The 64,186-nt window shown below is 34.5% G+C and overlaps 9 protein-coding genes and 1 pseudogene across 21 annotated transcripts; 2 read left to right on the forward strand and 8 right to left on the reverse strand.

Moving 5' to 3' along the window:
- Positions 1 to 561: 561 nt before the first annotated feature.
- On the reverse strand, positions 562 to 3,488 carry LOC110635726 (probable E3 ubiquitin-protein ligase BAH1-like 1). Its single transcript, XM_021785156.2, has 6 exons — positions 2,921 to 3,488; positions 2,219 to 2,463; positions 1,864 to 2,124; positions 1,395 to 1,532; positions 931 to 989; positions 562 to 844 (listed from the first exon to the last, which is right to left on the reverse strand). The coding sequence occupies exons 1-6, from the start codon at positions 3,093 to 3,095 to the stop codon at positions 739 to 741; spliced, it is 984 nt and encodes a 327-aa protein (XP_021640848.2). The 5' UTR covers positions 3,096 to 3,488; the 3' UTR covers positions 562 to 738.
- A 3,506-nt stretch (positions 3,489 to 6,994) lies between these two features.
- Positions 6,995 to 9,282, forward strand: LOC110635741 (universal stress protein PHOS34). Its single transcript, XM_021785171.2, has 4 exons — positions 6,995 to 7,297; positions 7,379 to 7,473; positions 8,562 to 8,683; positions 8,982 to 9,282. Exons 1-4 carry the CDS (start codon positions 7,117 to 7,119, stop codon positions 9,067 to 9,069), a joined length of 486 nt encoding a protein of 161 aa, XP_021640863.2. The 5' UTR covers positions 6,995 to 7,116; the 3' UTR covers positions 9,070 to 9,282.
- Positions 9,283 to 10,336: 1,054 nt separating this feature from the next.
- Positions 10,337 to 15,527, forward strand: LOC110635756 (E3 ubiquitin-protein ligase RFI2). Its single transcript, XM_021785193.2, has 6 exons — positions 10,337 to 10,729; positions 11,506 to 11,678; positions 13,114 to 13,172; positions 13,884 to 13,909; positions 14,020 to 14,401; positions 14,845 to 15,527. Exons 1-6 carry the CDS (start codon positions 10,501 to 10,503, stop codon positions 15,287 to 15,289), a joined length of 1,314 nt encoding a protein of 437 aa, XP_021640885.2. The 5' UTR covers positions 10,337 to 10,500; the 3' UTR covers positions 15,290 to 15,527.
- A 147-nt stretch (positions 15,528 to 15,674) lies between these two features.
- On the reverse strand, positions 15,675 to 19,048 carry LOC110635748 (beta-glucosidase 11). Its single transcript, XM_021785182.2, is given in 13 exon segments — positions 15,675 to 16,099; positions 16,234 to 16,324; positions 16,469 to 16,556; positions 16,745 to 16,788; positions 16,894 to 17,114; positions 17,232 to 17,347; positions 17,429 to 17,687; positions 17,798 to 17,885; positions 18,034 to 18,105; positions 18,203 to 18,278; positions 18,399 to 18,436; positions 18,617 to 18,680; positions 18,804 to 19,048. Coding segments are annotated over 13 exon segments (1,524 nt in total). The 5' UTR covers positions 18,933 to 19,048; the 3' UTR covers positions 15,675 to 15,861.
- A 1,178-nt stretch (positions 19,049 to 20,226) lies between these two features.
- LOC110635763 (beta-glucosidase 11) lies at positions 20,227 to 23,280 on the reverse strand. 4 transcript variants are annotated; one of them, XM_021785206.2, is made up of 13 exons: positions 23,035 to 23,279; positions 22,870 to 22,933; positions 22,678 to 22,733; positions 22,506 to 22,581; positions 22,331 to 22,402; positions 22,143 to 22,230; positions 21,791 to 22,046; positions 21,574 to 21,689; positions 21,257 to 21,477; positions 21,107 to 21,132; positions 20,882 to 20,969; positions 20,706 to 20,796; positions 20,227 to 20,564 (listed from the first exon to the last, which is right to left on the reverse strand). In XM_021785206.2, the coding sequence occupies exons 1-13, from the start codon at positions 23,167 to 23,169 to the stop codon at positions 20,321 to 20,323; spliced, it is 1,533 nt and encodes a 510-aa protein (XP_021640898.2). In that variant the 5' UTR covers positions 23,170 to 23,279; the 3' UTR covers positions 20,227 to 20,320. The 4 variants fall into 4 exon arrangements, 3 of the variants coding, with proteins under 3 accessions (XP_021640898.2, XP_021640906.2, XP_057994909.1); XM_021785214.2 differs by having other exon boundaries at positions 22,870 to 22,950; positions 23,035 to 23,160; XM_058138926.1 differs by lacking the exons at positions 20,882 to 20,969; positions 21,107 to 21,132.
- A 585-nt stretch (positions 23,281 to 23,865) lies between these two features.
- Positions 23,866 to 28,355, reverse strand: LOC110635797 (hydroxyisourate hydrolase-like; annotated as a pseudogene).
- Positions 28,356 to 30,334: 1,979 nt separating this feature from the next.
- LOC110635782 (protein OPI10 homolog) lies at positions 30,335 to 35,291 on the reverse strand. Of its 2 annotated transcripts, none has more exons than XM_021785243.2 (3): positions 34,883 to 35,291; positions 34,324 to 34,802; positions 30,335 to 31,080 (listed from the first exon to the last, which is right to left on the reverse strand). In XM_021785243.2, the coding sequence occupies exons 1-2, from the start codon at positions 34,983 to 34,985 to the stop codon at positions 34,339 to 34,341; spliced, it is 567 nt and encodes a 188-aa protein (XP_021640935.2). In that variant the 5' UTR covers positions 34,986 to 35,291; the 3' UTR covers positions 30,335 to 31,080; positions 34,324 to 34,338. The 2 variants fall into 2 exon arrangements, with proteins under 2 accessions (XP_021640935.2, XP_021640944.2); XM_021785252.2 differs by lacking the exon at positions 30,335 to 31,080 and adding an exon at positions 32,312 to 32,537.
- A 2,725-nt stretch (positions 35,292 to 38,016) lies between these two features.
- Positions 38,017 to 39,572, reverse strand: LOC110635773 (phytochrome A-associated F-box protein). Its single transcript, XM_021785227.2, has one exon. It carries the CDS (start codon positions 39,215 to 39,217, stop codon positions 38,231 to 38,233), a length of 987 nt encoding a protein of 328 aa, XP_021640919.2. The 5' UTR covers positions 39,218 to 39,572; the 3' UTR covers positions 38,017 to 38,230.
- Positions 39,573 to 40,557: 985 nt separating this feature from the next.
- LOC110635807 (serine/arginine-rich-splicing factor SR34) lies at positions 40,558 to 47,197 on the reverse strand. Of its 9 annotated transcripts, XR_002491221.2 has the most exons (15): positions 47,044 to 47,197; positions 46,624 to 46,715; positions 45,568 to 45,633; positions 45,416 to 45,490; positions 45,215 to 45,317; positions 45,059 to 45,105; positions 44,795 to 44,852; positions 44,436 to 44,485; positions 44,291 to 44,347; positions 44,011 to 44,150; positions 43,823 to 43,936; positions 42,113 to 42,183; positions 41,931 to 42,022; positions 41,482 to 41,515; positions 40,972 to 41,068 (listed from the first exon to the last, which is right to left on the reverse strand). XR_002491221.2 is itself a non-coding variant. In XM_021785285.2 (14 exons), exons 2-14 carry the CDS (start codon positions 46,708 to 46,710, stop codon positions 40,816 to 40,818), a joined length of 930 nt encoding a protein of 309 aa, XP_021640977.2. In that variant the 5' UTR covers positions 46,711 to 46,715; positions 47,044 to 47,196; the 3' UTR covers positions 40,558 to 40,815. The 9 variants fall into 9 exon arrangements, 5 of the variants coding, with proteins under 5 accessions (XP_021640977.2, XP_021640967.2, XP_057994931.1 ...); XM_021785285.2 differs by lacking the exons at positions 41,931 to 42,022; positions 42,113 to 42,183 and adding an exon at positions 40,558 to 40,819 and having other exon boundaries at positions 40,974 to 41,068; positions 47,044 to 47,196; XR_009145398.1 differs by having other exon boundaries at positions 40,957 to 41,068; positions 41,482 to 42,022.
- A 6,524-nt stretch (positions 47,198 to 53,721) lies between these two features.
- LOC110635830 (NADH dehydrogenase [ubiquinone] iron-sulfur protein 5-B) lies at positions 53,722 to 56,515 on the reverse strand. The gene is made up of 2 exons (XM_021785316.2): positions 56,261 to 56,515; positions 53,722 to 53,968 (listed from the first exon to the last, which is right to left on the reverse strand). The coding sequence occupies exons 1-2, from the start codon at positions 56,408 to 56,410 to the stop codon at positions 53,864 to 53,866; spliced, it is 255 nt and encodes an 84-aa protein (XP_021641008.1). The 5' UTR covers positions 56,411 to 56,515; the 3' UTR covers positions 53,722 to 53,863.
- Between the last annotated feature and the right edge of the window lie 7,671 nt (positions 56,516 to 64,186).

Genomic DNA, 64,186 nt, shown 5'->3' on the forward strand with positions numbered 1-64,186 from the left:
AGCTGTTTTAGAGAGATAAATAGTTATATGTCATTATTTAAATTAATATAATTTTCTTTTTTTTATAATGCAAATTTTTTTAAATTAATTAATTATTTAAAAATAAATATATATTTCATAATTTAATATATTTTATTAAAATTTAGCAAGCTATTAAAAACTCAATTTCAATCTTGAAATCCAGTGCTAGTGTTAAAGGGACTAATAGATTATAAAGAGATTTTAAAATCTATAAACAGATCTTCTCATTCCATATTAGAAATTCAAGTCCAATCTTGTAACTCAAGTGCTAAAATCAGAGGAGCTGATAAGCTATAAAGAAGTTTCAAAGTCTATGAACAGCAATTTGAGATAAAAGGCTAAGGAGAATTTTTATTAACAAGAACATGAGCTTTGGAATTGAAGTTCTTATACAAAAGGTGAGTTATATGCGTTTGATAAATGAACTAATTAATAAGATTAGGGATGTTAATGACATTTTGAACAATGGTGCTGGGAACTGTCAAGTCTTTCTCCCAATCAAAAGCATTTAGTTATTTACAGCAGAAAAACACATTTCCATTTCTCTACAAGCCAGATCAACATTTATACAGAGAGCTATATACAAAATTTAGTCTAAATCAAGCAATGTACCAAAGAGCACATCTACACACACATACTAAAGCTCGACCTTTTATGAGAAGTTATGAAGACAGTAATCGAGTCTAAATCTCTAGTACCAATACCAAAGTATCTATTCTAGATACCCACGAATGCCTGACACTGGTATTCCCAATGCTGCTTTGCCTGTCGAACCCTCTCCACCCTTTCTGACTGCATCCGCTCCTCCCAATACTTACTGCAACTGTACAAACATGTATATGAGGAGAGTCAAACCTGTAAGAGGAGCATCCTCTCTCCATGAAATTAAAAGAAAGAAGAAAATAATACCTTTGACTTAATAAAATATTAAGCTCTTCCAAGTGCACAGCACCTTCATAAACTCCAGCCTGTGATCAAAAGGGGAATGAATTATTACAAGTGAAGAATGGTTTTCTAAAGCTCCATTTAAAGACGCAGGGTGGTAGATAAATACTTAAAACTAATTCACGGGGAATCCAATATGATTCCATGTGATCTGGATTTCAATCGATACTATTAACTCCAGTAAAAGACACCAGGTTGAGAATAAACAGTTCAAATTTCAGGGGATTCCTATGTATCAGATAAGAAATAGGGGGTTGGATTGAAGAAATGCTAGGACTTAAATCAGGTCCAGAATCCAGACCTTGTCTTCTAGTATCAATATCAATTTTCTTGTAACCTCAAAACACTAGAGTGCCAACATGCTTGCCAGCTATTTAATACTTCATAGCTTATTTTAGGAGAAAATTACAAATGAAATGTCAGCTAACCTGCCGGCATAAAGGGCATTTTTCTTTGGGCTCTGCAGATTTTAGGCCATCAACAATACTCACTGAAGCAGCGGAGCAAGCGCACATATGGCAGAATATATGGCCACATGTGAGAGAAACTGGATCAAATACTGTATCCTGTCATCAAAAAGAAATTCATATGAATTAATCATTGAAGAGCTCTATCAAAGTTCCATAACAACAAAGCCAGAGTGTGTGTGTTCAATTCCTGAAATTTTTCTTCTATTCTACTGAAGAAGAGAGCTGATGCTGGATCTGGTGTGTTAGGCTGCAAATTGGCTATTGTTCTTATTCACCATAGATTGACAAATCAGGTTGAAAGAAAGATCAATCTAAAATAGATCAGGGGTCAATGGAATTTGGGCAGATTATAATTTTTTTTATACAATTAATGAGTGCATAAATACAAAGAATACATAGCTTAGCAAAATGAAATACAGGAGCTTACCAAGCATATTGAACAAGTCAAATCAATATCGAGCTTGACAGAATCAAAGAGCTCACAAGAGAGTGATGGTTTGTCATCATCATCAAATGTTAGTGAGCACCCCTCAAACAAGGCGGGGACCTTCTTCTTTGACTTGATCTTTGTTTTCCTTAAGTTGATGTGGAAAGCCATAAGCTCACAGAGCCATGGAGACTGAAGAATCTCAATGTGCATACTTCGGGCTTGTGACCTGAAGGCCTGTCCTTGGTTGGAGTAATGAATCTGTAACCAAGCAGAAGCAGAAAAATATTGAGCTCTATAATCCAATTATCATAGTTCAACAATGAAAATCATTGTATTATAGAGATGAACATACCTTATCATATTTCTTTAGGATTTTTTGTACTGCGATGGCATTTATAAGTGCATAGGTAACCAGATCCTTGCCTTCTTGCATCAATGCAACATGATTTCCTTTCAACTTGCCTTTGAACCACATAAAGTACTTTCGAACGCCAGAAGCTAGGTGCAGCTCAAGCAATTTCTGTGCTCTCTCATTAAAGCAACCAACTACTGCCGACATTTCCTTGAGAAGGGAAGGGAAGAAGGTTCCATCGCACACTACATGTAATTCTCAATCAGAAAATGAGCAAAAACAATAAAAATTGTAACATTAACAAATTATATTTAATAAAAGATATGTATGATCATATCAGAAATTTATCATGCGGGAAGGTTTTTGATCACCTAATTTTTTGCTAAAGCACTGAGTTGGGGTTCATGAGTTCTTCAAAGTTAGTCACACAAATCATCCAGCCAAGGAACTAATTACATATATCGATTGAATTTACCTATAAACCCAAAAATTCCAGCAAGAAATCCTTCAATCAAGGAAAACAATCTAACTGGAACATGAATAAAGATCTGGAATAAATATGAGAAGTTTCTAGAACGCTGACATAAAACCCAAGAAAAAGGAACGAGACAAGAAGCAAGAAAACAAGAAAAGAAATCCCAACATAAAAAAACCGAGATTACGAAGGTCAATGAAATGACAAAAAAGCACCGAGTACAATACCTGGACAATGATGAGGACAGTGTTGGGCAGCAGGGGGAGACCCATCAAGTTCTTGATGGGATTCCAAGTCTGTCCTACATTTCTTCAAAATCTTTTTAAGGTTCTTTAAACCAACCCCAGGAAGTTCTTTCTGTTGGCCTTGCATGTACTCCTGGTATTTCTTGCAGAACTTCATGTTTTCTCATGAAACCCAGCACACCCTTCGGCTTCAAATATCATAAAATCTAACAGATGAGAAAATGAATGCTAAGTGGCGGGGTATATCTAATAAATTAATGAAGAAATGAACCACAAAGAATATGACTCCTTGGTTCTTATCTGATAGGGACGGCGCTCTCTCTCTCTAATCTCTTTGTGTAATTGGGGTGCGGTGGAGGCTGTAAAACAGGAACGTATACATAGGATAGATTTCTTCAGGTGGCTACTGAGTACTGGCTATAGAAATAGTCAAATTCTCCTCATAATTTTCTGCAACGTTAAATCCGATATCCCCAATGCTTATTTCTATGTTTTTATCTTTGAGTAAGTTGGCAGTAACAGAGTTTATTATAATGCGATTCACATTATGTCCTTCATTAAAATTAGAATTGAAATTACTAAAATGATCTCATATAGGGTGTGGCTAAGATTATTTTATCACAAGCTTTCCGGCGAAGTGGCGTCACCATCATAACGTTGCTGACAGCTAGGAGTTGCCAAGGGTCAGATTCTCGACTTAATTAGTGGTTCAAGTTAAAGGATTATTAGAATTGGTTTTCAGAATTTTTTGGATTTTAATTTTACTTTATTTTAATTTAGTTTTAATTTTGATAAATTTAATAATTTAGGTTTAAATCAAATCAAATTGATTTTAATTTTAATCCAATTTAAAATCAATTTTAATAAATCTAATTTTAATTGAATTACCACACTATTATATAAATTTCTACCTCATTTATATAAATTATTTTTATAGATTAAAAGAATTAAGTTCTTTCATTTATTATATTTTTAAATATAAAAAACTAATAATTTTACAAATAAGACTAAAAATTCAAACCTTAATCAACAAAATATATAAGAAAATTTGCTTACCAAGTAAGTTAATCGTTAAAATTAATGATCACGCTCTCTTTGAAAACCATGTTTTTCCTCAATTTAAGTATTCATATGATGCGGTTGTAAATGTGAAATCTTTGTGTAAAGCTTTTCCAAAAATAATGTTATCACTTCACGGTTTAAAGCAGGAATCATCATTATTAGCATAAAGTCAATTTTTAAAAAATTGCATCAATATATCATCATGATCTAGAGACTTGGAGTGGAGGATGTGACAAATGATAATTAGCTAATTACCACTGCCAATCACCAATACATTTACTATTCTAATTACTTGTTTAAAATTATTGTTTTAATTTAATTTTAATTGGAGAGAAAAAAAAATATAAGATGTTTAATTTTAGTCAACAATTTAATTGATTTAGTTTCCATATGATTTCAGTGCCAACCTGTGCCGTGGCCAAGTAAAGCCCTCAAAATTGCGGGACACGGAAGATACCAAACACATCTGGCGTGAAATGGCCGGCAAATCTCCACACCTTTCCATTGTGAACGTAATTCCTTATGTGGTCTATGAAACGTGTTGGTGTAGTATTTGCATGTTCATTTTGAATAAGAAGAGAACAGATGAGTCGCCAAAAGTCCAAGCAGGTTGAGATCCGCTGCTTTTGCCACGTCATCATTATGGATGTTGTGTTGTTGTGGTTGCTCAGGTGAATGAATGAAGAGCTTTTCCTTCTCGTTTCTCATCTCCATTTCCCTTCTTAATCTCATCTCTCCTCCTCGTGGGTCGCACAGGCAACGGATGTACACGAGCGGAAAAATTGAGGCACTTTATTAGTAATACAGCATATTTGGGCTTTGGTTGCTTGTCGTCTACGAAACTACCTCTTCTCCAACATTTTCACCTTAATCGAAATGGATATTTATTTAATTTGAAAAGTTTAGCAACGCATTAACTTTAAAAAAACGTTTCATTTTACATTAAATTTTTAAAAATTAAAATTAAAATTAAAATTAAAATTAAATAAACATTATAATTATAATATGTGTGTTTAGTAAAAAATTAAAAAATTAAGAGTTAAATATTATTTTTTTAAATTTTCACTTTTAATGAAGGAATTTAAAACTCTTTAAAATTAATTATAAAAAAATATATATTAATAAAATAAAAAATTAATTTAATTTCTTTAAATATCTAAATAATATTAATAAAAAATTAAAATTTATAAAAATAACAGTTATCTATTTTTAATCTCGTATTAGGTATTGTCTCAATACTAAATTTTTACATTATATTGAGAGTATCACTTAATTTTTTTTAATAAAAGTTAGGAGTTAATTTATATACGTAATTTTATTAAATTTATTAAATTATAAAAATTTAGAAAGTAAGACTTGATGTTTTAAAACTAAATATATCATTAAATATTTTTTAATAAAAAATAGGGATTAATTCATGCAGTAAAACTTATATAAAAATTTAATCATATATAGAGCATGTATTCTTATTAACATCTAATTAAGAGGCTCTACGCCATTTTGAGATAACTCACATCTACGTCCACCTATTTTATAATGTCTACCCTCGATTGGGAGGTCCGCTGACCTAGAAACTTTATGAATCTACTCGTGAACCACTACTCTTTATTTATTTTTACCTTTTTCCTCCATTGACTTGTCCTTTTGGCATTCCCTATATTAAATTAAACATCAGGGTACCAAGTGAAAATATTTCCTTAGCTCATTAATCCTCTCAGTTTTGCAAGGGTACTAGGAAGATCTAGTTCGCCATCACTAGAAACACCCAAAAGCGTTTAGCTCTTTTTATCCCTCACCAAAGTGCCTTGAAGGTACTCGTATCTCTCTGTTTTTATATTGTACACATTAGCCCACGTGTCCTCCATTCAAGAAACTCCAGTATCACAATCTTACAAGCTTATCAATCATAATATGTGGTCTATAGAGAATGTGGTATCGTGTAGTTGGAAAAACAAAAACGCTGGTGGAAATGGAAAAAGAAAAAGGGGACATCTAAAGGACTAAAACAAATAGAAAAAACAGAGTGCACCATGGTCAGTACTCTCAAGTGGGCGGTATGTTTAATGATAATCACTCGCATTTTATACTTGTTGGTTGATGATGCATGCCATGATCTAGTTGACCCCACACACATATATATAAGTTAAAAATAAAATTATAATTAATTATATTACTAAAATTTAATAATAATAATAATAATAATAATATAAAAATAGTGTGATTGACAAGTATGGGAGGTTGAGAATCCTCGAAAAAAGTATAATAATTTCATTACTGAAACACAAACATATTCAAAATGGACTTTTTATGGAGAAGCATATATAATTAATTGAGTGGAGGAGCCACTACGGATTGTTGCAGCACTGACTACAGCCTCAAAATTAAAAGCATACTTTAATTGTTTTAAGTCATATTCTTATTTTATTTCCAACCTTACATACCTCTCTGCAACTTATTTTATTCGAAAATGCCAGCCAATTCACTTAGTGGGTTCAACAGCATCCGACGCCATTTATCTCGAAATTATTGTTATCATTAATAAAAAGCGGGGGAACTGATTCTCGGCATGAGATTTTGGCCTAATGGGCCTTGGAGTTTGCGCGCTCCTGGCTATGATGTTGGTGCCAAGCTACTCAGGCTCATTGCAAAATATGTTTATTTTCTTGCGTAGAAATTTAATTGGGCTCCCTCCAATCCATGTTTCGAGTAGAGCTCGTCCAAAAGTTTATGGCCTTACTAGTAGGTGCTAACAAAAGGATTATTTTTTTTAAGGGAATTTTTTTAATTTTTTTATTCATATTATACAAATTTAATCTTTAGACTTGAAACTGGCAAACCAACCATTTGAGTGAAATATGTACCAGAAACGACTGCGTTTCCTCTACTTAATGGCTAATGGTAACAGTACCGAAACGTCCTTGCCACGATAGGCATCGAATCGTTATCGCAACAGCGAATAAAGAATAGTTTGTCTGCATCTAGTCCCTTCTCTTTTCCTGCTTTAAGTCATGCGGCCCAAGCCAAATTCAAGTGTAGTAATTCACAGGCTCACTGTTGGTTTTGCACTTTGCGGAAAGAAACAAAGCAAAAGTCGCACGCGTTGAGAGACGTTTTCAATGTCCACCGTAGAGAAGCAAGTGATGGTGGTTGCTGTCGATGATAGCGAGCATAGCTTGTACGCTTTGAGCTGGACGCTCGATCATTTCTTCGTTCCCTTCGTTTCTAATTCTCCTTTCAAGCTTGTTGTTCTCCACGCCAAACCCTATGCTGCTACTGCTGTCGGTCTACCTGGACCTGGTACTAAACGGAGTCTCTCCATTTGTTTTTTCTTGGTTTGGTTAAACTAATAGAGTTGAAATTTACTGTGATTTGTTTTAGCGGCTGCTGAGATTTTACCGTCTCTGGAGTCGGATTTGAAGAGGATAGCTGCTAGAGTTATTGAGAAGGCTAACGAAATCTGCACCAGTAAATCGGTGATTATTTCTTGCTTGCTTATGATGGTTTACTATACTTTCTCTCCAATTTGTTCTACAATTTTTAATTTTCTACATGTATAAGAATTGACTTTCAAGTATCTATGCTAACAATTTTCAGTTCCAAGATAGATAAAGAAGTGAATCCGTAGCCTAAACGTGGATCTTTTTAATTTTCCACTAATTAGGAATTGCTGCTTCTTCTTGGTCTGCTTGTAGATTTTAAGAAAGCGGGAAACTTAATTTGTTCGCACGAGAATTACATACAGAGGAGCCTGTCCTATGAAAACATCACTTGCCACTCAACCAAAAAAAAAAAAAAAAAATCTCTCCTTCGCAGTAAACTTAAGTGTTAGAATGGATGATGGACCACTGGCAAACAAAAGTGCCTAGTGTATCTTGAAATTTGAACTATGGCTGGCGTGAAGTGGACTTGTGTGCTTGTGACCTCGATGTTTATCTGTTTAAGAGTCTGATTAATATTGCTGTTGATACTGTTATCAAAGCATATTATTTTTTTAAATATATTAATTAAAAATAATAAAAAATTATTTTAAATTAAATTTGATAAATTTTAATTATAAAAATATTAAAATAATAATTTTTTTAATTATTTTTTTAATAATATTTAAAATAATATTTTTTATTTAAAAAAATAATTTAAATTTTTTAAATTCAATATTAAATAGACACTAAATGATTACTTTTTATTTTTATTTTTTTTAGCAATCATGAGTTATTTTGAATTTTTGATAGGTATATATTCAAGTACTACTAATTACAAATTGCAAGCTTTATATAGATGCTTAATGATTGTGCAACTCACTTGCCATAGACCCAATAAGCTAAACATGGGCAACACCAGCTTGAGCCTTTTTTTAATAAATTTATAGATGCTTTGAGTCCCCGCAAAGCCCATTCAAAACAGGGTTCTCTCTCTCTCACTCTCTCTCTCTCTCTCTGTCTCTGCGTTTCAAAAAATATGTTTACAGTTTTGTTTTGTCATTAACTCCCTCAAATTCATAGATTTCTCACTTGAATCAGTGGCATTTGGCAATAGTTTCTTGATTATTTTGGTTTCCATGCAGGTGAATGATGTGATATATGAAGTGGTAGAGGGTGATGCAAGGAATGTTCTCTGTGATGCTGTAGAGAAACACCATGCTTCAGTATTGGTTGTGGGTAGTCACGGTTATGGAGCTATTAAAAGGTATTTGCCTACCCAATCTCTGCATTATTAGAAAAGTTTGCGGATGTGGTGAATACTCTAATTGGCTTACTCTCTTGCGGTTGTAATTGTATAATTTATGGTGTTTCAAATGGCTTCCCTTAAAATCTGTCGGTAGCATTTGGGCTGTATGCATTCTTATTAAGTATCCAGCAATTATTGCAGAAAGGCCCTTCAGAATTCCAGTCTCATCCTGTTACCACACCCTCAAATGCTGTCTTTAATAATTGCATTTTAATTAGTCTCGGGCAGTCTTTAACATGATATCTTTCTATTGCAGGGCGGTGCTAGGTAGTGTGAGTGACTACTGTGCTCATCATGCTCACTGCAGCGTGATGATTGTGAAGAAGCCTAAGATCAAACACTAAGACAACTTACCTCTTCTGAATTAATAGTAATTGCAACATATGCTTTTATGTAATGAAAATAATGGTGCACACTGTCAATGTCAGATACATGTATTTCATAATTGCTGCTGACTCTTTCGTGTATGCAATTACCTGTGTGTATGACCATTTTCCGTTGCTCTTCAGACAATCAATTTATAAATTATATTATCATATATAATTATGATTTAACAATTATTTTCTTTTTCCTTTTCTTTCAAATGTGAATGTGTATTTTACTGTATTTTTGAGTGCAATATCATCATCTGTATTTGAGGGAATACCATTCTATGTGTATGAAAAATTTTTACCTACAATTGATTTATCATAAACTCAAGTAAAATTATAAGTAGCTTCTATAAATCGTTTACAATAATGTTTCGTTTATTTAAGGTCATAAGTGTGCTTTTTTTCACTTTTCAAATTTAATTAAATAAAAGTCACTTTAACGCCATTATCCTATCATAACTATTATTATCTTTCAATCATTAATTTACTAATTATTGTAATCATTATCATTAAATTGTGAATTTAATTCTTATCATTTATTATTAATATTATAAATAAATTAAATATTAAAATAAAAATATTATCACATTAAGTTATTTACATCTTAATTTTACAACATATTACATTATTTCATACCCAAAATAGCCCAACGGATAATATTGAGTATTGTTGGTAAGAAATATTAAGGATGGGTATTGTCTTACATCGAAGCCCATTTGGAAACTTATTCTTGTGTTTCTTTCCAACATTGTGCAATGCTGAGAAGGGAATTGTTTATATATCTTGATGCGTATTCATAAATCATATGGAAAACAATGTAGTTTCATGTACTTAATATTTGGTTTTTACTGTAAAATTCACATTCTAAAATCATAATCAAACGCAATTTTATATTTGCAAACCAAAATAAAGAAAGGATAAATCATAATTTTTAGTTTAAAGTGGATTCATCAAATGAGTTTAATTTAGTTGATGATTTGGTTGATTTTTGAAGCTACTGTTAATATTCAAAACCACAATTTTTTTTTTTATGATATAACTGTTAAAATTCGAATCTTCCATTTTCCTATTACGAGACTAATTACTAGATTTTAATGGAAATAAATATATTTCCTTTTTTTTTTAATTTTTATATAAAGAGATGATAGGTGAACCAAACCAAAAAATAGATACGACACCGTTTTTTACTAGTAGTTGTATTCTCTGAACTGGATTTTACGGTCCACGAAAGGTCCGAAGCACGTAATCTGACAGGTCGGAAAGAGAGAAAAAAAGAAACGTTGAGATAGATTTCCAGAGAGAGAGTTTTTCAGATTTGTCGCTTTATTGCAATTTCTAATTTTTAATTTTTAATTTTTAATTTTTAATTTTTTGATTGGTGGAGACTCGGAAGGGAAGGAGGACATGCTGGGCTCAACAAAAGCCACAACTGATCCTCATAATCAACAATATCATCATCAGCCGATGGACGGTGACGCCCATGATCATCATCATCATCATCTTCTCCACGATGCTGCGAATGATGAAGAGCCTTCTTCTTCTGAGGTTTCGTGCTCGATTTGTCTCGATACGGTGTTGGATAATGGGGGTAGATCCAGAGCTAAGCTTCAATGCGGCCATGAATTCCATCTGGGTATCCTCATTTTATTGTTTTTTTTTGTTCTCCCCAATTTTTTTAATAATTTAAAGCTGGGCTTTTCAAATAAATATAAAAGGCGATAATGTATTGAATTTTCATTTAAGCTTAATTTATATCTGGTAAAAAGAAGTATTTAAAGGTTTTGTCAAAGACAATCAACTAATTCAAAACCCTATTTCTGAAAGTGTTTGTTAGTTAATGTCAATAGCTTGGCTTCTTATTTCACGAAAAACAACTTAGCTTTAAATTAGTGGAAAAAATTGTCTATTCTATGATCTTCTGGTTTTAATTTGGACTGATATTGAATATCAATTAAGTTTCACTGTCTCCTGCACCTATATCTACTTGCACACATGAAAACTTTTGGGTGTGGAATGGTAAGTTCATGGAAATTTTTGGGGTTGCCACGGCACAAAATAATTCCCATGAATTTGGCACTGAAACAAGGGCCTATGTTTTAAACCCATGACCCTATCTGCAAATATATGCAGGTATGGTTATTCAGCTAACATAATTGGTGGCATTGGAAATTACTGGAGTTGAGCTGAATAGACCTCAGCCAGTTTTTATTTCGTAGCTAGATATGTAGTTCAAAATATGTCTTCCAATTAGGAAAATAGGAAGTGACTTACTTTATATGAAAAGACAATGTTGTAGTTAGTTTCTTGAGGCACTTATGATACTTTCTCCAGAGCTGGTGCAATACCCAGATAAAGATTACAATGTGCCCTATTTGATCATTATTATAATTTGATCCTTGTGCCATGCAGATTGCATTGGTTCGGCATTCAATATGAAAGGAGCAATGCAATGCCCAAATTGCAGAAAAGTTGAAAAAGGCCAATGGCTCTATGCTAATGACTCTACTCGTACCTTACATGAGATGAGCATGGATGACTGGATCCCTGATGAGGACTTCTATGATCTAAGTTATTCTGAAATGGTAGAATGCAGTTGCTTTTTGTTTGTCTCCAGTATTTTGCAGTTAATTATTTAAATAACACATAATTTAGCATGTGCAATTTAGTACAGGCATGTGGTGAACTTAGCTACAGCCTTATGTTCTAATGGCAGTTGTGCATAGCTGCGGTTGAAATGCTAACTTCTATTTTTTATGAGTCTGGATATGAATGATATTCTTATATCCATTGTTCTCATTTAAAGCTTAATGCATCTTTGCATTTTTTTCAATAAGAAAAGTTTCCATACTTTTAGAAATTAACCTTTGTTGGCATCAAGTTTTCTAAGAACCATGGTGCTGTTGTAGACTGTAAATATCTAAGCCATGATAGCAGAGAGAAGGGTGGGGGGTGTTGCGGGGGGAGGATCCATCTCCTCCGTGGAACTCATAAGTGGGCTTTTAGAGCTGCTTTGCTTTTCTTCACTTTCTTTAGTGTATGTCCAAGAAGCTTATCAATGTTCTACTTTTTAGTGTGTTGTTTCTTACAGTTCATTTATAGCAGTAATTGAATCAGGTATTAACAAAAAAACACACATTTGATTTTGACTTTGTTTGATGGTGGTTGTGGTAAGTACAATTTGAGGACATCTGTAAAACTTTTTAGTAATGTGATATTATTTACCATGCTGTCCTTGTAAATAATCTTATGTCAATCGGTAAATAGTTAAAGCATTTTCACCATTTTTTTTTATTATGTGTTACCTTCTAATTAAGATTATCACATGGTTTTCAATTTAATAATTTTGCATTGGAGATGGCTGTTTTCTGAGCCATTATCATTCTGAGTCTAATGAGAATGGTGCAAAGGTAGAAAGGTGTTTAGCTAGAAGGCTTTGTGATAAATTTTGAATTTTGCATATAATTTCTCAAGGTTTGGTTTGGCCTGCCAGAGTAATCAATATTTAGGTGATGATTTTCTTTCTTATCTTACTACTTGAAGACATTATTCCAAAATTTTGGAATGTTGGTCTTTATGTTAGATCTTGCATACATGGATTGTCAGTTGGAGTTTCTACTCCATTACAAAACAAGGCCTTATACCTTAGACCCCTGATAGAGTATAAATGAAATAATTTAGGTTAGGCTGATTCTTGTGTCCTCCAAAGTGAACTTAAACCTTATTTTAATACTGGCTGGGGCCTAAAGTTCTGTCACTACTCTTGTTTAACTTAGATTTTTTTTTTTGGTTTTTAAATGGTAGTGTGGATGTTGGGTGTCTAAGGTAGATTTTAGGTTTATTTCTTAACAAATGCACAAACAAAATAAAACAAATGGATGATGCAGATGTGAAATTACATTTTGGCCATTTTCCTTTAGTTTGAGGAAGTTGTCGTTGGCTATACCAAAACTTCCTAAAGTTTTTCATGATATTTATGATACATGTTGCCTCACAATATTTCTTTATTGTCTCTTTCAGCCATATAGAGTTCACTGGTGTCCATTTGGTGAATTGGCACAAGTTGGTTCATCTTATGAGTAAGCAAGATTCCCCCCCTCTGGTTTTTTTATTTGTTATATTGTCACTATGGCTTGTGTTATTTGCAAATTTTTCCCCAGTAGATTACCATATCACTTAGATTGACAGCTTGCACAGTTATATTATTTCACACTTTTTGCCTTTTGTATTGGAACGTTGAGCACTATTTGTAGTTTTAACATGTGGAACATTTTGGTTTACAATTGTTCCATCATATATCTGGAAGTTTAATGTTTTCTAAACAAATGTTCTCCTTATTTAAACTAAGTGTATGGCTTTATATTCAATTTTTGGGTGCCCCTGGGTTGATAAAGATTGAGGCCTGAGCCTGCATGTTCATTAGGGGCTAAGTTTTCTCACACATTGTGCTCAGACAACTCATATATTGCACTCAGGCAACAATGGACAATGACTTGTTTATTATGAATGTGGATGTAAATCACTTTCTACTTGGGTGTTTTTCTTTGAGTTCGTTATTGATTGGCATTACTTTTATTGCTTTATTATTTTTTACAGTGTTCATCTTTGTTTGGGTATTGCTCTAGTTTTCTTGTGGACTAATGGTCTCTTTGAGATGGTTAGATGGAAGGCATTTGCTTATCTTGAGAATGTTACTTATCCTCCCCTCCCCCGCTCTTGAAAAAATTAGGTGTCCTGTCTTAATAAAGCCTTATTGCTTTGCTAATGAATTGATGTTTTCTTATCTCTAGGGAAGTAGAATCACCATCAACCACCTGTAAGTATTTTTATTATTAATTGATTTCTTATAAAAACTTCTGCAGTCCCTAAATGATAGCAGTCCCTAAATGATATTATAAGATGACAATGAATGTTGTTCTTGTGTAGATCATGACTTAAGGGGACACCATTCAGTTTATGCTGAACACACAGCTGCATCATCAGTGGCTCATTCATATGTTGCATATGTTGGGTCAATTCCTCCCAACTCCTCAAGATCTAATGATAGCAGCATTGATGATCCCAACTTCAATCATCACTGGAATGGTTCATCTGGACACCATGAGATCTTTACCGCGCAGGCTTTTCCTGCCATTAATATCCAATACCATAGTTGGGGCCGCAGGTCCCCTCCTTTCTCTGTATCTGGTAGCCACATAAATGGTGTTGACCCTGCTTCTGTTCCTCTGACGTTCAGATCATCAAATGGTGAATCAGATACAAGAACAAGGTCCACATCTTTTCCACATCCAGTTGTACTTGGTCATGGGTAAGCAGTGTGCAATATTACTTTTTTTCCCTCGTGTCTGGATAAACATAAGAATGGGATTTTCATCCTTAATACTGTTGGGCGTGCAATTGAATTTTAATTCTCTCTTGTTTCATAAAGCATTTTACTTGGTTTTTGATTCATTAGTTCACAGAAGTGACGCTTTATCATGCTAAGTTTTAAGAAATTTATGGTCACTTCATTAACATTTTTAATGGTTAGTCCATGTCTTCTATTGCACAAAGTTTCAACTTTATCCGTTCTAACCTTCAACAATTGACGCAATATGTTACAAGTGCTGCATCACAGAAGGCAAAGAATGCCTGTTTTGTTCACTTTATTTGTTGTCAACAGTGGAAACATTGCTTGTTTGTGGTGCTCACATTTGTTCTTATGAGCTGTCAAGTGCATAACACTAATGATTCTGCATCTACTCTTCATAGGTCTGGTTCTACAGCTGGCAGCTCATTTGCCTCTTCAGTTGTTCCTCACCATCCAGGAAGCAGTGCTCGGACCCATGAAAGGATCCAGATTTCCCATGCTTTCCATCATCGTCAACATTCTAGCAATTCACCTGGCTTTCCACCGCCTATCATTCATGGTATGAGGAGATTTGATGTTCCAAGGGGCTTGCCTTCGATACTACCCGCACCCCTTCAGCATGAACATAATGGTAGTTTCTTAATCATTCCTCCAAGTTCATCAGGCCAGAATCTACAAGAAACAGAAAATCCTTTCCGGAATTATTTTAATCCATGGGAAAGGGAGCATTGGACTCATCTCCAACACGTATCATTTGATAGGGACTCAGGGTGGGGATCATTTCGTCAGAGTACTGGCGGTCCCAGTGCTGGAAACAGATCTAGTGGCTTTGGGAATAGGCATTAGGATCTCTTCATTGTGGCTGCAAAAGCTTATCAATGAAATTCATCCCATTTATTGGAAACATTTAATTATGTTGCGCTCAAATGACTGAAACAGTGTTATGTATCGCAACTGATACTGTTATCATTTTTGTAAATTTGATCAAATTTGCACTATCAACAATTTGGCTTTCTGAAACTGTAAAGTTATTTTCTTAAGATGGGATGAGGTAATGGATCTGTTTCGGTTCATTATTTTGTAAGACTTCATTTCTACTGTTTATCACAAAAAAATTGTCTTCGTTTGGATTTTGTTTAAACTTTCAAGAAAACAGGTGCTGTCTCGGATAAATGATAACAGAGGAGTCTGCGTACTCTCTCCTTCATTAAATTGCCTAGCGCTCATTAAATTTCATGAACAGGGAGTTTTCTGAGCTGCCCAACACCAGCCGATATTATCATATAGGCTCTCAAGAAAGCTGATATCATACTTCCCACAAATTAAACACCATATAGACCTATAACATTAGATCTTGTAGAGAAGTTGTTTATAGCGTTACATTTCGATCTGCTCGTAAAGCAATGCACCAAGACATTTTAACCTTCTGAAACAAGTGCGTCTAGTGTTTTCTCAAGTTCAATAGTTCCGTGTGAGCCGACTCTTCCTCCTTTCAAAAAGGTGGAGTACCAACGTGCAGATTTCTTGGGTAGTCTTGTCAGGCTTGGATCGTCCAAATCTACGAAATACAGGCCATAGCTAGATCCTTTGCCATCCAATAACTCGAAAACATCTAAAAAGGACCATACAAAATACCCTCTTGTATCCGATCCATTCCTTCACAATTTTAAAGAAAAAAAAAATTAGATGGGATATATAAATTGCCAAAACTTGCCCCATATTCATGAATCAAGAAAAAAAAATCCTTCAAGAAAGGCAAATCAATCCAGTTTGATGCCAAATTAAGAAACCTGATTGCGTCAAGCAAACCCCCAATATAAGCATGAAGATATTCCACTCTTGATGTGTCTTCCAATGACATATTATGCCGGCCCACTTGCCCTGCCAAACCATGCAACATAACCGAATTTTCCTTGAAAAAAAAAAGAAACTAATTTGACAAGATAACATAAAGTTTTCGACAATAACTACATTAATCAATCTTAAAAAGCGAGTGTGCATGCACGTAAAGAGATGGGACGAGACCATTTTCGTGGATGTAAATTGGAGGATTGCCATAGGCTTGCTTAAAATACTCCAATAATCCTTGCAAACCCCAAGGCCTTCGAGGATACTGAGGAATGACAAGTTAGTATGTAGCAATGGAAAATTCTTGTCTAAACTTGGGTATATTATGTATTACGTAAATATATGGGCCCATCATACATTTTTTGTTTGGATCTATGGTGAACCAGATTTAGGCAAAAAAATACCAACACATAAGAAAAAAAACAAATAAATAGTAGGTAAAAGGAATCTCACCTCTTGCGGGAATAATACGAATGGAACATCTTCATCTTGGTCGACTGCCAAAACAACAAAATCAAGGAATTATTCCAGCTTCTTGGAGAGTTGCAGAGAACATATAACAAATCTTATTTTAGTCTATTAATGGGTTGTCAAGAACATACAAAAGATAGCTACTGCCATGTCTGCACTATAATCTCTATTCTCCAATTTCAGACTTTTGGAGTTATCCTTAATGTAAACTGTATAGTAATGTATCAGTCCTATGAAGTCAAATGCTCCCTTAACCAATTTGGATTCTTCATTGGAAAGGACTGGAAGTCTTAAACCTGCATTATTTTTCATTATTTCAGGATAGTCTCCAAACACCAAGGGATTTACAAACCTGCAAGACAAATAATAAAGAGAAATATAATCAATTGGTTCAGAAAAAAGAAAAAAAAAATTGTCAAATGTATTAGCTGCCCTTCCCCTTCATTATATTCTGCCCTTATTAACTTACCAACCCAAAAAGAAGTCTCTGGCTCTTTGTGCAGCAGTTACATCCTCTGTTGAGTTAGTTAGAGGGAGTAGCCAAAAGGCATAGAGGGTGATTCCTATAACTCCATTTTGCTTGCTCTGTGCAATAATGCATTATTAGGACATCAAATAATATATATTTCCTTAGGAAGAAAAATGCAGAGGATGATGAGATGGTACCTGATATTTATTCTTGTACAATCTGACAGTTGATGAATGTGCCAACAACATATTGTGAGCTGCCAAGTATGGCTCAGTGGAGGAGTCACCTTTGGAGCAATTCCTAAATCCAAATGGATAAGAACATCGTCATGGCGGCAGCATTCCCTGGTCATAACCTCCAAATGCAAAGATATTGGGTTCATTTATAGTTGACCAAGATGAAACCCTATCACCAAATTCTCTGAAGCACACGTCTGCATAAGCTGTGAAGTCTCTCCTGCATATACACAGACATTTGTTCATTGTTTTTCATCATCTTCCTTTTGTCCTTGATACGTCCAAGCACAGAAAAGCAAAGTAATTAAGAACAAGAATCAAGTATTATACACAATGTTTCTGCTAATCCATCCTCCATATTCATCTTCAAGTGATTGTGGATGATCATAATTGTATAACGAAACAAGAGCTTGGATGCCTGATTCGTCAGGGGGAAAAAAAGATGGATTAAAGCTAAAAAGAAGCATTAGAGAAGAACACTTGGGAAGTAATTTTTTTACTAGCTATATATAAGTGAAAAAGCACTCTCAAACAACTAGAAAACAAATTTTAACTTTTGCTCTCACCATGGCTAATAAGTTCATTGATGAGGTTATTGTAATACTGTAAACCCTTTGGATTGACAGGTCCTCTTCCATCTGACAAAGATAACACATAAAAAATTGAAGCATACATATGATCAAATAAACCACGATGTTTGTTGCTTCATATTGAGTTGTAGATAGGAAATCATACTTGGGATAAGCCTTGGCCATGAGATGGAAAATCTATAGGCCTGTAACCCAGTTTCAGCCATAAGTTGGACATCTTCCTGTAAGAGAGAAATGAACAGACCCAAAAGTAAACACCTTTACTCCAAGAAAATATTGCTGCTTGTGACTCAAATTACTTATACTTAGAGCCACAAGTGACAATTTTATGTCAACTTAACCTTGTATCTGTGATACTCATCAACCGCCACATCTCCACCTGGAAAATTATTTAGAAAATTAATCACTTAAATCAAATTATCATGGCTTCCTCATTCTACAACCATTACACACCCATCTACTAGAAATTGATGATTGTGTTAATTACGTCAAAAATAAAGAACTCAAAATATGACAAAAATACCCCTAGACACTACGATAAGGTACAGAAGGCACTGACCTCCATGAGAAAAGGTATCCCAAACGCTGGGACTCCTCCCATCCTCATGTGCGGCTCCTTCCACCTTTCAAGAATTGCAAGTATACCATAAACCCAGGAAACGATTCTTTTAGAAAAGATAAAGCTTTCCCTTTTTATCCCTCACTTTCAAAAGTTCAGAACAGGCAAAACGACTTGTCGTACTGACCTGATAAGCAGAGGTAGCAGCACCAAAAACAAAGACAGGAGGGAAGTCCTCCCTGCTATAATTATCAGCAGAAAGGACAGCTAATGCTAAATTAAGAGTAAGAATTAGCAAGCAACAAGGCCACAGCATTCTTAATCACAAGCTAATAATGGGTTTAATGCAAGTTAACGGAGTTGATAATATGACTATGCTATCAGTTAAGGTCTTCTACTTCAACTAGTTATAACGAAGCGAAGCATCAGTATTCCACTACTCTAGCGGAAAGGGTGACGCTAGCTTTTAATGAGATTTTTATTTTCCAATGTTAAAAAAGGATATTTACAACTTAGTCCCTGAATAATTTCAAATTATCCAGACATCCTCAAGATTTTTAATTTTTTATTATTATTATTATTATTATTATTTTTAAAAACTGTTGGTCATTTCTTTGACTTTCTTTGACGGTGCTAAGCTTAATTAATGCGAATAAATAGTGCAAAGACAAAGAAAGAGGCATCAGACTTTTGTGGGGGAGCATGTGAGATGTAGTGGAAGGCTGCTTTCGGGATTTTGTTGATGTTAAATTTAAGAAAGACTATTTGTGTTGAATTTTCTTGTTAACGAGAAATGACAGAAAGCATGGGTGGACGAGGTTAGCATTTTTCTGCTCTTTTGTATGTCATTTTTCCATTTGCCTCTTACTATCATTTACGCAAGCTCTGATGCTAATTGAATTTTTTTTTTTCTCTCGTTAAATTTCCTTCGTTTTGTTCTTTTCCTTTTGTTGTGTTTTCTTTACTTCTTCTGTAGTGGACATATTTTTATGAATTGTGGCCTCTTCACATTTTATCATCATCAAGAAGAAGGTTTCATTAATCATAAACTCTGCATTATGTTATAATTTGGTACTGAGTTCAATTCTTAGGCAAAATTAACATTTGCTTTGCTTTAGGTAATACAACTCAAGAAGTCAAAGCTCAAGTATTGAGCAGGCTGCACACAAAGGACATCAGCAGCAGCAACAGCAAAATGAATTTTCTGCTGAAAGTTCATCTTCTCATCATCAGGCCCACCCCAATTATATTCCAAGATTCGATTAAACCAATGACTAGCAATGATTGATTAAGTATAATTAGTTTTAATTTAACATTTTCAGTTAGCCAGCTGTGCAAAAGTTGGTTTCTAGATTCTTGGAGACACACGTCTATTCCTTGTCGTTTCTATTCCTTTCTTCTCCATCAAGAATTTTTGAGTATAAATATCTTGTATATTCTGTGATGTAATATTGGCAAGTTGAAAAGCAATTTGTATTTTCAAAATCTGATATAAGGCCTTTTAATTAACCTGTATAAATGACAATTATCTTAGAGATTGATAATCACTAATACTCTATTAGAGATGATCAACAGAGATTGTTGACAATTATCCAATAGGCTTCAGGATCTAATCACAAAGATGCAATTTTACTTGTTGGTTATAGCCGTTTTCTAAAGTACAATTATTATGGAAGATCTTCTATATATAATATATAAGGAAGATCAACTCCTGCGAGACAAGAGTGAGAAATCTTTTCCAAGCTTTATAAGGCCATCAGAGTCGGAGGAAACGGGTCTTCCCTTCAAAAATTGAGAGTACCAATGTGCAGAGAGCTTAGCATGCCGTTTTAATTGTGGGTCATTGATGTCCACATAATAAAGCCCAAAGCATGGTTCATAGCCACCCAACAGCTCAAACACATCTAAGAAGGACCACGTAAAATACCCTCTTGTATTTGATCCATTCCTGGCCCCAAAAAACAAAAATCAATTTTATTTTCACAAAATTTATACAAACATTAAACAAAACATACTTAGAAAGTTTATATTGTAATGTAAAATAAATATCAGTCATTGAAATCATAATCAAAAAAGAATAGAAGCATACCTAATAGCATCAAGTACACTCCCAATGTATCCATGCATATACTTGACCCTGGAGGTATCTTCCAAGGACGAAGTTCGTCGGGTCCGTTGCCCTGCCATTGATGAAATATTATATAATAGTACGACCCCATCTCATCAGTTTCGACAGAATTTACTAATGTACCGAGAGAAACAGACCATTTTCATGAATGTAGATTGGAGGGTTGCCATAAGCTTGCTTGAAGTATTCCAGTGAAGCTTGCATACCCGATGGTTGTATCGGAAACTTGAGTTTGTTTTATTTTATTTATTTATTTATTTTATACATGAAAAGAGGTAATTGTTAATTAGTTATGCTGCAAAATATGAAAAAGAAAAGCTTAATTATGAGTTAATTGAGCGTAATGGCAACATTAATCCTACCTCATATTTTGAACTATCTATATCAGCTGCCCAACAACAAATGTAAATTTTAAAGAAAAAGAAAAATGTCAGTTGATGATCTGATAAAGTTAAGTTCATGAGGTAGTATATTTTGATGGAGTAACTAGAAATTGAACATCATGATCTTACCTATCATCTCTACTGCCATATCTGCTAGAAAATCTCTGTACTCCGACTTCAGGCTGGCGGAGTTGTCTTTTACATGTATTGACATGTAATGATTTATTCCCAGGAAGTCAAATGAACCCTTAACTTGTTTGTATTCTTGATTCGTGAAGGTTGGTAGTCTTGAGCCTGCGTTTTTCTTTACTATGTCCGGATAGCTTCCAAACACCACAGGATTAGCTATCCTGGAACAAAATTGTAAATTCTCGAATTAAACTTGGCTTGTTAACAGGAAAAACAGATAATTTCAGGAAAATAGGAGTACTTAAATTTTAACTTACAAACCCACAAAATAGTCATTGGCTCTTTGAGTTGCAAGCACATCCTCTGTTGAGTTTGTTAGGGGATAAGTCGCAAAAGCATAGAGATTAATCCCAACAAATCCTAGTTGCTTGCTCTGCGCCACCATGACCATCATCAGAAGGACAAGTTTAGATGCATATATATTTTTTTATCATTAAATGGAAATGAGAATTAAATGCTTAAAAGGCGTAAGACCTGATACTTTTTCCTGTACAATCTCACAGCTGAAGCATGTGCCAATAAGAGATGATGAGCGACCAAGTATGGTTCAGACGTGGAGTTGCCTTGGGAGCAGTTGAGTCCAAATGGAAAAGAGCATCGATTAGGGGGCAACATTCCCACATCATAACTGAAAAGTGGAAAGACGTTGGGCTCATTCAAAGTAGTCCAATACAAAACTCTGTCACCAAACTCTCTGAAACACACATCTGCAAAAGCTGTGAAGTCCTTCCTGCAATCACATACAGATTCAGTAATGTTCTTGATCATTACCTTCTTCTTCGATACAAGTATAACAAATAAAACAAACAAGAGTTGAGTGCTGTACACAATCTTTCTGCTAAGCCATCCTCCATACTCGTCTTCAAGCGCCTGGGGATGATCATAATGATATATTGTAACATGTGGCTGGATGCCTGGTTATATCAAAAAAAAATGAGCAACCAATCAAATCAAAATAATTAAAATTGAGAAAAAAAAAACAATTTAGTTTATTTTGAAAGCTTTAGCAGTGACCATGGCTGATAAGTTCATTGATGAGGCTGTTGTAATATCGTACGGCCTTTGGATTGACCGGTCCTCTTCCATCTGACAGAAATTAAATGATCAAAAAAAAAAAAAAAAAAAAAAAGGGAAACGGATTCATTTGTTGATTGATGCAATCACATGAATTACAGTTAGAAAATTATACTTGGGATAAGTCTTGGCCATGAGATGGAAAATCTATAGGCTTCTAATCCAGTTTCGACCATGAGTTTGACATCCTCCTGAAGAAGACACATGAATGAATATATGGCTACTTGTGTTTGAAGTAACATCTCCGCAAGATCAATTGAGATAATATAAGGTGTAGGTTAATTCACCTTGTACTTGTGATATTCGTCAACTGATACGTCTCCAGTTTCTCCGTCCATTTTCCCTGGAATTTAGGATAGAAATTAACCACTGAATTACAGAAAATTAACCCTTGATACTTGATGTTGATACTGATTAAGCGCTACAAAGTTTAAAAAAAAAAAAATTAAAACTAAATAAGAAAGATAAAAGAAACTGACCCTCGTGAGAAAAGGTATCCCAAATGCTAGGACTCCTCCCATCTTCACTTGCTGCCCCTTCCACCTTCCAAAATTTACCGACTATTATTGATATTATGATCTTCCTTTAAAGTTTCAAGTATAGATAGTGGATAAAGCAGCAAGCAAAAAGCTTGATAAACCGACCTGATAAGCAGAAGTGCCAGAACCAAAAACAAATCCAGGAGGAAAGTCCTCTCTGCTATATTTATCAGCACAAAAGACGGCCACTACCAAATTTAGCAAAATAATTGGCAGGGAATAAACCCTTAACATGAACATCCTGCGTCACAAGCTTAATCACTATGTTATAGTCCGAAAGAAACAGAGCAATCCTTCGTTGCTTCCTTCCTGGTTTGGTTTTCCAATTTGAGTGTTTTATTTAATAGTCTGTTAAATGTGAATAATTTGATCAGTGACAGATATTATTTTGAAAATTATGCAGGAGTATAGACATGTGAACAATGGAGGAACCAAGACAAAGAAAATGACCTCGGCCTGTGTGCCCTTTTTGTCAATAACTCTAGTCTTTTGTGGATTGAAGTAGACAAATTGTCGTTGAATTTAAACAAAAAATTTATTTTTTTCTAACTTTTTCTTCTTTGGCATTTTTCGGGTCTGGCCTGGACATAATGACATCTGTATTGTTCAAAATTTTTATCAATCTTTTTTTTTAAAAAAAAATGCCTGGTTTAACGTAATCAGTGATCCGATTCCCACCCAAGCGGCCAAGCCAATAAGTGAATAATTTCATTACTCCAAAAGCAAATGGTTAATTAGAATAAATTATTTCCAAAATCCAAATATCCACAGCCGAAAATTTGTCTCCCGTCGTTATATATTACACAAAATAACAGTTTTTAATTATTATTGTGATAAAAAAATGTATGACGAAGCTAAAACTTATGAACTCCCATTTTTTTTTTTTTCAAAATACAGGACCTAAGCATTAATTATGTTAGAATACAGGGATGAAAGTGATACAATTTAACTCATTTGTTCATCATAACACGTAAGCATTGCGGACTCTAAATGTGTTTTAAAATACAGGGACACTGTTCTGGTTTCTACAATCTACTGAAACTGAAAGAAAAAAATTATTCTTGGACAGAAGTAAAACGTTTTTGCCAAGTTGGATAATCTGAACCGACGCTTCCTCCCTTCAAAAAGTAAGAATACCACTGAGCAGAGAGCTTTGGGTATCTCTTCAGTTCTGGGTCATCTAGATCTACATAGTACAAGCCATAGCTTGAATTATAGCCATACAATAGCTCAAACAAATCCAGAAAGGACCACGTAAAATACCCTCTTGTGTTTGATCCATTCCTTCCAACTTTGAAGTCACACAAAGAGAAGAAAATTAGAACAAATGCACAAAATGATGCAACAAGAGAAATTGGAAGATCCTCCAATTAAAGGATAATTATCATTCATCATGAAAATGCCCTATTTGATGGTTGGGGCCTTAGGATCCCACTCGTGTCCACAAAGGTCTGATTGGCTTTATTCATTGGACCAAGTTTTTATGCTATGCTTCAATATTCTTTTTCTCCCTTGTTTTGGATATATACATGCAATTTTCAAACCTTTCCAGCCACAAGATTTTACTAAGACATAAAAATAAGAAAGTCCCTTAAGGTAGAGGAAGGGAAAAAGAGGGAGGCAGGGCATACCTGACAGCATCAAGCAAACTCCCAATGTCTAAATGCATATATTTCACCCTAGAACTGTCTTCCAAAAAGATGTTACGTGGGGTAGGCAGACCCGGCAAGAAATGCAATACCAAGTTCACCAATGACACAAAACTGCATGATCAATGAGAGGTAAAACCAGGTAGTAGAAATTTCAGGGCAAAAACCATTCTGGGTTTTCAACACTTCTCTGGTTCCACGTTCTACCTAAACTTCAATTATCATGTGATTAACTTTGGATAATGTTTTTCCAAAAAAAAAAAAAAACCTTTGGATAAATAATGTTTAGCATATGTGTTTCAATGTTGTAACAATTCTATCTTATCTTACTTCGAGAAACACTCTACGAATAGGTTATGGACCCATTAAAGCAGGACCTTCTACTTAAGAGATTTTAGATCTACCTATTTTAAAACGAACTTTAAGATATTTAATTAAGTATTACTGATATTATAGAGAAAGTTTTATTGTTGATGATTAATAAAATTTGAGAATTTATCTCTCTTCCTTTCTTCGAGAATTTGTTTCTTTAGAGAATTTATTTCTTTACCTTTTGTGTTCTTGTTCTACATCCCCAATAGCTTGAAGCAAGTAGAATACACCAAGAGTAACCTTTAATGTTTTGTTACAACTTTCTTGTGAACTTAAGGTAGAATTTAACATTGAGTAATGCTTTGCGTTTTGTTACAACCTTCTTGCAAACTTCCAATAGAATTCACAAAAGCATGCTACCAGAGTAACAATATCAACTATCAACCAGGAGGAGGGGGAGAGAGAGAGAGAGAGAGAGAGAGAGAGACCATTTTCATGAATGTAAATAGGAGGATTGCCATAAACTTGCTTTAAGTACTCCAGTGCGGCTTGAAGACCACAAGGCTTTATGGGAAACTGAGCAAGACAGAGCATGGTTAGTGACAAAATAAAATCCAAACATTTTATCAAATATATTAGATCTTACCTCATGTGCTGATGAATTCACCTGATCAGCTGCCAAAAATGAGAGACAGAAAAGAAGAAGATGTGACTAAGCAATTCAAGTTCTTTGAAAATTCGTCATAGAATGAAGTCAATAAGCTTTTTTCGTTCGTATACATTCACATATATAAACCAAGAAAAGAGCGAGGTTGACATGATAAAGCTCAGGATATCAAAGCCTAGGTAACTAGAACACCAAGTGTTTCCTTCCAATTAAGGATGGTAGTGATTTGCGAAGAGCTTACAAATAAACTTTACTGCCATATCTGCCAAAAAATCTCTATTTTCCAATTTCAAAGTGTCAGTTATCAGTAACATAATCTGTGCTGTAATGATTCAGTCCCAGGAAGTCAAATGCACCCTTAACCTGTTTGGATTCATAATCACTGAAGGCTGGTAACCTTAAGCCTGCATTGTTCTTTACTGCGTAGGGATTGTCTCCAAACACCAAAGGATTCAGTATCCTGCCACAGCCACACAATGAAGATACCGATTTAGTTCTAAATAAAGCATTAAAGCTGCTTCAAGCTGACTAGAGAGACGTGTTATTCAAAGCACATAATCGAAGGAAGACAGCTTCTTCTTCACAGGAGTCTCGACTTACAGGCCAATAAGAAAGTCAAGGGCTCTTCGAGTCGCAATTGTATCCTCCGTTGAATTTGTTAGAGGAATAGGCCACGAAACAAAAAAGTTAAGCCCTATAAATCCGAGTTGCTTGTCCTGCATCACCTGGTGTTGCGCCAAATATAATTAGCACTTGTATGTTTGTTTCTTTGTTTAACATTGATGTGCCAGCACTAAAACACTAAAACTTTAGAACTTAAAATATTACTGAGCTGCTGGGGCCAGATTTTAACTTTTGAAAGGAGTACAAGAAAAGAAGATTTTATCTTATTTCAAATCAATGCAAAATTTGGGCAAGACCTGATAGTTTTCCCTGTACAATCTCACAGTTGATGCATGTGCCAACAACAAATGATGGGCAACCAAGTATGGCTCAGATGAGGAGTTGCCTTTGGTGCAGTTTAACCCAAATGGAGGAGAGCAACGCTCGGGTGGCAAGTGTCCCGTATCATAACCGCCCAATACATCGACATTAGGCCCATTCAAAGTAGTCCAGCATGCAACCCTATCACCAAACTCTCTGAAACACACATCCGCATAATATGCAAAATCTTTCCTGCATCAACACATAGATTTGATCATGTTAGATCACCCTAGATCTTTTTTAAGGGCAGGTAATGCAAAGGAGCAAATTAGATTGATCATTGTCTCCAAGATATAACTTAACATTACAAGCTTAAATTTAACATTAAAACATCTGAAAATTAAATTTGGCTGGAGTTGAAATACGATTATGGAAGAGAGAGAAGGAAGGACAGCCATTAGTTGAGTACCATACACAATCTTTCGGCTAACCCATCCTCCATACTCATCTTCAAGTGCCTGTGGATGATCAAAATGAAATAGCATGACATGGGCCTGGATGCCTGTATCATCAAGAAATTAAAAACAAAAAAAAAATGAAATAAATCAATCAGTCAAAATGAAACAAACTTAAAAACATAGTTTATTTTGAAGCTTTTAGCGGTGACCATGGCTAATAAGCTCATTGATGAGGATGTTGTAATATAGTAAGCCCTTTGGGTTGATAATTTGATATTTCCTCTTCCATCTAACAGAGAAAACAGATAAAGATTAAAGTATGATCAAACTTACCGTAAACTAAATTGGTTATAGATTACTAGCTAGTTCATTTGCTTTTCTGTAAGAAAATCATACTTGGGATAAGTCTTGACCATGAGATAGAAAATCTGTATGCATCCAACCCTGTTTTGACCATGAGTTGGACATCCTCCTGCAGGAGATCACACAAGAAACTATTCACAAATCTACCATATTTCAACAAAATACAGCCTCTTGTAATTCAAATTAATATGCATTCACCTTGTATTTGTGATACGCATCAACTGCCACATCTCCAGTGGCACCACCCATAAATCCTGGAATTTCAATATTTAAAAGTAGACCACTAAATGATCAAGCGAAGAGTGGTCATTTTAGTACGATGACAAATTATGTACTTATCATTAAACTATTATGTTAGGACTGAGTAGTTATATAGCTGTCATTTTAGTGGTTATCAGTTGAATACTGTTAGTTCCATTGTAACAGTAAAGCTGGAATCAGCAGGAATATAAAACGGAGAAATGTATTGGAATATGGACAAGAATTTACAATCTAGAAAAATCTGATAAGTTTCACAATTTCTGTCTCAATTCTTTTCTGCCAAACAATTCTTCTAATCTTTTGGTTCTGGTCCTAATGAACACTGAAATCCAACATACTAATTCATCTTATTTTGGAAGGAAGCAGAGAATGTCAATGTTGGGATCTTCATGCTCTAATACCACTTGTTGAATGGAGGATGATTGAATTAAATGAAAATTGTATTAGGTGGGACTGAATTGTAATTTTACAAATCACTCACACATTTCTTTCACTCAAGTGTACAGCACTCTCATCACCTTACCAAGCACTCTCACACACACACACACACACAAGGCACTCTCCTTGCCTTATTCAGTACCAAACACTCACGCCTAGAGCACTCACACGTACTCACTTGAATACTCAAACACACACAAGTGTTTCCCTTTAACTCACCATCATTCTTGCACAGTTGCACTTGTGCTCGCCGCACTTTCATTTGTACACTTAACACGCAAAGGCTGCATATGTCGGTTTAACACGTGACTTCTCTTATGGCGGTGGCATGTAAAATTCTGGAGAGAAATTTCTGGGGAGAAATTTCTGGTAAACTTTTACTTGTTGGCTAAGTATTTGTAGAGAGGATTCTGAATTAATGGAGAGAAAGAGAGACGTCAGTGATGAATTTCTTCAATAAAAACTACAAACTTAAGCTGTGTGAAATCCTTAAGAATGAGTTCTACAATACCATTCTCTACCGAGCTCTATGATATCACTAGAAGAATCAGGAAAAATACGAGTTCCTATGCCAAACTCCAAAACTTAGGAAGTAAGCCAAACTGCACAAAACTACCTGCGGTTTGCGAAGCAAAATAAAGAACACTACATCTCTGCATGAATTACAGCAAGTATTGTCCAAATTTTGCGCAAACCCTCCCAAGCAAGAGTTAACATACTGAGGCAACCCTCCAGGTCCCTCTATAAATAACAATCCTAATTAGGAAAGCTATCTGCACTAAATTTTATCTACCCTATAGGAGGTGGGTCTCAAAGCAACAACCTAAGCTATCTCTTCAGTTTGCAGGAAATTAACTCTAATGTTACAAATGAGCCTTGGCCATAGAATAGAAGTTGTGAAATCCAAAATGCTCTCCAAAGTTCATCACCTTTTCTTTTTGTTAATACATATAAACTCACATCCCTACACACAACTGGACTAACATTGAGGCAAAGCACATTGGGATCATAACCCATTAATGAAATTATCCTTAGCGAAACATGCTCTAGAGCTTGTCTATTATTATTATTGGAACAGCAAATTTTGGATTTCTGTGATCTGAAGGTCAGAAAATTGACCACTATCAATACTAGTACACATATACGAATTGCACATGCAATGATCAGAAATTAGGAACTTAGAAAAAAAAAAAAAAGGAAGAAAAACAAGGCAAAAAAAAGGAGCCGAGTGCTGACCCTCGTGAGCAAAGGTATCCCAAACGCTTGGACTTCTTCCATCCTCATTTGCTGCTCCTTCGGCCTTACAGGTCCAATAGTTTTGTAAGGGTAAAGAGTTAATTCTAATGAATAATTTGAATCCAACAGACCTGCTAAGCAGAGGTTCCAGACCCAAAAATAAAACCAGGAGGGAAGTCCTCCCTGCTATATTTATCAGTGCAAAACACCAATACTGCTAAATTTAGCAAGCAATAAAGCCTCAACCACATCATCATCATCATTCACTAACCGATCACAAGCTTGTTTCTTTATCGGACAGACAGAGACAGAGAATCCCAAAAGGTCTCCCTACCCAGTTTCTTGCGTTTTCCCCGTATAAGCACACAAACACAGTAGATTAGAGAGAGATTGTGTGTTATATCCTGTAAGCGATAGAATATCTGCAGGCTCAGCCACTCGAATTCTTAAGTCGTACACGTTAGCTAAACTCAATACCCACCATTCATTCACCAACTTATAGCCGTACAATTAGTTCAGTGGACCAAAATATTGTAGAATTTTGATAGCTGGCTTCTCACTCTCAATTTTTTTCGTTCTTCGCACATTCATGCAACTCAAGTACTTCATGGGATCAGTGATATAATTCAGTTAGCAGCTAGACTGGGACAGGTACAATTTCTTTATGCTAGGCGAGACTGTAACAGAGTCGCCCGCATGCTAGCGGCTAAAGTTCTTGACGATGAATCTTTTTTGTTCGATCCTACGTCCCAAGAAAACATTGTTTCGTCCTTTGCTGCCTGGATGGCTAATGAAGTTCTATCTTTAGTTGAAAACAAGAAAAAAAGGAATACAATATTAATATTCAATACCGATATTTTATTAAAATTTTACACTTTTTACTTCTATATTTAAAATATTTATATTTTTTTTACTTAATAATATTTTTTTTACGTTGTAACGATTCTGAGATGTGAATGTTGTGTATTTTAGTTAATTTTATTTTACTAATTGAAAATCTCATAATGTTACGGATTTTGATAATATACAAACTATTCAAGTTGATTTTAAACAGTTTATTTGATTGAATTTAACTAACTAATAAACTTCATGAGATATATTAAAATCCATTTTGGCGGTCCATAAATACCATTAACTATAGAAATTTAAATTTAAAATGTACAAATAATTATTATATGAAAAACATATTCTTAACTATGAAAAATATATAAGTGGAAAATAATTACATGCCACCGAACAGCTTTTGAAAGGCGTCCACAAATGCCAATGTTATACTTGTACGCTAAGTTGAAGGAGCGATACTTAACGAGGAGCTGAAAATAATTTCCTGCAACCTTCTTCCCAAGTATAAAATAGTTGAGCTCCAAAGCAGAGGTCACGTTGCAGTTGCACTACGAATTTACTAGTTCTCATCACATTTAAAGTAGAACCCTTTTCTTTTTAAACGCGTACCTACTCAAGTCACTTGCTCATGGAATCCGCACTCAAATCACATTTTAACAACAGTTTAAACCTCAATAAAAGATTCACGATTACTCGCGGTTCAGAATCACGATCACAGAATATTTCTTTCCCTTCTCACTCACGATCCTGCTTTTATGACAGAAGTTTTGTGCAAAATAATCAAAAAGCAAAATCCCAAATCCTCTTAACTAAGAAGTTGCAAACTGAAGGTCTAAACCGTCAAACAGTAGCATTCAAAAGATCTAAGCCCCTATCATTTTAAAGTTTATATTCACAACACAGGCCACTTCAGAATGGTGGCAAAACATACACCTCTCCTACTTCTTAGCATAGCAGCAGTTTTTTATCTAACAGGCGAGCATCAAAGGGAATTCATATCCTGTTATTGTACAAACAAAGAAAAAAACATCATCAACTTGCTTGATCGATCATTGAGTCGGAATGTCAGTAGTCTGGAAGTAAATTAGCAGGTCTCCCTGCTAACAACCCAGGTTTTGAAGAAAGGCGTTAATATGTAGAATGTTACCTAGACATAGTTATTATCATCTAACACTAACTCTTGCAGTTCCGACAACAAATTTTCTTGTAATATATGGCTTAGCTTTTAACAAACAATAGGAATCCATATTTCATAAGGCGATCTTTCTGGCATGCAACCTCACCTGACACCATAATTTTGGGAAGTTCTTTTGAATCTCTAATTGCCAGTGAGTTTATTATTTTTCTGTGAAAATATTGCAAGATGACTTGCCAAAAAGACTAACCTTTGCTTCTAGATATATAATAGGTAAATTACTAAAAACCAAAGTTATTGGCATGACATTTACTTTCATATCTGTTGTTTTAAGATTGGTCAAACGTATATCCCCACTCCTGTACTATACAAACGGCCACAATTAACATGGAGCATGTAATCGCGCGTATGAGAGCGAGTGAGCAAATCGGATGGATCAACATGGCATTTTCTTCTTCCTTGTTCTCGAAGATTCTCTCCCCTTCCTCTTCCTTCTCAAAAGAACAGTCTCAACCCACTTATTCTTCTTCTTCCTACAGATTCTCCTACCCAACCTAACTTCCTTTCTTACAGCTCGGATTGACCCATCCCAAGTGCTCTTACCCTCTAGTTAACATTTCTCTCACTAAAAACCTCCCATTTCTGCTCATTCTTTCTCTATGTCAATGGCCTCTGCTATCATACTCAATTTGCAAGACCTAAAGGGGAATCACAATCATCGACACCCTCTCCTCTTCCACAAATAGCTTCAAAACTGATCAACCAGTAATCAACACAATCACTGTGAAGAGCAAAACGACACGAATAAACTAGAAAATGTAGAATGAAGCATCCCAACCCATTTTAAATCAAACCGATAAAAATTTGAATCAAACTCAAATCTCAAATTCAGAAGAATTTGAATAAAAAAAAATGTAAGTTGCATTTAAACAGAGGAATAAGAATGAGAAATCTTTACTTGAAGAAAGGAAAGAAAATTTTGTAACACTGAGATCCAAACCCTGGAGATTTAAGTGCACCACTTCTTACCGTGTCATAAGAAATTCCAAAATTGATCAAACTAATGAGTGAATCCATGAATTCAAAATCGACCAAATCAGAAAATCATCTACGAATAGATTATAATTAGAAGTTGAACAAAATTCCTTCAAAATGGAACCAATGTACAGTAGTGTAAGAATAACAACAGCTAAAAACACCAAGTGAGACAATATACAAAACCTGCCAATCAAAAAGCTTAATTACCAAGGGGGTATTAGAATTTAAACCAATGTCACCATCCAACAATATGCTTCAGCTTGTTATGCTCCTTGGCTCAATACCTCCAAGCAAATTCCAAGGCTTTTTGCCTCTCCATCTGAATATCTCAACATAGAACTTTTCAAATCCATGGATTTCAATCATCCAATCATGTGAATAATGAACTTGTTAACCAATTTGGCAAGTACCCAGCCCATTGGCATTTCAGATTTACCCAAATGTGATTTTACCCAAAATCTGAAGTACAAGCACCAACAAAAAACAAAGCCAAAGGAGGAAGACGAGAGAAGAAAAATAAGTGAACATAAGAAAAAATGAAGTGTGTTGGGATTGTGTGGGTGGGGTAACAAGAGAGAGATTTGTAATACATATATATAGAGAAAGATAAAGAGAGAGCAGAAATTAGTGGGTTAGAATCAAAGATGAGCTGTGAATGTTTGTTTAATTTGCTTTAACTAGCTTCTATGTTTCTTCGTAAGAGAGAAGGCCATAAGTGGGGCCACTCCTGACTTTTTGAGGCGTCAGCACATGCAAAAAACACACTTTCAGTCATCTGCCAATTTGTGTTGAATTGTTATGAAAAACAATAGGTTAAAAAAAAATGTTTAAGGGTGCAATAGGTCAATCCCAAATAATTCAAGAGTGCACAAATGCATTTAGCCTTTTAAGATTAGTTACTTTAGTCTCTAAAGTTTGTTAGTGAGTCTACATTTTAGTCCTTGATAAAATTATAAATTTTTCATTAAATTTGAGTCCCCAATATTTTAAATTAAACAATAATTTAATTCCTAAAACTTTAAAATTTAATTAAACTTTATTTCTGAATTGTTATATTCTAAAACACTTTAATACCTCAAAATCTTACACTTTTCATGCCCAAATTAAAAAGTTCCGGTATGTGATATAGATCCAAACAATTATCCAATAGAAAACAGTAAATGCATTGGTACACAAAGTCAAGCACAACAAAGTTACAAGAGCAAAGAAAAATCAGAGGCAGGCAGTAAAGAGGAATTTCACAGCACTAGATGTTATTACGTACAACCTCAATCAAGAGATGGAGTGAAATGATCCGAGTCCCCAACAGGATTGATATTAGTTGGGTTTCCAGTGCTTTTTTTATCTAAACTCAAGCTAAGATTAGAATATCAATTAAGTTAACTTCGTTGATCCGTTCGGAGGGTTTGCTCCTGGTAGTGATAGTAGTAGTACAGAAGCAGGCCTGGAGTATAAACAGATAACTATTTCGGTACTACCATATGCATCCACAACGCATTACTGAAGAGCAGCTTTATATGTTGCCTATATGGGGAAGAATACAAAGTAAAGTTCCCCCCTTAAATCCCTTTAACTTATGGTGCATGGATCCAAGGGTTCAGATTTGAGTCTGTGAAACAGACACTTCATGTAAAACAAATTGAATGAGTAAAACTACTGCCGAGCATAGTTAATGGGAAAATTATAGGCCCACCTTCCTTGGATCAATAAATGGGCGATATTAGCACTTAGACTAGAGGAAACATTTAGGAACAATGAAATTTGGACAGTTAAACTTGATATAACCAGCAAAATATCTGGCAGCTCAGGACATTATAGGAACGAAGAAGCAGGAAATAAGCACATATGCTCAGAGGAACTAAATGAGACCATATGATACTGCGAATTCACTAGAAAAGTACATTTATATAATGAAATTAAAATCCAACAACAACATCTTCCAAAAATAACACCAGTGCGTTTGAGAGGCAAACAGAGCAATAACAACAAAATGCTGCCATATGGTTTTCCTAATTTCTTCCTAAAACAACCCTAACTCGAAGAGCAAAAATGAGAAAAGGGAGAAAATACCTTGAAATTTAAAGATTACAAATCGAAGCCTTTCAAATACTCCGGGTCACGCTTAGCCCTCTCCTGAAACTTCTTAAACCATCGGTCCAAAATATCCATAGGCACAATCAACTTGCTCCCATCAACTCCACAAAACGACTGCATATAATTAAACAAATTCTCCCCAACTTTCATAGCAAGCCGTTCGATCCTTTTCTCGGCGGCTATATCCAACGACGGCAGTGACGCCAAGTCCTCGACCGAAACCCCTATTTTAGCAGACAGCGGGGCAGAATCCGCCGCCGTAAGCTGCAATTGTCCACCGGGCTCAGGCCAATTGAGGGAGAGGACGGCGGAGGGACGTGATAGAGTGACGGCGCCGCAGAATTGGAAAGGTGAACCAGGAGACTGAATGTAGACGGCTAGGGCTTTCTCCGGTGGAAGAGAGAAACTGTTTAAGAGGAAAATGCAGACTTCGCGGATTTGATCGTAGGCCTCACCTGCGCAAGTTGGAACAAAGCAGCGAATAAGGTGAAAGCTTTCATTATATAACGGGAAAAGGAGAATAGGGAAGGCTTACCTACGAAAGTGTTCATGTCGAGAATCCAATGGAAGGTGTCGATTTGGGAGAAAGTGGAAATGTCCATAGGAAAGCTCCGGTTGGGGAAGACCACACCGAACATGATTTTTGTTGAAAGTAAGAGATTATTTTTGGGTGCTTGCCTTGTTTCAGTCTATGTTAATGAAGTGCTTTCGTTTGGGACAAATGATGACGATGATGATCGATGAAGGAGAGTGCAGTGAAATAAAAGAAGGTTCGAAGAAGAAAGAAAAGGGGCGGTGAAGAGTCTAGTAATGTCTAGAAAACTTTTGGATAGACCCAGGTTGCGCTTGCATCTTTCCGTTGCTTTCCACTGTTAATAATTGTGGGCTCCAAGCCCATGGATTATGGACCATGGACCACTCTTTGTAATATTCCGATCACTATTAATTTATCAGAACATCACTTCAGGAACCCCACCAAACGATGCTTGCTACAAAACAGCACATGGTATCCCACTTCATTGGCCATGAAAAAGGGCTCTGGTCACTCTCTGTGCTCGTCTTTTTTCTGCCGCCCCTTTCTTTATAGCCTCTTCATACGTTCCACAAGTGAAAAAAAATAAATAAAAAATTTAGATTATTTGCCAAGCAATGCAGGAGCTTTTAGTTCAATTTCTAAAACATGTTTTCTCTTGCAATGCCAGTTGATAAGGAATACCCTTATCACTTTAAACAAGATAGAAGCAAGATGCTCGCTCGCCAAACTATGCTCGTCAAATGGAGCGTACTGTTGGAATGAAACATTACTGTCTCCTGGAAATTTAGGCCCAGCCAGAGTATGATTCAACCCAAAATTAAGACCAGTCAAAATCGAAAACAACAAAACCAGCTTTGAATTGGAATCTATTGGTTCAGTCCAGTCTGATTTCAGGCTAAAACCAAGTTCTTTCTTTAAAAAAAATTTTAACACTAGAATTTAATAAAACCGGACCAAAATCAAGAGAACTCTACGGTCCAGTCCCGATTTCCCTGAACCTTGAAACAAGCCACTGGTTCTGGCCAGAGCAAACCAATGGCCACTCCTACCTGCAATATGTATACTGATAAATTGGAAACACTAAATTTCCAGTAGTCTTCTACATCTTTATATGTCAGAAATAATTCATTACTGCAAGCCAATGAAATCACATATGATAATTTACAGACTTCGCACAGGGACAGGAACAATTCATGAGCTTTTTTTTTTTTTTTTTTTGAGCAAAAGGACCAATTCATGCTGTTGTTCCAGACGTTACCTACAAATTAAAGACAAGCAACTGCCAAGTTATCTAGTAAATCGCACCTACGAGATACCTACATGCTACAAACCATCTTCAATTATACAGCGCAATCCATTTAACTTTGACACGACATCCTATTTTTATAACACTTCATACAATATTAACAAAACTGTGCAAAATAATTGAGACCAAAACCCTAATTCTCAATGCCGAAGTCCCAAAATTGAAAGTCAAAAGCCATCAGACAATAACACTTGAAACATTAGAACAATGTACAATTAAGGAACATAAACAATTCAGGACACCACAAGTTTCCAGCCGTCGAGTCAAGCAAAAGATGCTGATCTGTTCAATAAATCTTGATTTATCTTTGACGTTGGAATCGCATTGTAAAGAGACACATTAATCAGTTGAATGCTACCTGATTTGTATCACCGTATGCTCGCATCTTAGTCAATCATTTTTATTTGATGATTAGCCCATAATTCAGAAAAGTCTTTGACAACCATATCAAGCTTTATCACACATTCTTATATAAAAAAAATCTCAAGATGAACTGCAAAAGAAATATTTACTCCAGATTCAAAATGCCATCATTTATGTCAAAAACAAACTGTAAACATTTTGAAGACACCATCAGCTCAATTTCCTCCTAATTGAGATATTAAAAGACAAAGGTTAGGTATATACAAAGACCAATGCAGCTGCTTGTGAAATTGCACCAGCAAACTCTATCTATATATGATAGAAATTAAATCAAGCTTTGATTTGGTAGGATAATGGGGCGGCCATGTGGTGGATTACATATGGAAATTGGGTTAACTATTTTCTGCAGGTCAACATTGCAAATTCAGCAGGAGTACACTCTGATTTAGGCCCTGTTTGGGGTAGGGAGACTAAAAAAATGCTTTTAGAAAAACACCATTGAGATGCTGTTGAAAAAGTTGATTAGTTGTTTTGAAGTTCTTATGACTAAAATATGTCAAATTTAATTTTAAGCTAATTTTTAGTATCCTCTAAAAATCGTTTAGAGTGGAGAAAGCGAATCCATATAGCCTACCCCAAATTTTTGAGATAAAAGCTTAAATGAGTTAAGTTAAGTTGAGTTTTAGTATCCTCTAACTAACATATTTAATGATGTGCTTTTCTTTTTTCATCAGATTGTCTTTGTTGGGGGTAACTCAACTCAGGAAATTCAAGTTCCTGAAAAGTGTTAAACTTTGGCTTGTTTGGTTCACTATTATCCTTGACTTCCTCGGAAGTTAAGGCTCTTAATTACTTCACTTCCCAAGAAACAACTTATCCCAACCTATTTAACTTACTTTCTAGGAAGTGACTTCCCAAAAAGTAGACATTTTGAACCAAAGCTTGTATTGAGTTATATTAATAACCCTAGTCAACATAGGGATCAAATAAAGAAGTCCTCTTTGCTTAATATGTCCAAAGTTCATGTGGAACAGGAATCTAAATAGCAATGCTTGTAAATTAGCATTCAATAATTTAGTCAATACAATTCCAACAATTTATATTTCTTTAGTCATTCAATGTAATTCTAACCCTAGAATGTCAGAGGCTTTCTTGATATGGGTGAGTCCTAGATCCTGCTAAAGTGAGACTAATGGTCTTATTTTGTTTGCTTAAGTTTTCTTTGATTATCTGAAGAAAGTCATATCTGCCAATCATCCTTCAAGCCTAATTTCTTGTTCTACAACCAAGAACTGATGTCTAAAAGATATAATACAAACAATAAACCTGAGTTCTTAATGAACCCATGGAGATAACTCGAGTTCTTAAAGACAAAGATTGGCAGTTTTAAGTAAATTTTCTTTCATCAAGACAAAGAAAGATCCAAAATTAAGTAAATATAATAACAGCTGAAACATTCTCAGACTTGAAAATTGCACACCACAATTATATTATAACTACTAACCAATTAAACAAGGTGACAACTAAAAGGTACAACAACAACACATGTATCGATACCATAGGCAAGAATCACATAACACAAATACAATTACCAATTCATACCAATCCCAATCACTGGATAAATAAAATATCAACTAAAACGAGTGGTAAAGCTGTTGCAATACCCATAAGAAGTGCCATCAAGTGTACAATGGCAAATCGGTCCAAGCCCCAGAGACATGTCCATTCTCACAAACATAGGCTCGAACAACTGGCTCACCATCGTCATGGTACCCGAAAACCCTCCTCAAACAAAACGCAGAGTGCAAATCCCAGGTCTCCTTGCACCCACAGAAGGCACATTTAAGATCAATCTTGCTCCTATACCCATCATTGATCGTCCTCCAGACCCTTGACCGCTTAAAATTCTTGAAAATCCCCCTGAAAAGCATGTAATTGCGTTTTTCTTCGATATGAATGCAGCCAGGCCAATCACAAATGTACAAGCAATCCCCTCGAAAACGGCTCGCCAATAACTTATTCCCTTGTTCTCGACTCAAATTCCAGACCCCAGATGCTAAATGAGATCTCAAAGGTCTGCAGATTTTCCTCCTCTTACAAACAGAGAAATTTCCACGCCCCTTAACAGTTTTATCGTCTCTAACTTCTTCACTCACATCCGCGGCACCATCTTGTGACTCAGACGCATCATATACTGTATCGTAATAAAGGTCGTCGAATAATGACCAAGAGCAATCGCAGTTTTCAGGAGTAGCATCAGAAATGCTGGAAGAGGATGGAGGCGGTGGCAGTGTGTTTTTCAATTGAAAGGACGCCAGCTTATGGTAATTATCATCGGGGCCGAGATCGCGCTCGAGGCCAAAATCAGAGTGTTCAAGGAGAACGCCCGCGTGGAGGAGGCCAGGACAGCAGACGGCGAGCTTATGGAGTGCCGACCAGCCACCAGGTATCGATGCGTCGGGGCCAGCGAGAAGATCGCTTACAACGGATGGAATGGTTTTGTTGCATTTTGCCTTCCAACAGATGTTGCTGATGAGAAGAGAGAACTTGGTACAGACACAAGCAAGACGAGCCCAGCTACAGGGGTCGTCTTCAAGCTTGAAGAAGATGTTGAGAACCACATCGTCAGACAGATTTGAGAACACGGACACAGTAGAATCAGGCATTTTTTTCCCTTTTTTTTTTCTCCCTGACAGAAAGAAATTGAACTGAGAATAAAGGATGGTTTCTCTCAATTATGTTCTGTTTGGTGAGAGCTTCAATTTTAATTAGAAAATAGAAGAAATTGATATAGGAACACAGAAATAATAGAGAAATTGAGAAAAAAAATATAGAAGTTGAGACCAGCGGCAGCTCTGGATTTGTGAGAATCTACTGGCGGATGCAAGCTACTGTTATGTGTATTTTTCTGCGCACTTTTCGGTAGGCTTTTAATTTTTATTTTTTATATTTTTTTAGTCTGCAGCACACGGCACGTCTATTTTGGTGATTTCAATAGGATTGGCCTTATCTTCGACGTTTCCTTTAGCATCTAAGGAGCCAAGAACCAAGCCAAAACTGAGAAGCGGATCCGCAGGGCCAACTTCCGACGACTTCGTTTCATTTCCTTTGTCACTTCATCAGGGAAAATTATTATTTAATTTTTATATTTTAATAAAATTAATTAAATTAAATTACTATTAAACTTTTTAATTTTAAAAAAATTTATTTATTTATTTATATATTTTAAAAATATTATTATTTAATTCACTCATTTTAATAAAAATAATTAATTAGATATCTAAATTTTAAAAAAAAGCATGCTCAAATAAAATGAAAATTTTATTATATAAAAACTAAAATTTTAATTTATTTAAGTATTTTTATTTAATTTTTTAAATATTATTTTTATATTTTTTTATTAAAAAATAATTCCCCTCAAATATAGAGATACTAAATAACTTTTTTGCAAATGAAGTAACTCGATCATTTGCGCTTATTACTAATTCTCATTTATCCATCATTGTTATTACTAATTTTGCCTTCTTGACATACTGTGGTGGATGTACCATCGCCACACAAAGCCACCACTTGACGACACCTCCCCTTAAACTTCACTCCCGACAAATGGTGTTGGTGCCGGTCTCTCGACTTTGGTGGGATAGGGATATCACTTCCAATCTGGTCTCGAAAGGTCACAATAAGAGACCGTCCACAGGATCCAACAATAAAGACAAAAATGGCTGCCCACAGGAACTTCCAATTCATCCTTGAAAAGCATCCTTATTTTTCCATACGCGCCTATCTGTCAAATTAAACAGGCCTCAAGTGGACAAAACTTTCACCAATGAAATTGTGTGGGCATAACTAAAGCTCCCACGGACATTCATCATTCACAAAGGCATACCACCAAACCAATCTGTCAAATTTATGTGCATAACTAGAGCTCCCGCAAACATTCACCATTCATCAAGATGACCCACCTACTTGGCCCAAAAAAGATTAAAACACAACTAAACCAGACGAATTAAAAGGATATGGAATCAATCTATTGTAGGCACTCAAATCCATCAAAACAAACTTATCAATTTGGACACATAATCCACATCACGCCTACAAAATGTGCAAGCCACAAGAGTCCAAAAGTCTTGCAAAAGACAAAAATATATGTTTTCCAATTTCCAGAACTTGATTGCCTGCAGCAATCAACTTCAACAATTTATCATGCAAGTTTAAGCATCACATGCTCATTCAAGCTTCCTGACTCAGATTGGAGTCGCCAGACTCACCTGTTAAACAAATTTAAAACAAGTCAAAACTATTAATAAGTCCAGCAATCAGAAAATCAAGGAGATACCATCTACAAATTCTAGGCTCTAAAACTAACAATGAAAACAAACACATAAGCATATAAGGAGAAATCATTATGCACTAGAGTGAGACCGGGATAAGCTCTTGCTCCTGCTTCTGCTTCTGCTACCACTTGGGCTCCGGCTGACACTTCGTTTTTTTGGACTCTTACTCACGCGTTTCTGTCGCTGCAGATAACAATATCAACAAAAATATCATATATAGCATAGAAAATAGGCCACCCCCAGTGTCTAAAACCATAGACATCCCATTGACTGCAGAGGAGAATGAGTCTACTATATTCACATAATCCATCCAGGACGTGCTTGAATGTATTAGAATAAGTAGAGTTATACATTATCAAGTGAAGCAAAAGGAATATTCTCCCTAATTCTAAATTGGATTGAAAAGCTAACTCCATTCAAGTATAATCAAATCCCTAATTCAATTTCACTTTCCAGGCCTTTTTTTTTTTTTCTCTTTTAACCCAACTCCATTGTCAGGCCAGCTTTGTCATAACAAGAATATGCTAGGTTGCAACAGATAATAAGGTCCATGACAATTGAAAATTTTATATAAACCTACGTTAGCAATGACTTACAGATGGAAGTGGAGACCTTGATCTTGAATGTGATCTGCAAAAGTTCCAGAAACAACCCAAATTTAAAATCCACACGTTCCTTTTAAGAACTCTCATCCAAGAGCCTTGATGCCTCTTCCACGTCAGTGTTACCAAATTCAAAAGGGATAAAAGGAAGAGACATAAATCTTTAGCAATTCAAGAGAAAACAAATGGTAAAAAAAAAGGGGGGGTGGGGGGGGGGTGGGGTGGTTCGGGGTCATTTCATAAAATTCCCACCCAAACAATATACCTAAGTGGAGGGAAAAAAAAATCTCAACTAAAGAATTATAATAGGTTTCCAAGACGCCATTGGACAGAAAAGAAGCATGCTTCCCCACTGTACCACAAAATCCACAATGAGTCCAGCTAGCAGGACCTATTAGCTTGGCATTTGTTGGAGTAGAAAATGATAATGATATAGTTTCTACCGCTCATTGCTGGTGACTTCCAGATCCACTAGCAGTTAGTTCACAGAAATCCAGCTTTACTATTGCAAGCCATAATCTCCTTTGTTCCCAATCTAGCACCCATGGACATTTATCAAGCTAAATACATTAGATAAGAGACACCATGAAGGTTTCCAGAGCTGCTCATCTGAAAAACAGCATACCTCCACAACCCAAAAAGAGGCAGGAACTGAACCATATCCCATCAAGATCCTATTATCCAATCCCCAGTTCGCTGCATGTATCAAACAAGGCAATTTTCATACAACAAGAAGAAAGAGAATGATGATCTTCTGAAAGTCCGAAATTGATTTTTCAATTACCCCATCCATTTAATGAAACAAACAATGAAAAGTCAAAGGAAGAATCACATGATAATCTTAGGAAGAAATTTGAACCTAAAAATAATTTCAAAATCATAATTATTTAGAACAAAAGCAAATTCCAATTTTAACAACTTCAACAATTTAAATCCATAATATAATTTCTATATATATCATATGATAAATTTATTGGGTAATTTTATCAACCATCCCTCAGCTTTGGGGCTGTTTCACTTCTGTCCTTCACCTTCATTTTGTTATCACAAAATTCCTAAACTTCAAAAATGCTACACTAAAATCCCGAAACTTCAAAAATGTTACACTAAAATCTCTCTCATCATAATCTGGTTAGATTTCCAGTAAAAAGCTTACATGACAGTACCACGTGTCAAAAAATAAAATAAAGAAGAAATCCCACGTGGTAGAGAGCCAGAATGAGGGGTTGTAGCTGGATGGAAATGAGTAAGGATAAGGGAAAGGAAGCAAGTCTAGCCTGTGAGAAGAAATTGTGGCAGAGGAATTTTGACAATAATTTCCTCTTTTTTTTTTTTTTTTTTTTTTGGGGATAGTGTGGCACAGCCACAAAGGCGTCTTGTTGGACAATTGACCGAATTCTGGCATATGAGTGATTTTAGCATAATGTTTTCAAAGTTATGGAATTTTTTGGTGACAAAATGAAGATGAGGGACGGAACTGAAACACCCTCCAACTAGCAACCACGAGTTGTATCCCAGCTGCACTGGGGTTGAACAAAAATTTCACATCAATAATCAATTGACAACAGAAAGCATCCGTAGATACCAATGTCAAACCAAGACACAGAAAAATAGAAGCAACCACAAGGTGTATCCCAGCTGCACTGGGATTGAACAAAAATTTCACATCAATAATCAATTGACAACAGAAAGCATCCGAAGATACCAATGTGAAACCAAGACACAGAAAAATAGATAGTGTATGTCTTCCAACCACTTGGTCAACTAACTTAAAGCAATTTATACCATAACTTCACATATCAGTAGTTGTCTGATTGCTTACAAAAAGGGGCAACCATCCAGCATTTGGTAAACAGTGTAATTCAAACTTCTTTAGCATGCATAAAAAATGCACTTTTTTCGAATGTTTAAATGCATGTATGAGACAAACTTTTTTAATTTATAATTGACTCTCTACGTCTCTCACCACCCAATGTCTCAGGTTTCACCAAAAGCAAGTAAAACATATTAATTTTTACCATGTTAGCTTACTTTCATCCCAAATAAAAGGGTAACAGTAATCTATCAGGAGAATCTTCCACTCTCATTTCAAAGATTGGAAATCTCAATAGATTCTTTAACACAACAAAATGCATCCTAAGAGTAGAGTTGAAAATTCAAATATACCAATTGCAATTCTCATCTCTGTTCTACAGAATGCCAACAATTCCACAATACAGAAATATGCCAATACATATACACAACAGAAATTGGCAAGCATTCATCCACATCAACAAAATAGAATGAGTAATGCCTCATCAAACAAACCCTGAATTACGCAGACAAGAAAGAATACCTCGACAAAGAATGGGGCTTTGATCCAGAGCGGGAACGAGAAGCAGATCTTGATCTTGATCTTGATCTTGACCTAATAGGCGAGCCGCGTGAAGATTTGGTTTTAGGAGATTTGCTGCACAAATGACAAGGTTAATAAACAATAACAACTCCAGCCAATTACTAAAGAAAGTCTAGAACAATATAAACCTCCGGCTCCTGCTCCGGCCAGAACTTCGGCCTCGGCTACGACTACGGCTACGGCTGCGGCTATTACTATGGCCTCTTGAATGAGATCGGCCGCGGCTGGGGCTCCTAGAGAAGTCCCTCTTGGAATCATATTCCCTCACCTATAAGCCAAATTATTATTAAGCAATGCAACAAACATACAAACATAAAATACACACACAGATATATCAGTGCATATACACATGCGTACGTGTGTTCGTGTGAGGTAAAGAGGGAGAGAGAATAGAGATTCCAATCATACACGAACATATGCCCGGGAAAATGCATTTCTAAACTCAGAGTCATCAAGTTTCTTGATCTGAAGAGAAAATATATGAAATTATCAGGCACTGAAAAGTGAACAAAATTTTAGTTAATCAGAAAATGGAAAGAGAAAAGAAACTTACTGCTGCCTTCATGTCTTCATAGTTTGTGTAATCCACAATCCCCGTGGTACCTAAAGCCAACAATAATATAACAACACACAAAAGGTTAGTCCAGATATTGTCCATACTAATAAATCAATTAAAAAATCATCATCTTTACATTAAAAAGTTTTAAAGCACAGGACTGTAAGGACTGCCCAATATAGTGTGGCATTATTTCAAAGGTCTTAATTCTCAACTTGAGTCACGTCCATGAGATCTAAATAAAGAGTGCAAACTAAATAACAATATCTGAATCAAAAATAAAAGTAATAATAGTAATATTACGCATAGGTTCATCTCTTGAAGAACTGTGCAAGCATAAAATAAAAATATCTTACCACTACCATCACGGAACACTTGAGAGAAGCAGACATCACCTGCACGTCGCATGTGATCCTGAGGGGGAATATGTTTAGTTATTGATTAACTTCAAACACAACTTTAAGAATGATGGTTCAACGTAAGGGCATCAGCATCACACAGAATGAAAGGTAAGGAAGAGATCACAACAGGAGAAAAAAAAGAAAAGGGTGGGGGGGGGGGTGTTTGGGGTGGGGCGCGCAACTTTTTGATAAGGAAGGGAAAAAAGGAGTTCAAGACACCTTAAGATCTTGCCATGAAGCAGATGATGGTAACCCAGTAACTAAAACTGCACAAATAGACAATTTCAGGTTAAGGACACATGATACATATACTAAATTATGCCTACTTGTTAATAAATGTTAAATGGTAAAAAATATATCATATTTACTACATACCACGATACTCAGAGCGCCTAGATACTCCTCGTCCACGACCACCACTGTAACTACTGTGGCGATCTGAGGATGAATATCCACGCCCACCATGAGCAAGCTCCACCTATTTTATAAGCATGAAATATAAGATTCAAAAGAAGAGATGCAAACAGCTAATCAACCAATGTGAAGTATAACACTGTTAAAAAAAATTTAACTAACCCGTAAACGATGCCCATCAAAATCATAGCCATCACGACCACGAATTGCATCTTCTGCATCTCGAGCCTCTTCAAACTGCAACCAATTTATAGAAATTAAAAGCACATGTCATAAAAGGAAGGTAGAAGGGGAATGAGCATTCCCTAGCTCACCTCAACAAATGCATAACCCGGAGGCCTTGGTGGGATCTTGAGATCAATGTGTGCTATGGGACCATACTGCAAATGGAAAGAAAAATTCAGAGATTCCAGAGAGATTTATTTCAACTTAATAAAGTAGGAACTGGTTGATAAGCTATCCATAAGTCCTACATAAATTCTTTAATACTTTTTCCTTATGTCAAACCCTGTAACCGGCAGCCACTGGCCAGAATTCTTGACATCGACTCATCGACAAGTTTCTTAGTGATCTAATTAGAAGAACACCCCATCTTTCCCACCCTTAAACACTAAAGACGGTGACAACCACAACAATGACAAGAACTCAATGCGAGCACCTTCCAAAAGCATTTGCAGGATCATAAGAATCCTTTATTCCTCCTTACCCACGTGTATATTATCAAGTTTTTCTATAATTATATGGTTACAAGCGAATGGCTTTTTGTCTACTCCTTAATGTAAACTTCAACTTCTGTTCTGATGTTTTTAATACTTAATAATTTGGTCTTCCATGTCACACAAGATATTGAGACATTTTAGAACAATAAACACTCTAATTTGGACATAATACAAGGAAAAAAAAAAAAAAAGGCAGTTAAGCTTCATTCAGTAGCAAGCTTATCTAACCAAAATGAATAGACATTCGACAAAAGAATGAGAACTCCATCCCCTGATGGAGTATACCCAACTATGACTATGAAGATGTAGAGTTTAGTTTGGGAATGGTATCGGTTAGGTAAAGTATTACTTATTTGAACACTATTCTTTAGACTCTTGTAAATAGCTCAGTTACTGTATTTCCTGTATTTCTAATGGCACTCGACCAATAATAGTACTATGGAGTCCACCAAGAGGGGAAAAGGGGAAAAAAAATTAAAGCATATATTTGCATGCTTGGAATTATACATAAACTCAAAAGAAAGAATTATAAGGCATAAAAAAAATTAAAAAAAAAATTAATAATAATTGGAAGTAACAAACAGCCTTATGTAAAAATAAGAAGCATGTCACGTTCAAATTGAATCCAAAAAACACCAGAAGCTGTATTACCTTGTAGAACAAATCCTCCACTTCTCTCTCGCGAATATCGCCCGGCAGATTGCCAACATAGAGAGTCCTGCTAGCGCGGCTACTCATTTTCCCTGAAACCATCGATATATTGCACAAAGAAGGGCCTTAAATTTAACGATCAAACCAAAGCTCATCATCTTCCAAATTTTAATAGAAGAAAAATAACTAAATAAGAAAAAGTTCACATCACGCGTTTATTTATTTATCACTCAGCTGAATCCTGAATAAATTTAACCGAGTCGTAACAAAGAAAACACATTTATGAAGTGAAAACAACGTAATAATTTAAAAAGGAAAATAAAAGTTCCACTTTTCCTGCAATTTCCAGCAAACCAAACACGGGTCGAGTGACTGATCGTTAGGCTTGTCTGGAGATTGAAGAAGTAGATAAAAGTATACCTTTCGATGAAATAGAGGCTCGGTCAGAGGGAGAAGAAAACTTCGAAGGTTAGGGTTTTGAGATCGGGTGAGAGTCTAGTTATCGGTTAGTAAATATGATATGGTGTTGCACCGTATACAAAATATATATTGCGCCCACTCTGTACTAGAGCAATCTGCGGTGCAGATCTTTTGATCTTTTTTGCTGGTTAATTGATCCGGAGGATCATTTAGTTTGTAATGGGACCACCCTTAATGAGGGTAGCAACCATTCATAATTATAAAATAAATAAATAAATAATAAAATATATTTTTAATTATAAAATATATTAATAATTTTTTATTTTTATAATTAAAAAATTACTTTCCATTATTATTATTATTAACAAGTAAACTATCTTTTCATATTTCATTTATTTTTTTATAAAAAATAAAAATTAGTATTTTCTTAAAAAATAAAAAAAAAAATCACAAGTAATCACACATGACAAGATTTTTCCGAGCAATGATATGCAATCAGTCGGTTTAATTTCAAGTTAGATCAAATAAAATTAACTGAAAAAAATAAACTATTAAAAAATAATAATCAAACCAAAGTAGGAGTTCAACTGAAAAAATTGAATTAAAAGTTTTCAATTAATTTAATTTAATTTATTGTTTTGGACGTATTTTGTTAGGTTTTTTTATTTTTGTACTTTTATTTTTTGACCTACTATAAAATCACAAATTACTTTACATTAAGCCCATAAAATAAAAAATGGTCAAATTGGAAAATTGATCAGTTTTTTTTAAATTTGACCATTTTTTTAATTGAGTCAAAATAATATATATATATATATATATATATATATATATATATATATATATATATATATATATTTAAAATACTAGTTGAATAAGATCAAACAAACTGAAAATCAAGTTAAAATAATTCAATTTATTTTTTCAGTTATAATTCATTTTTACTCACCTCAACCTCCATGATCAAAATATGCCAATTCAACCAGCTTGAAGTTTAAATTTCACTCAGACAAAATTTGAGCCCTGAGACTATTAGGTGCATTCTAGCAATAAAACAATCTAAGGAATTATCTGCATTAATGTATATAGTTATTAATAATTTTAATTTATATTTTTTTAATTTTGATATATATAATTATGTAATGTTTTAAATTTTTTATTAACTATTTTAAATTTTATTTTTATTTTTATTATCTCTCAAATTTTTAAATAAAAATTTTATAATAGAAATAATTAAAATCTTTTTACATATAATATAGATATAAATATATATAATTAACATATTTTTCTAACGACTCAAATCAGGAGCTGTTATCGGCGCTTGTGATCGGGTCAGCTTAAGACTATCAGAACCCGTAAGAAACTTAAAACCTGATAAACATACATATATTTCTACATCTCACTATCTTAACATACACCAAACCATTACACCTTAGTCTTTTCATCTATATATAAGCATTCATAACATAATAATGATTCATAATTTGAATCTTAACATACATAAGATCCAAAGTGTAGTAGTTAAACGTGTGTACCCTCACAAGTATTAATACAATATATGCATCCTCATACTTAAACAATTATTATATTTTTTCAATTTTCTTTAATTACTAGCACAGTACTATCCATTCATAAATTACATGTTCATCTACCTATACATCATACATAAAAAAAGGCTAAGACTAACCCTAATGCTCTCTCTTCAAAGAACTCTTCTAGTTATGTAACCCTGCACCTGAGGGTTAAGGGAATGGGGTAAGTTAACGCAAGCTCAGTGAGTAAACTAACCCTCATTAACTTTATTATTCATTCATACATGTATAATGTATGAATGGATTTACATGGATTTTCACATCAACAACATTTCACGTAAGATAGACATTATTACCAATAACTCTCCAAACTTTCCTCTTAAACATAACCTGTGTCATGTACCCAGGAGCAACTATCAGATCTCCCTTAAAGGGCAACGTCAAGATCTCCCCTTAAAATTTACTTATGGATTCATAACATATGTAATGTTACATAAACATAACATGGAGGGAGTAATGGGTCATCCAATATCCATCAATGCACCAACAGCTATTTATGCAATTATGCAACATTTTCGTGTTTTAGATCCATACATTCTAAATAAATATGACATGATACATGAGGATGCTCATTAATTACCTGAAAATAGTATCATTTTATTAAGATTAAAGTTACTCACCTCTTGTAGCCTATCAACTTCTTTACTCGAACAGGAGCTATAATTGGATTCTTACTCTTCTAAGTCTCTCAATCTTGATCCTATAAAATTGGATCTTAAAGTGTTATACAAGGCTTTAAAACTCTATATATTATATAAACATCCTATTATAGGCTCGTAGAAATTATGAAATTAGGAAATCAAAGGAGAACATAAGTGGGCAAAACCAATTTGGCTGCCGGAGCATTGGGTTTCGGCTGCCAAACCTTAGAACGTTAGGTGCCCATTTTGGGCAGTAGCCACTGCGACTGTCGAAGTCTGGGACTTCGAATGTCAAACTTGGAAAGTTTCTAGATTTTTTGAGAAAATGCAAGCTTTGACTGTTTAGCTTTTGGCAGCCAAACCTGAGAATTTCTAAAATTCTCAAGTCGAAAACCTACAGATCCATTCTCCCATTAACACCCAAACTTATTTCAAAATTTCAAAATACAATTCCATCACATAGACACATCTCTAGGGCCTAGAACAACTAGAAAACATACTTAATACTCACATACATTCATCAAAACTCAAATCCTAGGTTTTCCCCAACCCAACATAGCATAAACTTTTGTAAACTTAACTTGAAATAACTTTTCGTAAAATTAAAGCTTTAGAAACCTAATTCCTCATTAACTCTCTAAGATTTACCCATAGATCAAGAAGAAAAGAAGGTTACATCTTTTCTTGGAGCTTGGGGGTGAGAGAACCAAAAATTCAAAATTTGAACCTACTCTTTCACACTTTTTATGGAAGAATCCACCTTTGAATCTTTAAAAACTCAAAGAAATCTCTTCAAATAGCTCATTGTATGCCCCAAAGTTGAGAGAAAGAGGAAGGAAAGAAAACCTACGTGTTATGACTAGGATATGAACTGAGTTCCCTTGTATACCATCTCTGTCAAGGGACTTTTGATTGCCAAACTTTTGGCTGCCAAAGTTAGTTATGCCCAAATGGGCATTTGAACTATAAAAAGGACTTCGGCTGATAAAAGCTTGTCCTTCGGCTGTCGAAGTTTCTTTTGCGTAAAACAACCACTTTAAAACTTTTTAAAGAATAAAACTCTTAAAATATTTTTCATTCTTAAATATATTTTGAATATTTTAAATACACATACACTTTTTTGTTAGTGAAGTTTCGATCTTCACCAAAACATTTCATAAAGAACAAATATTCCGACATCAAAAAATGGCCAGTGTTACAATGTTAAGATATTGTAAATTACCTTATAATAATGGCTACTTATTATAGTATTAATAGGGTAACTATTAAATAATTTATAACTTACTAAGTGTTAGCTACATGACTCTCTACGAGACAAGTATGAATTAATAGTCATCTTCAACCAACTTTTTCTCTCTCTACTTGTTAAAAAAAGAGAAATTTATCTCACTTTTTTCCTCGCCTATGTCTCAAGTATATTTCCTCTATCGATATTGTTAACCATTATCTATGGCTCTCCATTCCCCTCTCATACGTGACTTCTCCCTCCCCTCCTATAGGTGGGGTTGTATATATTGTTTTGGGTGTTTTGATTGCATGCACATTATTCATTTAGGTGTTTTGTATGTACTCTTTTGAGTGTTTTGTATATATTCATTAATGGACCAAATATTCTTGCCCATTATTTATGTCCTTCCATGTTCCAAATGGCTCCTTCTGAAATCTATGTCAACCTCATAATAAAATAAAGAGTATTAGACAAGTATGAATTAACAATCATTTTCAATCGACATTCTCTCTTTCTACTTATTTTAGAGAGAAATTTATCTCAAGTTTTTTTTCTCACCTCTGTATCGTGTCTCTTACCTTTATCGAGATTGTCAGCCACCTCCTACCCCTTCCGCGTAAGGATGGCTCTCCACTTCCTACTAATACTTGAGTTCTCCCTCCCCTTCTATGGGTGGGGTTGTTTATATTCTTTAAGGTGTTTTAGTTGCACGAAGGCGTGGGTATATTATGAGGGATTTTTGTGCCCTTCATTGGTCCTCTTTGACCAAACTAAGTAGTGAAGGCTTAAGACAGTGATTATGTTGTTCAATGTTAGGTTTTACTCTTAGGTTGGTTTTCCCCCATGTTGTGCGTGCTTTAATGTTGGTTGCCTTTTTATGGTGAGGATGGGCATTCTCGGGGACTCTAGGATACTACTCAGTGGTCAACTAGTCCTTTAAAGCCTAGATGAGAGTGAGATAGCTAGAGCTTTACCTTCATTTTTGATGGTTGTAGATCTCACAGCGGTGCTTCTCTAGGTTTTTAACTTGCCTCCCGTCTCTCTTCGGGTTGCTATTCTAGGGAATCATTACATCAGGCATCTCATTCTTAAGCCGAGTACGGTTCCCTAGCAGAGCTTCAATTAATTAGTATATCTCCCAATGATGGTCAATCTAGACAAGCGGCATTTTCTCGCGGCGATCCTTTGGCTTATGCTATGCGGCATAATATGAAATGGTTATTGGGTCAGGGTTTTCAAGTAAGGATCCATGTCTACTAAGGTTTACTTTTTATAGGTTTGAGCCTTAAGTTGGCAGATGTTGATTTCTTCTTGCTAAACCCATGTGTTGCATGGCCATGAATGCTGACGTATTTGGTCCTTAAACTTGTTTTTTTTATTGAATATTACCTATTAACTTTCGAGAGAAGAAAAAAAGTATATAGGTATGAGGTCGAGGAAATCTTAAAAAAAATTTTAACTTTCACCCTTGTGTGGTCATTACATGTGTGCACGATTTTTAGGAGTTCCAAACCAAATCGAAGAATCATATCGAAATCGAAAAAAAAAATCGTTACTGTAAAAACCTACTTAACTTATATTTATTATTTTGGTTCAGCTTTGGTTCTTCATCAAGAACCGAACTAAAATCATACCAAAATTAAACCAGAATGAAATCAAAAAATCGATTTTATACATATGTTTTTTTTATGATTTTTGATATATTTTTATAATTTGAATAAAATTATGTATATTTATATGTAATTAAGATCGTAATATATATATATATATATATATATATATATATATATATATATATATAACTTAATTTATCATTAATTATAAATGCATATAATTAATATTTTTTATTTTTCTATTTTTTAAAAATAATTTTAGCCTTAAATACATTAAATTATTTTATAATCTTAAAGAATATGACTAAATCACATGTTAATTACATAATGTACTTTTTAACTCTTAATTATATACGTATCTTTTAGTTAAATACTAAATAATTAAGAAATATGTAAAATATAATGTAATATTTGTATTGAAAAATATATTTTTCTATATTAATATTATTATTTTAATGTTAGTATTATTATTTTTATTTTTTAATATTAAAATTATTATTATTATTATTATTATTATTATTATTAAAATTATTATTATTATTATTATTATTATTATTATTATTATTATTTCCATATTAAAAATTTAGGATTGTATTTTCTATTTTAAATTAAACACAAGAATATTATAATTTTAGGCATAAAAATCAATATTTGAAATTAAATTAGAAATAAATTTCAAACTAAAACTAAAACCGGAACAGTACTGAAATTGTTTAAAATTGAAAACTGAAACTGAAGTTTAGCTTCAATTAGTAAAAAAATCAAAAATTTAGTTCCAATTCTAGTTTCAATTCTCAGTTAGAACGCACCAGAACTGAAACTGAGCATCCATAAGTCCATATATAATGGTTAAAGCTTAAGCTTGAAATTTCCAGGTTCACATCACATTGGGAAAAACCAGCTTCATGCTTTTATAGATCTCGCGAAATTCTACCACTTTGGCTACTAGCTAAAAGAATAGCGAATAATGTACTGAACACAATGAGGGAAACAGCAGGTGGTCGCAGGTCCTAAAGGTGACATCATAATACAGTCAGTAATTCAAAAGCATTTGTAACACTTGAAACCCATACAATAATGAAATGGATGATGAACAAATCATTCAAGATGTTGACCAACCAAAGGGCCTTCAGCCTTCTGTCTGAAAAGACCATTTACTATGGTACCACTAACTAAAAACAATGAACATACCGTGCCAGCTATTTCTAATATTTTCATTTCATATAGGAATGTTATCCAGCATTTACAGCTCTTTTTGTGCATGCACATATAACTGGAATGAAAATGAATTCACACACAAAAAAAAAAAAGAAGCTTTCTGTAAAAAATTATGACCAATAACACGTCAGAATCTCTATACTGCAGACTTTTTTAGTACAAGAACATACGCTTGCATTGCAATTGAAAAGAGAGGCCTTGAGACCAAGAACTAATGACTGGGATAGGAATTCTCAGTCAGTAACCTCAATCATCCAATCTTCTTGCTCTTGCACATGAGAATAAAACACTGTCCAATCTCCAAGGAGCTAATTACTTGAGATAACAGATGCATTTACCTAGCAAATCAATTTTATGAAGTGTCGAACTTCATGTTATTGCACAAATTAAAAAGACCCACATTCTCATCTCCATTCTGAAATTAACAAAAACATAATCACTTGAACAAAGTTTGAATATCGGATGGATGGAAAATACATCTTTGCATGTTCTTTATTGCTAGAATTTCAAAAGACAATCAATTATTGGTTATGCATGATGGCTATCAATGCCATCCCCACTCTCCTTGGTCTTTCGTGCAGCTGCACGTATTTTACGCTGCTCCTCCTTGTAAATACGATTTCTTCTTTGAAACTGCAATAAACATTGGCATTGATTATAGAAGGAATCAATACAGGTAATGAAAACCAAAGGCCAATTGACTACATCCATGTAAGCATGGATCAATTTTATACAATACTGATAATTCACATGCCAGATCATCTAAGGATCAAGGGTACATAAAATATGACAAGTAACAGTAAGGCGCCATGACACAGAGTAAAATAAAGAATTACAAGTGTAGAAATGTAATGTACATATAAAATCACAGTACACAGGAAACAGTAATGTATGAGCACAATTCTACAGCACCAAATATACTGATCCAGTTCACCCAACAAATCATGTAGCAAGTTTGATACTTGCAGACTGCAGGCACCATATAGAGAGGTAATAACTAATAAGTAACGTTGCATGAGAAATACTAATGAAAAAAAATATAATGACAGCAAGCGGTGAAAGATGACACTGATGAATAAGCAGCCTACGTACATAATAGGCATGAAGATCTGGTTGTTATTGCAGACATTGTATCATTTGTAAATTACAACTTCAAATCAAGTTTGTTTATTGAAAACCCTTCTTTATACAGACTTTTAGGATTACTTAGTAGCATACCCTTAACTGCAAATATTCACAAACTCCATAGAATTATAATTTCTCATTAATGGTGAATACCATCATTGAATTAAATTAGAATCCAAGTCTAGAGGCCCTGCAGGACAATCCAACCAAATTTATATTTAAAATCTTTACTAAAAAATACATAATTATGCATTCAAGTTAATGTGAAAGTAATATGAATTTTGATGATTTGACTAGTGAAGGTAAATAGAATAATCCCTATTAAGGTGTGTTAGGACTTACTAGTTTCCAATAAAAGAAAAGGAGAATTCATAGAGCAGAGGTCTAAGCCTTAGAAAGCCTGGATATCTACTTCAGCCCAGCTTATGATTAATTTGCTGCCAAAGGTTAAGGGTTACCTATGATTAACATCCAATTAGTCCAGCCTAAATTCCCACTCTCAAGAGATAAATCTAGGAATGTGCTTGCTGGGATTTGTTTGTCAAATAAAATTCCCACTCTGAATAAATCAAGGAATATGCTCATTGGGGTTCCTTTATCATGAGTATAAAAATACTGTTGCAGTTGGAACAACTTTGAAGTAAAGCAACTAACAAGTCAAAAATTACTAACCCAACCCAATCCCCTTCCATTACATAGGAATGTGCAAAAAGACATCCACCAAAATGTGTGAAACACAGATTCTAGGGGAATTGGAAACATTAATCAACCAGATAAAATTGCAGGGAAAGGTTGATCTGAATACATAAAGTTGTAACATAGTTATTGGAGTTCAAGACTCAAGTTTCAACAAGAGGGAAGGAGTGGAAAGTATCATTAGGATTCTTCTATCTCTGTTGCTCAAACTATTTATTTTAACCCAAACAACACCAACATCAGACATTTATCAGATAAGAACTGGATATCACCTATCAGCACTTGGAAGAATCTGCTAAAAACCAGTAGAATTTATAGGGAAAAAAGCACCTGCATTGCTTATGGATTTGTATCTGACACATGTACCTGAGTCTAAGCAAGTTGAAAAAGATTTCAGCACATAAGAGACTTGGGATGCTTTATAGGATTGCATTGCCAGGACTATAAAGTAACAATAATCACTATATTCTTTTTCAATTTCCCCTCTATAAATAATAACTAGCAAATTACAAATAAGGAGTTCCACAAATTTGAGTTATCACCTAATAGCTCATTAACATGCAACACATTTAGAGTAATTTCGCCCAAACGAAATGATTGAGTCTCAGAGAAACTTACTAAACAACGAGCACAACCAAATTTTTTAAGCATATGCATCCACAATTTCATCAATGCTTCGGATGCCACATTTCTCCTTCCATTAATGATTTCATCGATGATACGCATTCCCGCTTTTAAAATTATAAAAAAAAAAAAAAAAAAAACCCAGAAAGTGACTAGCAAAACTAACCATGTCTTTACAGTTTAGTTGGGGAAAGGGGGAAGAGGATTGAAGCTTTTGACTCCAAAATAGGGTTTTATCAAATCGTCAGAATTAGACAAGATCCAATAATAATCTAAAGTAAGAAGATAATCATCGCAACGTAGTCAAATAGAATATGGAACAACGGAGAACAGATTGGAAAAGATCAGAGCTGAAGCTAAAAATGAGCGGAACCAGACAATCGATTAAATTTTGACAAAATCCAAAACATTCGGTCTCAAATTAGTTCAAATTAAATGCTGAGTGAACCGATTGAAAATTGCGTGAAAGCTAGGAGATACCTCTTTAGAGTGATGAAGGCACTCAAGGTAATCTTCGCGGAGGAGTGCGCAGTCCTTAGGCTCTCTGCAACGAGACATGCATTCGCTGAAGTCAATCCAGAAATCATAGCATCTGCCCTTGTTTCCTGTGATCCCCCAGCCTGACGCCATTTCCCGCTCGCTCTAGCTATCAAGCTTCGCCAAAGCTCAACGATATCGATGAGTGTGGGCGGCTGCCCCGTGGTTTTAGTTTTGTTGGCCACCTAGAAGTAGACTGTGGTGCGAATACCCGTTGGCAGCTGCTGCTAAGCCAAAATGCCGGAATCAGCACGAGCTATCCATGAACTTGCGGTTACGGGTTCGGATGCGGTTCAGTCCCATTCAGGATCTGCCTATAAAATCCAAATTCAATCAATTTTTTTGTGGTTTTGATTTAATTATGTAATATTTTTAAGTTTTTGATTTGATTGGATTTTTAATATTTTGATTTTAATTGAATTCAAGTTCATTGTAATTTTATTTTTAATTCTTTAAATAATTTTATGTAATGTATAAAATTAATTTTTTTATAATTAATTTTGATTGAAATTAAAACTCAAAAACTTTATGATTTTAATAATAACTTGATAAAATTTTTTCAGCATTAGCAAAAAAAAATTGAATAAAAGATCTCATAAAAATTCTTTTAAGTTCTAATTAATTAAAGGAAAATGTAGTATTTGGTCCATAGATTTTTATCACTAATAATAATTTAATCCTTAAATTTTAGAAATTAAATTATTTAGTCATGGCTTATACTTCTATTAAATTGAAAGTCCTTTCATCTATTTTGTAATTAATAAATTGTGAAAAATATAAATATACCTTTTAAATTATAGTTAATAATCAAGTAAAATTAAAAAAAAAAAAACATTATTTCTTCTCCACATCTATCACTCATTGCCACTCTCCCCATTTCTTCTAGCCAAAGAGAGAAAGATGGTATTTGATTCACTTATTAGGTGCAGCTAATATCTGATAGATACTAAAACAGTTGAATTAAAGTATTTTATAAGTTTTAAAAAATAAAGTTGATAGCTGATATATAACTGATATGTACCCATCAGCTGCAGTTTATATCAACTTTATTTTTAGAGTTATTTTTCATCGGCTGATAGCTGATTTGATTTTTTTTTATTTTAACAATATTATCCTTTTTCGTTTAACTCAAAAATTAATATTATTAATGCTTTTATATTTTTTATTTATAATTTTAACATTTTAATTAACACATTTCAACTTTGTTAAAATAATTTTTATTAATAACATAAAATATAAGATATTTATTTATATCGAAAAACTTAAAATTAATTTTATGTTTTTTTCTTTATTAACAATAATAATTATTTTATTATTTTATCTATAATTTTAAAGTTATTTAATTTTTTTACATAATTTAATTATTTTCTTATTTTAATAGTAAAATAAATAATATAATATAATAAATTAATAATTATCTATTTATTTTAATAATATAATATATTAATTTTGTCATGACCAAACCTACGAGCCGAATCGGCACTAGGATCTACGCCGGTATAAAGTCTCCGAGGCTCGTAGTAAGCTTTACTGTTCCTAAACCCATGACCAGACCTATAATTTAGGCCCAACATACATATAAAAATAATTTAAATTAAAATATTATAATTTTATTCCGAGCTAACTTAACTCAATAATTATCAGAAACTCAAATTAGGGGAGCCCAGCTAAACTCGATTACATCATTTACAAATTATTTAAGTATCATACAAATCTCGATTTATTAACCTCAATAATTTAAATTAACACAATTCCTAATAGGGTATATACTATTGCTAACACATGCGGAGTTCTAAATTTCAAATTTAGATAATAATATCTGATTAAGTAATTTTTTCATAACTTTGTGAGGAAAAAAGGTCTCGAGTAAAATACTAATTCTAACCACAATTTCTATAGTTATCTATAGCTAATGCATCATAAGGAATGAAATGCAACATCATCATAATTTTCATATAAATCATATAGTAAAAAGACAATTTAGAGCACTCTCTCTTAATCCAACATCTGCCGGCGAGTGTCTCTCAAGCCAGACTTTCGCTTAATAAACCAAATGCGGAGTCCCAACGAGTGTCTCTCAAGCCGTGTTTACCCCGACTCACCCATAAGGACTGGGTCCTAGCGAGTGTCTCTCAAGCCGTATCTACCCGTCTTGTCCATATCCAATACTATACCACACGCTGCCAATGCAAGCACACTGCTCCAAATTACCACAAATAATATCCATAGCACTTCATCAATTATGAATGCAATATAAAACGTGCCTAGTGTTTAACTATATAGATATATATTTATCAGTGATGTATGGGCATGCTTGAATATATAATAATATTAAAATTATAATTAAAATTAATATTTTACTCACAGTACATTAAGGATTATTGTGGCCGCTGGATGGAGGAAAATAGTTGACCTCGATCACCTAAATAATTATATTATAAATTTATTAGTACTAAGTCAAAATAAAACTCTAAAGAGATAATAGACAACCTAATTCATCCCGAAAATCCGGCAGAGTCTCTCCTACACTTAAGACCTACCCAACTTACAAAAAAGATTTAAATAACACTTCTAAATCCACAAATCACACAATCACAACTCAATCACATCACAAAGCCCCTCCTGGCCCCACCCAAACAGTCAACAACCATAATTTAGAAAATTACCATTTAGTCCCTAAAACTAACACTTTTGCAAAAACTACCCAAATGAGCTATAAAAATTATAAAATTTTTCCTCGCAGTCCTTAATAGGGTTATAAGACTATTGCAAAAAGAATTACAATTTTATAATCACCCACAAATATTTTATGAATTTTTATTCTAAATCAGTATTAGCTGAAAATGAGCAACTTGGAGTTCGGGTTTACCTATGCCAAATCTGACACCTGGAACCCGTCTGGAATGTCTGAAAATGTTAGGTTTGACTTAATATGGACTACGTTCTGAGACCGGCTGCCGGGCAGCCGAATCTGGCTGAAAATGCGGTCCCGGCGCTAGTGAGTTATCCTCGATCCAATTGCACTTAAATTAATTCCAAATTTTGTTAATAATTATCATAAAATTATTTTTAAATTTTTGGGAATCGAAAAAAAATTCAAAAATCTCACCAAGCGATTTGGATTGTCCGATTATCGCCTTTTTCAAACGGTGTCCGATCGGAGCAGGACCAATCCTATCTCGAAGATTTCGCCGTCCTAAGTCCATCAGTGGTCTCGGATTTTTGATCCGACGATCGGATCGCCGGGAAAATGGTCAGAAAGTTCACTGCCTCAACTTTCTCTATCCTCTTTCTCTCTCTTCAACTCGTCGGAAAACTCCATTAAAACCAGCGAGTCTTGGTCGGACCAGGAACCCAGTGCTGCTAGAAGCTCGCTGCCAGTGTCCCCTATCTTCTCGTCGTCAGAGATGGTTGGAAACGGCCTTGGATGGTCCTCTCCCCATCGCACGGGTTTCTCTCCTTTCTCTCTTCATTCCGGCGGCTGAAGGAGCTTTGGTTGGCGTCCGTGGCTGCTGGAGGCAGACTGGTCGACGCTGGAGCCGCTGCGGTAATCACCGGCAGGGGGTTCTCTCACAGGCAAGGAGAAAAACGAGAGGGAGGAGAGAGAGTCAGGGAGAAAGAGAAGGAGAGCCGGGGGGGGGGTCCTGCGCAATGTTTTTGGGTCCCTTTTTTTTTCAACTTCTAATTACACTATTAGTCCCTCAACTTCTTAGAGGTTTACAATTAGGTCCAAAATTATTTTATTATGTTAAAGTTTAATAAAACTCTAGTAATGATAAAAATAAATATAATATAGGAAAATTTAATTATTTTATTCTTATTTACTAAATTAACTTTAATTAATTTATTTATTATTACTTTATTTATTATTATTATTATTATTATTATCTTCCTTTATTTTAAAATCAATTCAAATAAATTCCATGATATTAATAATATAATATTTCCTTTTTATTTTACTTATAATTTAAAAATTTTAGGTTGTTACAAATTTAATAATTATATATTTAATTTAATAATAAATTAAATAATATAATATAATAAATTTATAATGTTATATTATTTCAATAATAAAATAAATTATATAATATATAACTTTATTAGTTATTTCACATATTAATAGTAACAGTTAAGCATAGATTTACCAAACACTTAATATAAATCAATTATCATCAACTACTGACTATCAGCTATCAGTTAACAGTAATAGCCATCAGCTAACCGTTATCAGATGTATTCAACAGTTAAACCAAACAAGTCAGAAGTGTGCCTCTACCATACTATATATATATATATATATATATATATATATATTTATTTATTTATTTATAATTTGATTTTAAATAATGAACACTTTATGTCACTACCCAACCTATGGGCCGGACTGTCACTAGGACCTGGGCCCGCCTAAAGTCCCCAAGGCCCGTAGTAAGCCTAACTATTCCTCAACCCAACTCTAAGGCCCATTTGGACCCAATTTCAATAATTCAATCGGACAGAGTCCGACCATAAAATTGACCTTTTAACGGGGAGTTTTTGACTCACCCGACCTGTAAACACAATATATAATCAATTAGGGAGCTCAGCTCACCCTCCACACACTCATAATAACATAAAGTCAAATGGGAGCTTAGCTCCCTCATCCAGTCTAACATAAATACATATAATAAGTTTACAGGTTCAATATAGTAAATTATATTACAGACCCAAATTAAATAAATATTTATAACACATGCGAAAATTTTATGAGTTAATCGAATTATACAAACATTAATAAACGACCTGTGAAGAAGAAAAGCAGGTTAACCACAACAATAATCCTCCTGTAGCCTGGAAAAATAATGAACAGAAGTGAGCATTCGACTCAAAGAGTAAAATATCAACTTTAACCATAATCTCTATAGCTATCTAAACCTAATGCACCCTGTATAATGAAACACAACATCGTTAATATTTTCACATCATAACAGCAAAAAGGTAATTTAGAGCACTCACACACCCAACACTGTCAAACCATAAATATATGGGAGCTGATCCCCTATATAGCTCTCTTAATCCAACCTCTGCTAACGAAGAACTCAAGTTAGACTTTCGCTTAATAAACCAATACGGGGTCTCAGCGAAGAACTAAAGTCGTGTCTACCCCGAAGGACCGGGTCCCAGCGAATAACTCAAGCCGTGTCTACCTGTCCTGTCTATATCCAATACCATACCACACGCATGTCACGCACACACACTGCTCCAAATTACTACAAGTAACATCCATGGCACTTTAACAATTGTGAATGCAACATAAAAAGTGCCTAGAGTTTAACTACATAGATACATATTTATAAGTGATGCATGGGCATGCTTGAACATATAATAATATCGAAACTACAATTAAAATTAATATTTTACTCACAGATTTAACCGAAGTCATTGTGGCTGCTGGGCAGAGGAGGAAGGCTGTCCCGGCTCACCTGACAATTTAATTACAATGATTTAATAAATTTGACTCAACACAGAGTAAGAAAAAGACCAAAGATGTCCTAAGTCGTGCCGAAAATCTAGCAGAATCTCCTATATACTTAGGACGTACCCAACATGCAAAAGGGTTTAAAACGCACTTCTATATCCACAAACCATATACCCACAACTCAATCATATCACACAGCCCCTCCTGGGCCCATCCAAACAGTCATCAATAATAATATGTAAAATTACAGTTTAGTCCTTATAATTGATCCTTTTTTCAAAAACTACCCAAATAAGCTATAAAAATTCTAAAACTTTGCCCCGCAGTCCTTAGCAATATTACTAAGCTAATGCAAAAAGAATCATAATTTTCTGAGCTACCACGAATATTTTATGGATTTTTAATCCAATTCAAGCACTAGACAATTAAGAAAAAGTAAGGTTCGGGTTTACCTATGCCGATTCCAACCTCGGGAACGCGCTCGGGACATCTGACAATAGTGGGGTGGCCAAAATCTCGACCTGATTCTGAGACTTTTTCGGTAGCCTATCTGTCTAGCCGGAAATTCACAGATCCGGGCAATTGTCGAATTTCCATGAATTGAAGATACCTACATGAAGCCCACAACACGGGGGTTAGTATATAATTTTTATGGAATTTTCTAAGCTCATTTAATGCTCGAAAAAACATTATGAAGTTTCTTGGGACTTATCAAAAAACGGTGTCGGAAAATTTTGAAATTTATATTGCCGCGAATCTCTCAATGAGTGAAGAGCTCTGGTACTCTCGGTTTCTCATGGGGTTCACGGTTTGAGAGAAATCTAGCCTAAAAATCGAAATGGGCTAAAACTTCAAGGACAAAAATTGGGCAAACCGCTCGATGGATTTTGGTGTTCTTGGTGTCTATGGAAAACTCTCAAGGTGTAGATGGTGTTTGACACAAGATCCGGCCCAATCGGTGGTCGGATCAGCCGGATTTCGGCCAAAACGGCGCACTGCGCGTCCCGCCTCTTTGCGCGTCGTTTTCGGCAGCCTGGAAGGTCGACCGGCAGTGGGGGAAGGCTGGGGCGATGCGTCGGTGAGATGGGGAGGGCTGGGTGGCGGCAGCGCAGCGTGGGGAGGAGGGAGGAGAGAGAAAACGAGAGAGAGAGGAAGAGAGACGGGACGTGTGCGGAGAAAAAAGAAAAGGAAGAGTCCGATTCGGTCCGGTTCGATTCGATTGGTCCGATTCAAGATACAAAATTTTAAATTTTTACTCTGCCTTATGACCGAAAACGAAGCCCAAAAATTCCAAAAAGTTTTTAGAAAATTCAGAAAAATTCGTAGAGTCCAAATATATTTTTAGTTTTGCCACGTGTCTTTAAATTAATTTTTAAAAATATCAAAGTTTTATATTTTCGAAAAATCGAACCCGATTTCTAAAATCTAAAAAATTTCAAATAATTTTTCAAAAATTTAAATCAAATAAAATATTAATATTTATCCACAAAATAATAAATTTAAAAATTTAGAGTGTTACACTTTATTTATTAAATTTATTTATACTTTTTTAAGTAAAAGAAATCAGAATCAACCACCACTACCACCGGTGATAGCTCACCCCTACACTTTCATGATTAAGCCATGATAAATTTAAGTAAATATTACAATCATTATTTAGATTTATGAATATTTTTATAAAAATTATTAAATTATTTTATAAAAAAATTAAAATTTAATAATTTTTATGAAAATAGGTGTATAAATAATTATCCTTCTAAAATTCCATAAGGAAGATTTGCATAACAAGGGATCCACGAGGAAGCGATTTGGCAAAGAAAACAAGCCAGTCTAGCGGGAAATTAGCATCTCTGAATACAATAACAACTTGAGCTTGAGAAAAACCCTTCAACAACTTCTGAGTCTGATTAACAAGTGACACATAGTAGGAGAGAGCAGTTTTCAGTTTAAACCAAAAAATCGAATCGAACTGAATTAATTCGGTTCAATCAGTTTAATTTTAAAACTCAATCGGCTCTGGTTGATTTATAATTTTGATAATTTCAGTTAATCGGTTCGGTTGGGTTATTTTCATAAAAAATAAAAAAAATCGAATCTAACCGAAATTATTAATATATATCAAGGAAATCAAAGAAAATCGAACCGAACTATAAGATTTAGGTTTGATCAGTTTAAAATCAAACCAAATCTAATTGAAAATCTAATGCTCAATTTATAAATTTAGATTTGATCAGTTTAAAACTAAACAGAATCGATATTTATCAATTTGATTCGGTTTAATTTTCTCTTATTAATCAATTTGATTCGATTTTTAAAATTTTTAATTTTTAATTTTTGATTTTATCAATTTAATTTAATTCGAAATCGAAACCACCGTTTGCACACCACTAACACACCGCCACTTGGAGATC

The sequence above is a fragment of the Hevea brasiliensis genome, chromosome 2 (genome assembly GCF_030052815.1).
Source record: "Hevea brasiliensis isolate MT/VB/25A 57/8 chromosome 2, ASM3005281v1, whole genome shotgun sequence".
NCBI classification, from domain to species: domain Eukaryota; kingdom Viridiplantae; phylum Streptophyta; class Magnoliopsida; order Malpighiales; family Euphorbiaceae; genus Hevea; species Hevea brasiliensis.

Coding starts and splice junctions, on each gene's coding strand:
- LOC110635726 (XM_021785156.2), bottom strand. CDS start 3,095: ATGAAGTTCTGCAAGAAATACCAGGAGTACATGCAAGGCCAACAGAAA. Junction 2,464..2,920: donor CTGTCCTCATCATTGTCCAG/GTATTGTACTCG, acceptor AATTACATGTAG/TGTGCGATGGAACCTTCTTC. Junction 2,125..2,218: donor TCCTAAAGAAATATGATAAG/GTATGTTCATCT, acceptor GCTTGGTTACAG/ATTCATTACTCCAACCAAGG.
- LOC110635741 (XM_021785171.2), top strand. CDS start 7,117: ATGTCCACCGTAGAGAAGCAAGTGATGGTGGTTGCTGTCGATGATAGC. Junction 7,474..8,561: donor AAATCTGCACCAGTAAATCG/GTGATTATTTCT, acceptor GTTTCCATGCAG/GTGAATGATGTGATATATGA. Junction 8,684..8,981: donor GGTTATGGAGCTATTAAAAG/GTATTTGCCTAC, acceptor TTTCTATTGCAG/GGCGGTGCTAGGTAGTGTGA.
- LOC110635756 (XM_021785193.2), top strand. CDS start 10,501: ATGCTGGGCTCAACAAAAGCCACAACTGATCCTCATAATCAACAATAT. Junction 10,730..11,505: donor CGGCCATGAATTCCATCTGG/GTATCCTCATTT, acceptor TGTGCCATGCAG/ATTGCATTGGTTCGGCATTC. Junction 13,910..14,019: donor AGAATCACCATCAACCACCT/GTAAGTATTTTT, acceptor GTTCTTGTGTAG/ATCATGACTTAAGGGGACAC.
- LOC110635763 (XM_021785206.2), bottom strand. CDS start 23,169: ATGTTCATGTTAAGGGTTTATTCCCTGCCAATTATTTTGCTAAATTTG. Junction 22,403..22,505: donor ATGGCCAAGACTTATCCCAA/GTATAATTTTCT, acceptor AATTTCTGTCAG/ATGGAAGAGGACCGGTCAAT. Junction 22,047..22,142: donor TGGCTTAGCAGAAAGATTGT/GTACAGCACTCA, acceptor ATGTGATTGCAG/GAAGGACTTCACAGCTTTTG.
- LOC110635782 (XM_021785243.2), bottom strand. CDS start 34,985: ATGTTCGGTGTGGTCTTCCCCAACCGGAGCTTTCCTATGGACATTTCC. Junction 34,803..34,882: donor CGACATGAACACTTTCGTAG/GTAAGCCTTCCC, acceptor CAACTTGCGCAG/GTGAGGCCTACGATCAAATC.
- LOC110635773 (XM_021785227.2), bottom strand. CDS start 39,217: ATGCCTGATTCTACTGTGTCCGTGTTCTCAAATCTGTCTGACGATGTG.
- LOC110635807 (XM_058138943.1), bottom strand. CDS start 46,725: ATGGTTTCAGGGAAAATGAGTAGCCGCGCTAGCAGGACTCTCTATGTT. Junction 44,348..44,435: donor ATGAAGACATGAAGGCAGCA/GTAAGTTTCTTT, acceptor TTTTCTCTTCAG/ATCAAGAAACTTGATGACTC. Junction 41,069..41,481: donor CAAGGTCTCCACTTCCATCT/GTAAGTCATTGC, acceptor TGTTATCTGCAG/CGACAGAAACGCGTGAGTAA.
- LOC110635830 (XM_021785316.2), bottom strand. CDS start 56,410: ATGGCGTCAGGCTGGGGGATCACAGGAAACAAGGGCAGATGCTATGAT. Junction 53,969..56,260: donor GCCTTCATCACTCTAAAGAG/GTATCTCCTAGC, acceptor TGTTTATTGCAG/TTTCAAAGAAGAAATCGTAT.